Raw genomic sequence first — 72,089 nt, forward strand, 5'->3', positions numbered from 1 at the left:
GTGCCCTGATCGCAAAATATTCTGTACAGTAGTTTATGGCATAACATTCAATAGTACATTTGGGATTTACAGTACGGGTGACATAAAACAAGTGGCTCAGGATTTGGAAGATGAATGCAAATGCCAATACACTTGGAAGAATAATGATACGTTCTCATAGAAGAATCTTGAGCCTCATTTATATAGCCTGGAAATAATCACAAAAACAATTCAGGAAAATTTGATGAAGACAGAATTATAATGTAATTTAAGCAGAATGAAGGCATAGATTTTCATATGAACATCAATATGGTTCAATAATTTTTTTATTTTTAAACCTTACAGCACTGATGTTACAGAAAACAGGGCAGCCTTCTTAAAACTAGTAAAGTAGTAATAGATCTAGAATTGACTTAAAAAGCTTATTACTTACCCCTTAATGTTTCCAGTATGTGTTACCACTGTTCCACAGAGCTATACAAGAAAAAACACAAACCAAAAACATCATTTTCTTTTGCCCACAAATGGAAAAGAAATACTGTGTCTAACTAAGGTGAGACAAGCTCAGTTGGCACAAACTGTTCTCAAACTTCTACCCTTTAACCAAGAATTTTTCAAACAAGAGCAAATAGCTTCATGGTTTTCTCCACCAACCTTTCTGGTTATCTTTGTTTCATGATAGAAAGAAATGCTTGGATTACCTATTCAACACCACTCCTTTGAGAACTTAATCCAGCCTCCAATTTTGCTCTCACAAAAACGGTGGCTGCATTTGAAGTTATTTGTATCTTCGACATGTATATAAAAACACCCGTGTGAGATATCTACGCAAACATAAATATACCTCATATAGATCTCATACTTGTATTTACATATCTTATATTTATAAAGAAAGATATTTGCATCTCTTTACAGCAAGATAATCCAGCTGATTTTGAAGGACAAAAAAAAACTATGGGATTCTTTACACCTGCAAAAGTACAGGTGTACAGAGATCTATTCAAAGTGCTATCTCTTGAAGTATGTCCCAAAATAATTTGTAGGAAATGAGAAAAAGCAAGGATAGCATAAAAGCGAAGAGTTTGCTGAAATGAAAATTAAAAACAAGACTCTATTGCTATGGGAATCCCAGACTCAGAAATTCAAAGCATGTATCTCAAATAATTAACAGTTTTTCAAATTATCTCAGTTAGCATATCAGAAGACAGTATTGCTTCAAACTGAATCCTTACATTTTATTACGGAAGCCCAGTTTAAGTAACTTAAAATTTAGGAAAAGGAAGTCAGGAAGAACTACTGGGTCTTTGTTTAAAGGATTATTTTATGTTAGTAATTTTTAGCTTACCCAGGAACACTGTATTAAACTATTCATCAATCACTGAAATATCACAAAAACCATGCTATGAACCCTCAAGAGTATTAACGTTTGTATTAAAGATTCAAAGGTCAGAAAGGGACTTCTAAGGCCTGAGCAATTATTAGTTTCCTCTTATGTAAAGTCCTTAAAACTGAGAGTCCTTAGATATGCCAGTGGAGAGTACCTTTGAATTAAACACTTTGTAGGTTGATTTAGAGAGTGCCCATAAGTTGCAGAACAGACCATGACAATCGTGATCATAAATACCACTAAAAACATCGTTATCTGCAAATACTTCTTTTGGAAGGAAATGTGGAATCAAGATTTGGTTGGTAAATAATTATTGTGAAATACAGTTCTAATAAATGATAATATATAACTGATGCAGCCGTGAAATCTGGCAAAACTCCCAAACTTTGAGCTCTCTTGGTATTTACCCCTTATTGAAAGAATGGTGATACCTTAATTCCCTGCCAATACTCAACCTATACTTTCAGTCATGAAGTTGCAAGTTAAGGCACAGTGAGCTACGGATTTCAATCACAAATTAGATCCTTCCTTAAGCAACTCAGATATTTTGGAAACCCAAATATTGAAGTTGTAGAACATCCTATGTTATCCATATGGAAACTGAAAGTCTCACAACTAGCTAACGTTTTACAGCACAAAAGTTGTAGAGACAGAAAAGAACCCAAATCTCCTCCTTTTTAAACCACAACTTGAATTTCTTGTTTTGTGATGTTAAACTAGTTCTACCCATGCAGAAACACCCATTTTCTCTGTTCATGTTTTCTGCATACCCTGGATCACCTGCCTTTTGCACAGGAAAAGCTCTTCTCCTCACCATCTAAAAAATAAAACAACTCAGGAGTAAGAATGCATCCCATCCTATCGGTTTCAACCACTATCAGAGTATTTTAATATGTTGATCAATTTAGGACCACCCACTGCAATAGATAAGTACCTAATTACCTAGATTTTAAGATCAAATTTAGGCAATTGCTCTGTTATGTTGCTGGAAATTACTACAATATCTGCTGTTATGTAAAAAATATTTGAGAAATATAAATCATACAGCATTTGCTATCGTGAGTAATCATGCAAAAAACCATAAATAGAGAATTAAGTGATTCACTTTAAAATGTGCAGAAAATTGGATAGGTGATTAATATAGTAGATTAAGTAAGAACACATGAAGGCATGCAGTTTCAGACTTGGTTTACCTTGTAAAAACAGGATTGTGTATACCATATAAATGCTCTTTATGATAACCATTATTACCATTTTCCGTACTGTAATAAAATAAATACACCAAGAAAGACCATGTTAACTATAAGATGCACTATGTACAGTATGGCTTCTAAGACATGTACATGGATGATAGTATTATATGCAAAGATAAACTGTGTCTGTACAATAGAAGATAACTTTTCCTTTGTAACATTCAGGAGTTATGGCATAATTATAATTTTACATTTTTAATATTTTTACATTCTCCAAAAATTAATTAATTATTTTGCTATTCTTGTTGAGTTGGATACTCTAATATAAACTATAAAGTCTGGTGAAACAGAACATGTTACCTCTTTTGAAGTAACAAGTTACATTAAAAATATAAACCCTCCCACCTGAATAAAATAATTTTAACAAATATCAGCAAAAATGTCTTACGTTTTCATGGGTATAGTTTCAACACTAAAAAACACAGAAAAAGAGGAGTAATTAACTAGACACTAAGAAGTGAGTAATTTTAGCTGTATATGCCTGTTTCTGCTCTCCTGTGAATGTGTAATGAAAAACGACCAGTGTCAAATTTGAGAAATGCAGTGCACAGGCTAACTGAACAATGAGCAAAACAAAGAGTAGAAAAGAAAACAGTAAAAACAAAACTGATGGGAAAATATGTAAGAACAGTTATCATAAAGTAAAATGCCAAGTCCCTGAGACAGAGGAACTGCAATTGAAAAAGGAAAGACTGGTTAGGAATAACTAAGACAGTAAGAAAGCAAATAATTAATTCAAGGAGATTACAAAGCAGGCATAATTCACTTTAACAGGTTACTTAGCAAAGCTAATCACTTGCACATTTGGAATATATTTATATAAACACTGCACATGAAGCTCTGAAGACTTCATTGTGAAAGAAGTTTCTCAAAGTCAGAGCTCACAACATCTGCACAGAATCATGGCAAGTCAAGGCAACCAAAGCCCACCTACATGAAGCACTTTGCAGGCACCAACCCAAACCTGCAGTATTTCACAAGAACATGCAGTTCTAATCTGACAGCACACAAGGTTTAAGGATTATAGCGCCTTCATGTGAGAGACTAGAACAAACATTTCAATCCATTTGCCATTTAGCTTACTTAGAAGTGTATACTTACTCATCATATACATCCTCTGTATCCATTCTACGATAGTATTTGGAGAGTTTTACAGCAAAAATTATGGCAGGAATTAAAAATATTGAAGAGCCTCCCAAACCAAACCAGAAGGTATTCTGAAACAAAGCAAAATCCAGGAAAAAACGATCACAGAGAAAATTCGTCAGAAAAGTACTGAATCCTTGCTTGATATTCTAAGCATTGTTACTGGAAGAACAAAGTAGAAATTAGCGGCACTGGTCTTGTGGACTATCTGAGGCTCCTCATACTAGTGTGGAACAGGGCACGTTAAGCATTCTCCTCTCCTCTGTCAATGTGAACTAAAGTAAGAACATCACCATTTTACAAATGTAACCAAACAGGAACGTGTCCAAAGTTGCTTAAAGCTACACAGCCATAGTGCCCTAAGAAGTTATTTCAACATAGTCAGCCTTGGGTAGAAAGTAATTTTGTGTCTCAGCATTAATTTACTAGCCACATCATTTCTTTTTCCTTTCCTGATATTTTAAAAGTATTTATCTTTCTTGCACTTCTTGTCAAAATCTAAGTTTCCAGCACTTTCTCAAGGTACTTTTTAACTTGCTAACTGCAGCCTGTTTGTGTAATTAATTCCATTATCATACAGTTGAACTGAGTTATCACCACATGTTAAAATGATGATTTTTCAAATTTGATTTGTATTGGCTGGAGGCATTTTGACTTATAAGTGACTCAGCTAAGTTCTATCATCAGGAAAATTGTGCTCCATCTCCCACCAGATGGTTAGTGGCTACACAAAGGAGAACAGAACATGAGATACATGTAACACATAATCAATGAGTACAACATGATTCTGGCAAGTTAGGAGATTTTCATGGTTAAGCATTATCAAGGTTAAGCATTTAATGGTTAAGCATTATCAAGGTTAGAGTGCTTTGGCTTTGATTGATTACACGCATTTACTCTTGGTATGATTAGGCCCTGGCTAAAAGTGCCATAAAGCTAAATAATAGCTAGGAGATGTTTTAGGTGGTTTCCAGGCACATGGTTTCTTATTCTACTTTTAATAGAATTTTAATACATGCTGTCCTCTTTCCAAGCTCTTTTGGCAAGATGAAAAAGCCAATATTGCCCTTATATACTGCCACTAGTCATACTCAAAGTCTCCACTCTACAGGAACGAATCAAGATGTGTCTGCTACAAGTCAAGTGATAAAACCTCATTCAGGTTTTCTAGATTCCAGGAAAGATACTTGAGAAAGTTTTTCCTTGGTATTTCTCACTCACTTCCTGCGCCCACCCCATCCCCTTAAGTTAGAAATGGTTACAGCTGAAGCTTCAGATCTTTATGCTTTTCCATTTCAAGGTGGTTCAGAATCAAGCAATCAAACTGAAACCCACCCTTTCCAGAGTTTTTATTCTGAACTCGTAGTACTGTATTTACTTTGCAATTCAAGTTGGAAGAAATTTAGTAAGAACAGTTAATTTTACAGAATTCTTGCTAATAGAAGCCTAAGTTTAATGGGAACCTAAAACAAGTCCAGCAGTGGTTTGGCTTTGGACTTGATTCAGATCAGAACATTTTTTCCTTGCATAACTTCGGATGTGATACTTTTATTATCATACTTCAGAATAGTCTAGCCAGAGTAAGTAAATGCAGATTTATGTTCAAAGAACTTCCCACTTGATGCCCCAATTTTGAGTAACAGAAAATATTTCTTACCACAGAATCAGTAATATAGCTGCATAAAAAAATATCTACTGCTGTATCTATCACATTGGCAATAGGCTTGCATGCTGCTACCTCCATGGCAATCTGAAAGATAGATTAAAAAAAATACACAGTTTGAAGTACCTAACAGAATAAAATAAGAATCTCAAAACTTGCTTACAGTTACAGATACTGTTTACTAAATTGTTATCTCTCACCCTATCCGAATTCAAAATAAATCCCAGTGGGATATGCTATCAACTGAACATACACATCTTTAACATGTTATTTTCAAAGGCTGAGCTGAAGAAAGAAAAATAAAACAAGATGCTAACGACATCAATTTGAACTAAGCAGGCTCAGGCTCAGTGCAATATTAGAACAAATGGTAGATTTCAGGCTAGCCCTGGAAAAATGATACTATGTTAAATTCGCATTTTATTCCAATCAACGCAACTCAATTTCTATTCTACTTTGAACATAACAAACTATTTATAGAAGACAAGTTTTCTCCTTCATAGTAAATACAAATATCTTACAAACTGAAATTATAAAACATACTATCAAAGTAACATTTCAATTATTATTATTATTATTTAGCTTTTTAATGTTTTTTTTTTTTTTTTTAAACGCAGCTTCTCTCAATGAAATAAATGCAACTTACCGACTCCTTGACCCACTCAATGTATTGCTCAAAGTAGCCAACTATGGTATCCATGTACCTTTTTGTCTCCTAGGAACAGACAAAAGTAAATGAACAAAAGTAAGTGAACCTCTATCTCCATGACATCATTAATTAATGTACTTTAATCAAATAAAGCTTACCTGGACAATAACTAGAGAAGCATTGTTATTTATGAGAAGCTGCGCAGCATTAACAGCGCTAATGACACTTTTCACCTTAACCTGCAGAGGAAGAGATGGCATTTAATATAAATAAATCCCTTTCAGGCTGTTATAACAGCTCTGCAGCCATTGTCAGGAACCTATTCTACTGATAAACCAGCATTGCTGTCCTGTCAAAACATGCAATTCCAGACAGAACATGAGCCTGCCTAAGAATTCATGATCATCTGACAAAATTCTCTCACTACTAAAAAAGGAAGGTATCAGTGGTTACGAACAGTATCTTTGGATAAGACATTGGACAAGAGGTGGTTAAGGATGTGAATCACTAAGCTCTCTTTTCTCAGTTGTATTTTTACATTTTGTTTCTTGTTTGTCCCCCCCCAAGTTTTGCATTCCAGGTGAGACCCCACCTGGAGTACTGCGTCCAGCTCAGGAGCCCTCAGCACAAGAAAGACATGGACCCATTGGAGCAGGTCCAGAGGAGAACCACAAAAATGATCAGGGGGATGGAACGCCTCTCCTATGAAGAAAGGCTGAGAGAGTTGGGGTTATTCAGCCTGGAGAAGAGAAGGCTTCGGGAAGACCTTATTGCAGCCTTTCAGTACTTAAAGGGGGCTTATAAGAAAGATGGAGACAAACTTTTTAGCAGGGCCTGTTGCGACAGGACAAGGGGTAATGGTTTCAAACTAAAAGAGGGTAGATTTAGACTAGATATAAGGAAGAAATTTTTTTACAATGAGGGTGGTGAAACACTGGCACAGGTTGTCCAGAGAGGTGGTAGATGCCCCATCCCTGGAAACATTCAAGGTCAGGTTGGTCGGGGCTCTGAGCAACCTGATCTAGTTGAAGATGTCCCTGCCCATGGCAGGGGGGTTGGACTAGATGACCTTTAAAGGTTCCTTCCAACCCATACTATTCTATGATTCTATGATTCTAGAAAACACAACTACATTTTTGGAACGTGAATAACACAATTTATGGAACTGTACTGAAGTCTATTTTATCACGTGACAATTAAGTTTACAATTCATACTTCAAGCTGTGCAAAAGAGATATCTAAATCCCTGTTACTATCACTATGCATAACAATCTCTTCCAGTTAGAACAGTTAGAACAGAACAGTTAGAAATAGAAAAAACTGTACTGAAAATATATGCCCTACATATGTGGCGGATGAATTTAAAACACAAAAATGTTCCTGTTGCCAGAAAAAAAAGCTTACCATAAGTTCAGATGATGTCCTCTTCAGTAACCTAATGCTCTGATTTAAAGTGCTCTATTAGAAAGGAGGGGGGAAAAAAAAAAAGAGATTCAAGTCATTACTACAGATAAGAGCCCACCTGTTTTAGTATTATATGCATGCTTTGATCTTCTATAGATTATTTTGTTTCTAATACAACATATCACATTATATATAGTAACAACAGTTGTATTAAAACTAACATATTGTGTTTTTAATCCTTGAATCACTATTTCACTGACAGCACTAAGTAGTTATGAATTGTGTATTGGAAGACTTCAGATTTAACTAAAGTTAGTAACAATAAACTGAGTAAGATTTATTTGGAGGGAAGAGAGAACAGTTAAAATCAGAACCAAGTGTTCAGAGAATTCTATATTGTGCAATTTCAGAAGGGAAAAAGCACTTACCCTAGCTTTAACATATTTCTTGACAGTCAGTTTTGTAAAAGGAAAAAGAGATGAGAATAATTAGGAGTTAATTAGGAAAGAACAGCATAGAATCAGAGCGAAACAGAAGACTTAATGCTTTTCTACAAGAGTGCTTTGATAGGGGCAGAAATACCGTATCAGATGCTAGGATAAACTAAAAGTCTTCATGTTATGTAGAGGAAAAAGCAACACCTAGCATGTATGAGATTCACAGCTTGATACTATACAAATCAGTGCCCGACAAAATCAGGCAGAAGAAGCCCTTTCACATCTTTTACAGCATCAATAAGAAAAGATTTTTCTTTGGCTCTGAATACTACTGTCAGGAGTTTCCAATTCCAATACTGTTAGGTGATTGCTAACTCCAAGAAATAAAGTGTGAAAATAATTAACTGCTTTTATTATTGAAGACAAATGGTAAGCAAAAAAGAAAATGAGTGATTTAGGGTTAGAATTTTGTAACGTTCTCCCCTGCTTCCTCTTTTATTCATATATAATTACAAATAGGTACAGAAAAAAAATGAGGAAGAAAAAGGTCATGATTTTAGACGGTATTATAAAGTAGCAGTATAAGTAGGAAAACTATTTATTAAACAAATACTTTAACCAGATTACTCTTCAGTGACACAATGCAAATGTGATCTGTGCTAATATAACAGCAAAAGTCCATCTTTCTAAACTGTATTTAAGAGATTTTGAGATTCATATTTTCTACAAATATGTTTTAATATTGCTTTAATATTTTACCATAGCTTGCTCTAGCGGAATGACTTGCTGGTTATGAATCATTCGAATGCTGTTTGCGTGTCCTTTTAAGGCATTTTCCAGTGCTCCTTTTGGCTGCAAAAAATGCAATTATGCAGTATTGTTCAGCAGTCTCAAAGCTTTCCAACAAAGAAAAAAACAATGAAAGTTGCACATTATACTCATCCACTGCAGAACAGCTGATGCTAACAATGGGATATGGCAAATTGAATTCCTCAACACAAGGAGAGGAAAAATCACCATATTAATAATTCAAACCTCAGCAACCAAAACAAATATATTATACTGCTTTTCTGGCTATAACATGATCAGCACAGATTTAACTGAAGAGAATGTTCACATGGTCCACTAAGTCTTTTAAATACAGAAGAGCGAGCACATCCCCCTCTCACACGCCATAAGCCAGACTTCATAGCAAGGACCCTGCAGCAGGGCACCCCTGCTGGGACGAGCATTTCCCAGTCACAGGTACTTGCTTTTGTTTTGGGCACTGCGGACATCACCCTGAGGCACTCTCTGCTTTCTGAGGGGCACAGAAGTTTAAATATTTTCAGCCAGTAACCTGGAAAGGTGTCTGTGAAGGGTATTTTTCATTTTTGCGGCTCCCGCCTTTCAGTCCGAAGATAGGTGTTCGTGCCCTGATTTTCAAGTCCGAATGCCTGTCTGGAACTCACACTTGTTGCAAAATACTGTAAAATTTGATTTTACTCTCAGAAACACATTTTTTTTCCATTTCCTTTTGGTGGCAAAATCACTTGGCTCCCTGCATACACACTGAATACACAGTGAATACACACTGCTAACCCCCTTTTGGAAGTGTAATAACGGCAGACCTCAATGCTCAGAGATGTGTTTGCTTCCTGTGAAGTGTTCATGTAAGTGGCCAGCTGTGGTCACCGAGCAGCTTCAGGATGCTTCCCTCTGCTGTACTGACAAGCTCAATCCACTTACCTAATAACACCCGTGAGTGGTATTGCTCCCTCCTCCATACCCTGATCCCTTGGTTTGATGCAAGTTTTATTCCATTTGCTCCTTCCAGTGTAAAAACATATGTTCAATTTTGTATAAGGTGCCAGAAAATGCAAACTATATACCCAAAGTTAATTAATTCCAGAAGTTTTTAGTTTATTTTTTAATTGATTGCTCCTGTAAACTTTAAGAGCTATCACAAATAACAAAGTGGGATTATAAAATATCCTTGGAAACCAGTATCAGTCTTGAAACAACCAAACTTTAGTAAAATGTCGTATTGTTGTGGGCTTTTTTGGGTTTTTGTTTGGTTAGTTTTTTTAGACATTTCATTGATTACACTAAATAGCATCACAAGGAAGAAATAAAAACGTGTGAGTGAACACATTTAATACTGTATTTTTGTCTTTTATATGAAGAAATTACTCTGCCTGATCTATTCTCAATTCTAATGCTTCCTTTAGATTCTATTACAAAAAATAATGGAAAACCAATCCACCAGCACAATATATTTCCTTTATGGCGCTATGTAGAATATACTTTTAAAGAGACATCTCAGAGGCACTTCTATGTAAGATATAACATGTTTGAAGAACCTCAACTTCCACTGAGAAAATAGCCCCAAAACAACAGCAGAAACTCCCCACCTGTATAACCTTCAAAATGGCACAGTAAAAATTGAAAATGGAAGTCAAGTGTGGCCAAAGCTACTGGTATCTGCCTAAAGTTAGCAGAAAACCCACATGAGTAAACAGGCAATGTGCGGCTCACACATGGTGCTTTGAGAGGGTGCTAACTACATTACAAAAAAAAAACCCCTGAGCAGCTTAACCTTGACATGAGTGCACGTGTGGCAGGAAAAAGAAAAAGGAACAGGTGTGATCAAATTACGCAAAAAGCTGGAGTAAACACACCAGTAGCCTCTACTGGTGCCCTCCTCTCCCTGGAGGAGGGATGGATACCTGGTAAATTCCAAACAGCATGGTCTCACTCTGCTGTCTGTGTCCCTTCGTGATCAAAGCGACTGTAGTACGTGTGCAGCCAAGTCTTTCTCCCACATCGCAATGCAGGAATCTATCTTGGGCCAGTGTCCAATTTAGCATCCAAACTACGACTCTCATTTTGAAAAATAAAGTGACCTTGACATGCATACAAACATATCAACTGAACATTCACTATCTGTTAACACAGCTGTGTCATTCTGCAGATTGATTTGCGAGCAATGTTGTAGCTATACCCTCAGACCATTGTCCATGTGTCTGCATTCAAAAAGCCCTTCAGAGCAGACAGGATCTTTTTTGTGCATTTTCCCTCCACAATGGAGCCCCAGTTCTCATTAGAGCCCTTATGAGCTGCCACAGTATTAACTGTATTGCTAATTGCAAAATCTTCTGCTCACTAACTGAAAGAAAATTAATTCAAATCATCTCTTCCATCATGATCTAACCAATTTTTTTTCCAGCTGGGACCCTAAAATGTAGACAGCATCACAAGAAATACTCGAACAGAGTATTCCCCTCATTTCTTAAACAAACAGTGGAATTTAAGAAATTACACTTTCAAAGCAGAAACTGTACTACAACAGTTAGCATACAAAAATCAATAATTAACAATATTTAAAATACAGCTCATATGCAACATTGTTCTTGAAAGTTTTTCCTTACGTGGCAATGTATCATGTATATAAGCATCTGAAGTACAAGAATTCTCCCATAGGATGTCTAAATACTTGGCTAGGTATTTATACTTACATAGTATATAAAAAAATACATTTTATGTATTATTGCATCAGTGAATTAAACTTACCAGCTGGTCTGCTCTTGCTTCTAAGTCATTAGCAAATGACAAAAGATCAACCTTGGTAACACTTTTGTTGATCTGAAACAAAATGTGAACAGTAGGGAAAGAAAGAGAGTATGTTATTATTGCATATATAGACTGTTTGCACTTAACCACACCACCTACTTTGTCTTTATTTCTTTAAAAGTTTATGGACCTTAACTTCTGAAGTGCTTTTGCTCCAAGTTTGGTGATTCTTCAAAACATACCCTTTCACATAAACGCAGATTTTTCTCCGTCTTGTCCATTGTTAAACATTTCATTTTATGCTTTATCCCAGTCTTGTCTCTATTTTGCTACAGTCTCACCTCTGTCAAATATGCTGCAAAGTTTATCGCTTCTATTCCTGAAGAGCTGAAATTCAGAAGATTCTCCTTCCCAACTTCATCCAGCAGAATGATTTTGCTGAGGTTTATCTGAATATGTTCAATTTTCAGTGCTACATCTTCTGTATACTGAGAGGGAAACAAAATAAAGCACAAAAGTAGTTTGCACCCAGTGCATATTCCTCTATAGCCCACCCCACAAAGCATCTTGCTTTTGCTGACTCATCACTTGCATGAAGAAGCACACATTGATTTTTGCTTACATCAGTTTAATTCAATTAACTTTGATAGAATTCACCAGGTAATGTTCTTTCCTTCTCTGCAGTATCCACACAGTCTAGCCATGCCATGTTCTAACCCACCTACGCATCTTTCATACCAATGAATTACTTGCCTTCCATTACGTTTTAAGCAGGCTTCTCTGAACAGATGTTAGTCCCTCCTAAGAGGGGACTGAGATAAAACAGAATTCTGTTTCCCCTCCAGAAAATGTTATCCTTAAAAACTTTAAGTTCTACCCCTGGCCCTAATCAAGGAAACCTAGAGAATTCAGTAGCTCAGCTGTGGCCAGGACAGACACTGTCTGGATGAGACTTCTCTAAATATGTTTAGTGGTGACTAAAGATGACTTGCTTATTGTTACCTGAAGTCTTCTTGCACTGCAGCCAAATCTAAAGTGTTACCTGTCCCTGCACAGGCCGCAGAGCAACAGATGTGGAATCTGGAAACCTGACTTCCTTCCCAGCCTCCACCACTAGTTGTTGCAGAAACTCAAAATAATTTTCCCTGTTAGTGAATCTTCCCTGTTCATTTTAATTGTATATTATTTGGGGCAGGGACTGTATCTATTAAGTGTGGGTACAGAGCCTGGCAGAATGGAACACGGGTCCCCTAGGGGTTGCTGTAATGAAGATCAGTATTATAGGCAACCCCCAAATTAGTACATTATTACAGCTTAACTGAAAATACTTTATTTTATCCCAACCCCTTCCCACCAAAATCAGAACCATTCTTAGGAGCATAGCATATCATATCCTGGATCAATATAAATCTGACTGGAATCAGAAGAGAACACACCAAGAAAGGCATTTATATAAAGAACAAGAGTCTCATTAAACACCGTAAGCAGCCTTTGGAAGATGCTAGACTAGAAACTTCTATGCAAGTCTCAAAATTAAAAACAACATTATCAGCACCCATTAAAAAAACCACATCGGAAATCCTTCCTTGGCCCACTGGGACTGGTAAAGAACATCCTATTTGTAAATAGATTTTCTTCTTTCAAATTAGCTTGGACAGTTCTTACCTCCTTGCAGGATGTATTGTATATAAAAACCAAAATCCCATAAAACCCAGACATGCTATACTGTGTTTAAGAGCAAACACCTCTCCAACCTTCAAAAATAATCATGAACTCACTCATACTTCCTTTACTTACCTTACTAATATTTAGAAATTCATTGATATTGAACAGGTGTTCTAGGTGAAGGGAAGTATAAATTCCTTTGTTTTCCTTGCAATCACTATAAAAATAAAAATACATACATCAGCCTAAAAACCACCTTGAGGACTAACTGTTAAGAGAATGATTAACAATGTTTTCATATTCTACGAAAATCAGCCCTTTAAAAAAAAGTTCTGGCTATATTTTTTGAAGCTCAGTCTATAAGAAAGCAATTAATTAACAGTTTCTGCTGGTCTCAAAGATGCAAAATATTTTTTCAAAGAGCTCAACTAGTATCGTTACACAATATTACTCTAAGACTACCTCTACTAACTCATACATAGGAGAACATTGCTTTTGCTAGTGATTCACTAGAAAATCAGAATGTCTTCTGGAACATGTGCAATTTCTGCATGTGCTTGAAATATGAAGCATGGAAGACACCACAAAAACATAAATTGAATTAAATCTTGACCTTAACTTTAATACCTGTACACGTTTTCAAAAGTCAAGTTAATATTCGGATTTTTAAACAGGATACCAGAAAGGTAGTTTTTCCAGTGTTGATTTAGTAAGTAGGGAGTATCCAAAACCTAGAAGACAAAATTCAGTAATGTTACTATAATTCCAAGTTTTCAATTCATGAATTTATTCATATGCGATCTTTCAACACATACCCACATTTAAGCTTATGACCACTAATAGAAATACAAGCAAAACAGTGAATTCAACCTCTCTGGTGCAGAAAGTGAATATTAAAACTCCACGTCACCAAGAAATACTGAATCACAGAAAAAAATCTCCAAAGGAAGACAGGCATGCAGTACTTGCACTGCAAGGCAAATTAAACCAAGAAAGGATGAATGTCTCTATTCGGTGTGTAAGAGGAAAATAAAACCAGATCCAAACTCATTTGAAGTGTCCCATAAAAAATAATATGCCATACATAACTGACAAGACCATCGGGACTCATGGGAATTCTATTTATTTTTAATAACTCGAATAACTTTACCTTGAATACAGTTTTATCTTCAAAGGGCTCACAGACCAGTTTTTCTACATTTCCACCTGTGACAAAAGTGAGCACCACTACAATCATCAGCACCCAGGAGAAAAGAAAGCTGAATCCAACACCACTGAAAAAGAAATAAGTCGAGTAAGTTTTTGCTTTTTAAGAACAAAGTATATATACTTCGGGCAACAGTGAAGCCAACAGTTAGTAACTATAACAGAGATAAAAACTGGTAGATGGTTGAAATACTTCTGTTTTCCAGATATGTTCTTGCCCTCTGAAACATCTTGTACATTTCAGCCCTGTAAACTCTTCAGCTAAAGTGCATCTAAAACACTCACATTCGCATTGGGCAAGCTCTTAAGAGTTAAGTTTAAGAGCCACAAAAGCATACAATTTTCTTTTTTAAATTCAACTCTCTAGCCTTGTGCTATAAAAAGAGTTTTGGACAGATTTCAGATGCAATCTTCTCTTGCACCCAACAGAAGTGACATTAAACCACTACTGGGAACTTCCAAGAGCAACCCCAAACCTCCTAGAGTGTTCTGAGAAAGTTAAGTGTTTCTTGTCTCCTCGCATAGCTTTTTTTTTTTTTCCAGCAAGTGCTCAAGTGTACTAAAAAGCTACTAATTCCCTTTATATTTTCAATTATCTGTTCTCAGTTTTTACAGTTTCCAAATGGGCTTATGTAGAAATTCATTAGCTACAGTACTTGCCTTAAAACAGTAGATTCAGAGGTTTTATCCTTCAGCTATGATCCTCAATGAAAAAGCAACCCAAAATCCTCAAGTCCCTCAGTGGAAGTACGCGAGATTAATTTTTTTTTGTTCTTTTTTTTTTCAGCACATATAACACAGGTAACAAAACAAATTCTTTTTATAGGTATGTCCTTCAAAATCAATAAAAACAACCTTCTACAGGTACCTTGATTTTACTTTTCACCGATAAGTGAAACTTACGCCATAAGAAAGTTTCCTCCAGTGTTGGAGATGCAGCCTCTGGTTGTTGGAGAAGCATGTTTATCATAACCACAGGTGCCACATAGCAGCCCAAGATAGTAAAAGACCAGAATAAGGACCACCATGCAGCACAGAATGACACAACCCAGCCACCTAAGGAATAAAAGCCAAAGTGCTTGGTTATTACCATGCACAGAACACACTGGAGACCTGCAGAATACATCAGGCAATACTATATTCCCAACTCGCCCACTCTTGATTCTGTTTGAACAACAAATGTTAGCAATGGAAAAAATGCTTTTCCTACACTAGTATATATTTTGGGCCAGAACATAATTGCTGTTGGATTATAGACAGCTGCTACTGAAGGGTTGGGGAACAAACATCACAGGAACAAGGTGTTCCCAACCCCAGTTACTGCAGGTGGACTGTACCTAATGTCAAAGTGCTCCAAGTGGAACAAACAATGACTCAGAGGAGGCAGATGTTCAAACAGTAATTTATTCAAGAAGCAACGGAGAAATTAATGAATGTGAACTGGCCATGAAGTACATAATTGCTCTTACTGTAAGGTTTACTACTTTTTGCACAAAGTGTGTTAGGCTTGCAATTGTAAATAACTGTATTAAAGGCGATTAAAACCTAGGCTTTGTGTGTCTGTGCTGGAATGCTTTCAATGTATGAAGAAGTTAGCGGAACTTGATCAGGAGAAAGATCTTAGATAGGAATTGAACTTTTATTTTTATTAATTAAATCACGTAACAGTTCTATCTGTCCACATATTTGGAGCACATCCATTTATTCACACATTTTATCTCTCATTCTAGCCTTTCACCCTCCTTAATTCCCTCTGCTCTTCCTTTTCCCTTTCATTGTCACTTTTCCCAGCTTATATTTCTTAAGTTCCCTTTTCTCCTCCCTGTATCTTTGTGGAGAGAAAGCAGAAACCAGAAAAATCAGAGAAAGGAATACCATAATGAATATGCACAGCCAATAAAGAGAAAGAAAAACATTAATGCTGACAGGCACATTGATAAAAGAATACCTATTAAGAACTACAAGTAAGGCACCCGTAATTAAGAAAGGGATGGATAGAAAATAATTTGGACAATTACAGGCTTGTTGGTTTCACTTGTATTTTAAGTACTACTACGTTAGGTTTGACAAAAACAGATATTTAAGTGCCAAGCAGATGAGATATATTTCTCCACTTTTTTGAATCTAAATACAAGATTAACAGAGGCATACTGTAGCAGAATGAAGCAATATATTTATTTGGTTAAATGCAATCTGAGCTTCAAAGAAAATATTGATAAATTTGTCAAATTAAGGCTCACCACAAAAACTGCCAAGTAAGGAACGGGCTAAAGGTAAGATTACAAGTAAGGTTCTTAAAGTTCAGTCTTCTGCTCACTTTATTTAACATTGCATTAAAGCCATTAGCACATTTATTCTGTAGCAGTGAAACTGATTATGACACAAAGATAGAAGCAACTATCAATATAGGATCAACTTAAGAGTCAAAACGTAGGGAGAACTTGATGAGCTTGAGGTCTGAAATGACTAAACTGGACAAAGTTAAATGGTATGAAATGAAAAGCTTTATGCTTCAAAATATGATATTATTACTCAATTATAGGAGTCACACAAGTCTCAAATAGGAAGAATATGTTTTTCTCAAGGTACAATCAACCCATGCATTCACAAGGACAAGTACTACACCAGTAGGAACAAGCAGGGGTGCGCAAAGATTTACAAGGTGTGAAGCAGAATCCCTGCTGTGGCAGAAAGGGTGCAATAAAAAGGGATTGGCTTCAAGGCCTCTCCAGTCCTATGCTCTCGCAATTTACCTGCAACTCAACAAAAACAAGCCCTAAGTAAGAAGTCACCCTGGTATTGTGAAACAATCCATTCCTTTATGCATTACATCCTCGACATCTACCTACGTCTATCCTTCCTGAAAAAAACCTGAAAGCCTATAAAGTAGAAACTACCTCTTGCTCTGTAGTGGAACAGCACCCAGTTGTTGATTAGCTGCAGCTTTGGCTTTTACCAAAATGCCAGTAACAAACAATTGCCTTATAGTATTTTTGTTTCACTGTGTTCATCGTTAATAGTTTAATTGCCTTTACAGAACATTAAAATATTACAATGTATTAAAAACAGGTAGCACTTCACTTCTGCCTTATTTCCTCTACATACCTGTAGAAATCGTACTGTTCCACTAATGGAAAATAATCTTGAACATATGCTTCACTCTGTGTAAGATATATCATCAAATCTGCTAAAATCTTCTGAACAGGGAGCGTTTTTGTGAAGGTAGTGATATTTGAACCAATGGATTCCAGCACATTTTTGATATCTAAAAGAATAAACATATTGCAGTTACAGATTCATAGAAGAAATTTACATTCCACGTATGCATTATAAAATGCTATTAAGCCATTTGCCACATGTAACAAGCAAGCCACAAAGACAACAAGCATGAGGAAGAGACAAGCAGGCAACAAAAACATTGAGCTTCAAAGTAACACAACGGCATTTTAAAAGGCACACTTTATTTTTAGCATTCAGTTTAATGATGAAAGATGTAGATGTCGAGCCAGAGTTCTCTCTTTCCTTTCGTTATAATGAATATGTCACTTTTTATCTAGCCAGCTTAAATCCTGCTTTTCATGCAATATTGCAAATGGTAACACTGAGCAAGACAACTAGCCACTAAGTTTACAGAGGAGAAGATCAAAATCTATTTAAACTCCATCCCTTGGGAATACAACACTGTGAAAGAAATTAGACTGCCTATATTGAGAATCTATACTAGTTATTTTCAATCTTATTAAAAAAGATTACTTAAATAAATTCACTCCAATTAGTAAGCAACACTCTTGAGATAATGATCAATTAAGCCATTTTTCTCCTCAAATTTTGAACGAACATGCTACCCTATACTTACATTCTAGATACACACTATTTAGATACACAATTACATGATTAATTCATTTATTATACATATTGTCTATTTGTAAAATGCAGTTTCTGTTTACTCTTCTTCTTTTAACTTGGAACATACTTGAAACAGCAGGATGTATAACTATAGGTTGCTATTTGGTAGTAGGCAACACCTTCTCTTTCTCAAACAACAATTGGACAAGTTTTCGGCTGTTTGTTTTGATGTTTACTCTTCTAAATTCAAAACACTCTTCTTTTAAAAGTTTACAAATTTTTTTCTAGTAAAACTATTTTTTTATTTGATTTGTAACTCAAACTCAGTTTTTATAAAAACAAAACCCCAACAATTTATAAATACATAAATTAAGATGGCTTGTCTGTGTTTATGCATACCAGCAGATACCGAAAATCAGCAAATCTACACTAGATTCCCTAATGAAAAGCATAACATCAGTTTTGGAAAACTGGCTCAATTTAAGCAAGTTCACACAGTATACTACGCTTGTATACATACTGTGTCATACTGTGTTTCATTTTGCCTGGGGAGGTAAAAAAAAAAAAAAAAAAAAAAAAAGAAAAGAAAAACTTACAAGGAACAGCTGTTTATATATGCAGAACAGGTCCACAATGCAAGAACAAAAATTAAAACAGATTAGTATACATACACTATACTACATTTTACTCAAATGTCAAGTGTCCAGGTACTGTCAAAGAGTAACAGTTTAAAGCCCAAGTAACAAAACAATTAAGACAGACATTTAAATTATCCTTAAGGCATATTTTTATCTCCCGTTTGCCATCCACTACATTATAATACAGCAGCAGTCAGGTTTAGTTTTTTAACATCACACTCCTAGATATGTCAGACACATCGGTCAAGGAAAATTATCTTGTCAACCAAATAAAGATAAAGTGTCAGCGTGCAGTTGGGGTCCCAAGATTTCTCATTACTTGAGCAGTAAAAAGCCTAACAAATAAAACTCCTCCATAAAATACCATATGGTCTATTTTTAGATTTAATTTTGGGCCCTCATTAAGACACAGTTGCTTTCCGCGTTTTCTTTGTGGCACCAAATTTAAAAAAATGTTAAGTTTTACATTTCTATTTTTAATGATCTTTAGCCCAGAAGATATATTATCAATAAAAGAAAACAAAAACATCAGTAAGTGATGTAAAAACATTAACATTAAACAATCAAAGTGAAAAGATAGTTTGTCCTCACCTGATAAAATGTTCCTGGTTTGATTCACCACTAAGTCTGGAGTATCATTAAATGCTGCATAACCCTAAGAATAAAAGTTGGAAAAATTATAGTAAGTTTTTCATTGCCAAATTACTTGCAACTTTTTTCCTTTTATACAAGAAGTAAAAGTATCCGCATGCTAAAATGTACGTGGAAATACGATGAAAAATACATTTTTATCACTGCATGTTAGAAAAGGTCAAAGCAAAATAGGAACTCAAGTATATTTCAGATTCAGTTTGCTCTCCAGGATATTCCTTGGGGAAAAAAAAAAATCTACACATGCATCAGTCACAATCATCTCAAACTTTATAGTACTGTTGCCTGTCAGATCCATCTCATACAAAACTAAGAACACACATATGAAGACTCACTAGTGAAAGGAGTCACTGCATACCAGTCAAACACCACCTCTTTGCAATTCTATGCCTTCTTAACATAAAACGCATGTTACAAACAATGAAATCCAACTGCCTCTAAAGACATTGCAATCCTTTCTTTAGCGAGAAGGGGAAAGAAAGGGTCTAAACCGTGGGGACCAAGCTCAGTAGCTCACTTAGACAGAAAGGAGAAGCCACTGCTTGAAGTCTTACTTCCTGCAGGCCTGATCACTTCAGAAGCAGGCAGGGGTCTGAGCCCCCTACACACAGCCTTTGGTTTAAGAAAATGCCTTCTATTCCTAGCAAACATTTTCAGATTGCTAGATTTTTAAACTACTCAAACTAAGCCATTTTTTCTAGGTGAAAATCATGGTGTTTTTTAGCTAGTCTTGTAAAAATTCTAATTACTAAGAGTAATTACATTAGGTCCACTGCACCAGATTTAATACCAAATATGCACATAAAGAATTTGAAAGACATATTTCAAAATCGCTGGAATACAATACAACTAATTAGGATTTTTTTTTTCTTTAATTTGAACCAAAAAATATAGAGCATGGTAGTAGATCCATGCTTCTGCCTTTTTGTTTTGTAAGGATTGTTCTTTCAAGCAGACAATTAGCAATACGTTTTTGATCTATTGTATCCTGGGGATATAAAGCACTACATTCATATTTTCAAATATTACATCTTGGCCAAACAATCGAATAATAAGGAGAGATATCCACCATGAGGCAGGATGAGGTGGGAACAAGAAAATTCTGCTTGAGAAAACCAAAGGAAAACAAGTGATACATAAGCATCCCAGTTTATTAATTAACAGTTTACAAGCCTGTCAAGAAACATACCTTTTGAACCAGACTAGAAAGGTCTGTTTTAAGAACATCGTTGACCTTGGCAAGCTGTGAGCTCACTCCCGGCAACTAGGAAGCAAAAAGCATTCTTGAGTCACATCAAAGTAGTAGTCTTGCTAATTTACTAAACATTTCAAAGACAGGAGAGAGGGTAAAGAAACTGGAAAGGCGATTTGAATGTTTTTAGCACACTCCTGAAACCTTTGCTGTACAAAAGTAAAGCTTAACCTCAGTATTTTGGGGAGGGCAGATTATTTCATTGCCCAGAGCAGCACTTTAATGTAGCTGCTTGACACACACTTTATCCTCTCCTACACAGAAGATGAAAGCAGTGACTGGAATTACCCAGAAACATAAAATAAGGGAAGGTCACTTATCTCACAAGTGACAGCACACACTGAGCCATTAAGTTGCAGAATACTACTGGGCTTATTGAAGGCAATCACACTGTAAGAGTCTGAAAAATATTCTCTTACCCCACTAAAATTGGCATTGATGTTCAGTTGATTTAATGAATTCCTGATGATATTGCAAGTTGAGGCAGCCTGAGCCACAGAGCATGCAGAATCATTGAGGGTGTTGCTTAGATGCATTTTAACATCTGTCAAGTTTGCATGAAGCCTCTCTGTTCCCTCCTGCAAAACCTCTACAGAGACGCTCACATTTTCCAGTGCTTCCTTCGTTTCTCTGATGGCTGCAAGGATGTAAAGTTTTTTAAAAAAAACTTTAGTTAGAAACCAGTCTATAGATACAGATTTGAAGAGGAAGTGCACATGCGTAAATGCTATGATATTCTTAACAATACTGACTTAAATAACCCTGCCTCCCTCCCAGAAAAACCCTCTAGCACAGAATATGTATTTATTGCACATAAAAATACATCACTTATGTTTTCCTACAAACAAATGAATGTGTTCAGGCTACTTTTATTGAGATTCTATCCACTTCCCAGATTACTCTTTTCTACCCTTTCCCTACCTCTCCTTACCCAGTAGTTTCAGTAAAGAACTTTAACATTTGGTCATTAAAAATTAAAAGAAAGCCCATATCCACAAAACAATATTTTCAGTATTTTGCTTATAATCTAACTCACAAATTATGTAGCTGCAAGATGAAAGGGAAAGAGATCATGTTGCATCAGCAAGTTTTAATGAATGTTCAACACTGTCTGGCTTTAGATTTCATCCCAATCACACCAAACCAAAAAACTAACCACTGAACAGGTGTTTAGTAGACAAAAAACCACACAGATACAACTAAAAATACACAAGTTACAAAAATAAAGTGCACTTCACACAACACAAGGTTTTATTGTATTTTTTACCTTTGATAGCCCTTTCCACTTTGACTTCAAGACAAATAAGAGAAATAAAGCAAAAAAGGAGAATGATGACGAGTGAATGAGAAAGAATTCATGGGTAAAAAAAAGCAAAGTGACTCAAGTTCACGGATGCCTTTCCCTTTGCTCTATAAACTGTATCCGATTCCCAAAAAAACCCTTAAATAGGAAAAATAATAAAAGAATATTTTCTTTACAGGGAGACAGAATTAAGCATGAGCAATGCTAAACTCAAAGATACAATGAAGAAATTATGGTTGGCACTCTCATAACAGACTTGGCAGTGTATAGGACAGGGCCATTGTATGTTCATTCCCTGACCTGTCGAAGACTAACCTGCAAAGACCCTATAGACAGCTCTTAAAGCGCAGTTTTCCTAGTCTCCCTTATATTCAATGGAAAGGGACAACCACCTGGAGCAGGGAATTCAGATTTCATCTCTCTTCAATGACTGCTGAAACTAGGTATCAACAACAGCACATAAATCTTGATTTAGTTTTTAAATATATTTATAAACCTTAAAATATCTGAAATCCTCAGTTTAAAACAAGCATCAAAGCATGTAGAAAAATGGTAAGTTGAATCATGGTACTGCATAAAGCCATCCCATGCTGTGCACTAGAAAGATGATGTCTGTCTTACCATGGCAACAGAACATTAATACAACAATATATACATCTTTACCTCCTGCCATTGTCAGAGCTGCATCAAGTGCGGGACGCACTTCTTTTCCCAGCTGTTCTTGAACTCTACTTCCAAGCAAAGGTCCAACATCTGTAGTATGGAGAGATAAAAAACCCATTACACACTAGTTCAATTTAAACTACCCCTTACCATAGGTGCTGTCAGACTCTTACTTAACAAAGTATGCATATATTATTAAAATTTCTCTAAGGCCTGACAGTCAGAACTTAGTGACAGAAGATAACGCAGAAACACAGTTCTCCTTTAGTTAGCTATCGGCCTATATATGAAAGCGTATGGCAGAGAATATTCACTAGCACTTGACCATATAGGTAAAGACACATAATATTTCAACAAACTCCAAAATATGTATTTTACTGCATTTACTACTTTTTTGGAAACAGATTTTTTTTTCCACAATCGATCTTAAAGAGGTCCAACATCCAGACAGGAATTTTGTGGCATACTCTTTCACTACACACTATGTTTTCGTAGTGAAAGTGAAACAAGAAAATGAATTCTTTTTCTTTCTCCTGTCCCTCATGTATCCAGCAATGTCAAGGTCACTCACAACCCAGACCTGCCAGCCACCTCCGTTGAAATCCCTTAAGCGTGTTAAGCACATGTCTGCTAGTCCCTGCCCCCTCACGCCGTGCATTCAGCACTGATGCTTACAGCGCTGGCTTCATGCTTACCCACTGCCATCCCCACCTCCAAACCCTCCTGTCTCACTGCCCACGAACAGAAATGAAGCTTAGTTCAGCAAGACGACAGACAAATGCCAAGCAGAGTCTGCTGAAGCATCTTAATGCAACATATCCTTTAGGTAGTCGCTGAGTCCCTCCATTTTCAGATCACTGTAAACAGCTTTTTGAGTTTTTTTGCTCTTGATGAGATGGGAATACCGCATGGTACAGAAGCATCCATTACTGTCAGCACTGTCATGTCTGGCTTGGGATGAGAATTTTTGTGAAGCAGAAAACACTTTTCAGCATTTCCTTAGGGTGGGCAAACTGAACTAATCTACGTTTCTCTTGAGGTTTATGCTACTGTTGATTCCCTTAGAATGAAATCCTTTTGTCCCCAGGTGTCACAAACTTAATTCTGGTATTTCAAGAAAATAAAAGCTATCTTTATTTATTGATAAGCACTCCCATCACAGATCCAGCTAGGTTCCTGTTAACTAACATACTAAATTGGCATTGAGAACAAATGAATATTTAACTTGAAATTTCCTTTAGAGTGCCTGGGAAGCGACAAGCTAGTACTTGAAATGCAGATGTCAATTTTTTTATTATTATTATTATTATTATTATTATTATTATTATTATTATTATTATTGACTTAAAGATGACATACATTTTTTTAGACCAGAGTGTTCCTGCCTAGAATTAAGTAGGAAGACTACTACTACTTTCGTAACCACATTCAATATGCTTTAGTAGCCTCACATAGACAAGACACATTGACCTCAGGGTATGCCAAGCTGGCTGCATTGAAAATGACTTTAAAATACGTTTTAAACCTAGACAGAAGCATAGATTCTGGGCATGATAAGTCAATTCATGATAAGTGGCATGCTGCCACAGTTGCATAGTTTGATCCCAGCAACAATCCTCTTTAAAATTGATTTTGGTATTTCTGTATTTCACTTCAGTCTGAAATGCAGACCTGTACACCTTTATTAACATCTGCTAACAGTGCATCTTGAATTCTAATCTGCACTGAATATGGTCAGCCCTTTCTGTTTTTGGAAAGCGATGTTTAAATTCCAAAAAAAAAAAAAAAAAAAAAAAAAATCAGTGGTTTAGTTGGTTCTGTTTACTGAGAGCTTTAAAAGGTGATGCCTCATATTGTAACTGTGCTGAAGGGGAAAGTGCAGCAGTTGTATTTCAAGTTTTATCTCCTGCTCTTCAACTGCTCATTCTGAAATGGCAAATACGTTAAGTAGCTTTAGAAAGAAGATAAGCTTATACCTCAACTTCTAGCTGAGTAGAGGACAAAGGTATAACAACAAAAATAAACAAATACAGAGATCTCTCACTCACTGGAACCATCAAAACACCTAGTAGCTCTGTTCCTTGACATTTGGCTCCACAGTTAAAAACTGAGGAATAACATTCTAAAAAAGCATTAAGTATCAGTGGTTACTGAACTATAAAAAGGAAAATAAGATATTAGCCTGACTTATTGTACAAGCAATTTAATAAAAGACACTTATTTCAGGAAATAATATGCATCACATCAGCTCCGAGACATTTTTTGTGAAAAGAATTTTAGGTTTTAGTCTCATTCACCACTCAGAACAGCACTTCTGCTTGAAAACCATATTCTCATAAATGAAATTTCACTTTGAATTATAAGCTATTTACATCATCTTATTGAACTCTTTAAACACACATCGCTAACCCCCTTTAAATCAAAGTACTTACTATTTAGGTCAGAGAGTGCTTTATCCTTAGTTGTGTTGTACTGGTTCACCAAGTAGTCAATTTGCTGAAAAGAAGATGACAAAAAAACCTATTAAAATAATTGGAAAAAAGTAATGTTTTTAAATGATACGTCAAACTGCCATTTTGAAACAATCAAAATATTTGTGCAAACCCCCAAAATCCTGGCTCTCTACTGTTTTCAGTTAACTAAGTATTTTAAAATCTTGCTTAGCAGAATTGCACGTAATAAAAGATGTGTTTAATTGGGAAATCTATTTGTTTGGAACATCTCTGGGGTAAATGATTCAGCTTAAAAGTGTTAAGTAGCAGTAACCGTGGCTGTATGAAAGCTACAAGCAGTTAGGCCAATAAGGTTTTGCATGTCTTCACCTCTGTGGTTTGATTTTCTAGTGGCATTAGTTCCTCCTTCACAGAGAGACACGTGGCAAGTTGATGGGGTGGTAATTTTGAAGCAATTCACCAACCAGACTGGCTCGTATCTGGGCAGCTTCTCAGAGCTTCTCTTGTGGAAAGGAGCTGGCTGCTCTGTTTCAATGCAAATGGTTTTCCTTACCCCCCAGGTGGATTTGGCTCAGTCAAAACTTGGGCTCTACCAAGACACCGAATCAACATGAAACAGTAACTTAGTTATCACCAGATCCTGGGTTTGGACAAAATGCTATCAAAGAACCATTCCAAGTGGAAATCTTACTACACTAATTTTGAAAAGACATTAAATAACCTTCATTGATTTCTGCATGTTTAAAATAATGCATTACGAATCCTACCCCAGTTGAGTTAAAGTAATGTAAAGGTTAACACACTTGACAAATGGGGTTCCAATTTTAAATGTGACTCAAACGTGTACCAAAGTGTATCTGGCTTGCAGTCTCAAACTTTCCGTGGAGTAAAGAAAAAAAAAAAAACAGACAAAAAACCACCCTCAAAACAACCTATTGATCATACAGCAGTGGATGTAATTAAATGACAAAGTATGAGGCAGACCTCCCTTTTCTAAAAAAGAAGAAAAAAAATGGAGTTTCTTACTAAGAAGGCTGTAGGTATGTTTTTGTTTCTTTCTTTTGTCTTCCTAGGCTAACCTGAGGACTAAAATTTTGCAGGGCTACAGGCTTTGCATTGTCTCCAGCAATGTCACAGATAAAAGGCGATTCTATGTAACTAATAGTGTTATCACTCAATACTCATAGTCTGCAAATCTTCTATGACGTGACTTTCTTTTACAAATCCTCTTATATGCCATACACCTCATACTGATGAGTCAAGGACATCAGTTAGAATCCAATTAGTTGGATTCTACAACTTTTTCAAGAAGCTGAAGTCCTTATTCTAGGCTTAAGAAATTCTTACAAATGTGTGTGTATACATGATACCCATGTATCTTGTCTATCAAAATGACTTGGAAGATATATCTGATGACTGCATCATTAAGTGCCATCAAGTCTAAAAAAGAAAAATTAATAATCCTGCACAGAAACTAAAAACCTACTACCTGAGACTTTGAGGAACCGCTGGCACAAATGTTCAAGTCGTGACACTATTAAATTCAATAATTCAGGCATTTTTATTAACTTTTTAGCTAGCGTCTGTTTTTTTTTCTCTATTAAGATAGTTACTTCTACGTAACAGATTTTCTACTCCGACGTTTCCTGTTGTCAGCACTCAGCATGCTGTGAAGGGGAGTCTAGTGGTTTCTGATGCAACTGGATTACATCCTTCTGTGCCCTGACTGTCACAACACCATGCGCAAACAAATAATTGTACAGGGAACAATTCCAGATATGGAAACATTTAATGGCAACCCCCAGATGTCTCCTGTTCTCATACAGCCCTGTCAGCAGAAAAACAGCTCTTAGGTTATGGGAGCCCAGAGTTACTGTGACTGGGATGCTACCGTACTCGTGGATCCCACATAATTGTGTGAATTCCACCTATTTCTAATTTATCAGTCACGTGCAAGTCACATGTCAATTTAATTAATTAAAATCAATGAAGCCAAGATAATAGGACTGTTGCACTTTTTTTCCTCCTAATCCATAAAGAATTGAAATTTGTACATGGGAAAGTTTACAAGTCTTCCTTACTAGCATTTCTTTTTTTCTTTCAATGCAAAAAAAAGATACCCAGAGGACTGCTTTTGGGACTTTAAGGAAAGTCTGAAAGTAGAAAGGAGAGAATTTTTCCTGTTCGATATGACACAAAAAAACCAGTCAAGAATACTTCTGGAAAATAAGTTATTGTAGCTCACTCCCAGAGCACATACAAGTAAGTTAAAAATACAAGGAAACAGGAAAAAGCAACAAGGAATCCAAGTTTTCATGTAATATCTTTTTTTATATGTATGCCTTTTAAAACCATATTTTTTTCCAAATGATTCACCTTCTGCTAGCGATTTACACTGGTTCAGTAGGAGGAAAAGGGCCTACAAGCATCATCGCAGCGTACTTCAGCTCAAAAGTTGCTCAAAGAATGCTGATCCATCAGGATAACTCCCAAACATTTACTGCTACGTGAAAGTGTATTACCTTGCATCATTTATTCTACTTCGTGAGACTAACACCCAAAGAATAAACAAAATACTGCAGGTGTGATTTATACCAAATAGAAAGAAACAAATTATTTGCTGCAATACTTCTTACACCTCTTCCCTCCCATCCCCATTCCCCATAAACAAAAAATTCTTTACCGCTGGAGTGTCGTTAAGGAAAACTTTCAGATCTTTAAAATTACTGTTAACCAGTTTCTTTGCTCCTCGGACTTGGTTAGTTAAATGCTGATTGGCAGCATATGCACAGAGCACTCCAACACTACAAAAAATACAGATAAAAAATATTTCTTTATTACTGTAAATGCCCATTCTGACACAAAACAGAACCAAAAAATTACAGCAAAAAAAGCCAGCATTATCAAAATAAAGGTCTCCATAAATTTACACACTCTCTTTTTGTTACTACAAGTTCTCACATGCACCATGAGGCAGAGTAGAGGAATTAGCCATAAGGGCTGATATTGTACTACTAATTCAAAAAAAGAAGGGAAGAAAAGAAGCGATGTTAACCCAAAGTCTTCAGAAGTTATTAACGTACAGCTACTTATCCATTCTGATACTGTCAGAAAATGTGTATAGCCTAGGTAAATTGTACAAGACTTAGAAATGTTAGGCTCTTTTACAAGTATCATTAACCTTGACACAGTTACAAGCAAATGCTCATAAAATAACTGTAAAAAGAAATATTTTACATTTGAAAACTTCAGCAACATTTACTCGTAATGGCCCAATTTATTCACATAATTGCATAGATCTTTTAAAAGCACAAGAATAGTCCTTATTAATGCTAAAATAATATATAAGCAAATAATATATAAGATAGTAAAACAAAAGGTAGAAAGTGAACTAGACTTCCAGTCAGCACTGCTGTTGATTATTTTCTATTTGATCATTCCCCACTGTAAAATTCTAACTACAGCACGGCAGGTCTGCACAAACAGTAAGTAAAAAGGCAATTAAAAGTCCCATGAGAGGCTTCAAAAGCTCTCTCATGATCCCTAGTATTTTGTTTAGTTTAGGTGTAAAATAGACTTAAACAGAAGGATGACTTTTTGTTTTTAAACATCTCACATTCACAACAAGCAGACAAGTACCAGAAACATCAAGAGTAATCATTGGAGCGGTAATAGCCTCAAAAGCAGGCTGACTACAAACCCACTTGATGGGTAAAGCACTAACTTTCCACAGATTTAACTGACAGCAGAGATCCACTCAACACAGGCATGACACATCCCCAAAGGGCAAAATACTGCCTACGGGCTGGAGTCAGGTGCATTACAGGGAACGCCTGGATGGCACGTTTGTTCAGTCTCTTATTCTGCATTGTAGTACAACAGCTCAATACTAGAGAGGCAGCATCTGAAAGGCCATTACGGATATCCAAATGACAGAAGGGAGTCACTAACACAAATGGTACTGTACTCCTCCCAGACTGTCAAACTTCCTGAGCTGGGGTGTCAAGACCACCTAAATACTAATATTTTTAAATAAGACTTAGAGAAAATACATACCAGGCTCCCTACTGGGCAAAATATATATGGTAAGTATAATTCTTGCTCCAAAGAATGTATGTTCAAAGGAAGCCATAATACAGCCACATAAATGAGAAATGAGATGGTGGAGAGCAAATGGGCACCTAGAGTAACATGATTTGCATATCCTGGCAAGACAAGAGCAAACACCCTGATGATGCTCGTCTCCTCTTATCAGTGATCCAAAACCAAACCTTCATCTTTATTTTGCTTTTTCTATTTTAGCTTTCCCAAACAAGGTAAAGGCTTGTTCTCCCAGCAAAACTGGTCTTAAGTACAAGAATTTTTACTGCTCTGACAAATACTCTCAGTAGGAAAATTCTGATTTCAGAGCATGATAAAGGGAGAGATGGCAAGAGTATACTCCACAGGTGCTGGTCTATTAGGATTGCTTCACTAACATTTTTCCCAATATCCAAAAAAATTCAGGACAGGAGGACAGTTTGACATAAAGAGGTTGCTCCTCTACCCAAAGTTTCACAGCTATGTCTTCAAAACTGGCTGTTAACTACCTTCCCAGAAGTCACTAATGAACAAAGGGACATCAACATTTATCTTACTACTTATTTAACTAACAGCAAATGCCATGGTTTTATTTCCACTATGACCAACACTCAAGCAGCCATTATCATCAGCTACCACCCATGGAATGAGAACTCAGAATTCATAAAATGCCAAGAAACTGAGTAACTTTCAACATAAGCAGAAGTAAGCGGTTTCATTTTGGACACATGCAATATATTACTACTTTTTCTCTACAGTGATGGTAATTTTTTTAAAAACTTTTTTTTTTAAAAAAAATCAGAAGACAAACTATCTCAAGCTATCAGGAAAAGTAAACATTTGTATATCACTCTGCGGTTCAGAGTTTATAACAACCACCTTGTTCTTTGGACAGCCAGCATTTTTATGTCCTTTCAATGTTATGCTCACAGAACAGAAAGGTCAACTGGAAGCTAAAGAAACAGTACTTTGTAAGACTTGAGCACGAGCATTTTTCTCTTCAGTCTCCTAAATAGAAGAGTAGGAGGAAACAAGATAGTGGAGATGCTTTAAGCAGACAAGGCACTCAGACTACGACTACATTCTAAATGTAACTAAACAAATACACAACATGAGAGGAAAAATCTATTTTTTATATAACTGAGCCTTGAGTCAACATTCAATAAGCAGCTACAAGGAGAGAGGCATAAAGCAGGAATAAAAAGGACAAGCCTCCTCTGTAACAGATTAGAGAACTGTTTAAACAGTCTCTTCGGGAGTCAGAAATTCCACACTCAATTCCTTGTCAGGTTTCACAGACAGATATAAATGTTACTAATCCAGTTGCGGGGCGGGGGGGGAGGAGATGGCGGGGGGAAGGACCCAAGCTCTTCCTTCAGCTGTGCTTGGAAAAACTTCCAAGTCACAGAGGAGAAACCAACCCTGAACAGATCTACATACTGGGGAAATGCTACCTTCCTCAATACTAGCTAATGAATTTAAGAAAATAATGGGCTAGAGATTTCCATACCAACTTTTTCACCAATTCTTCCAGGTAATGCCGATTCCCAGGTTCTGAACAACACGCGTTACCAATCTCGCAGAGCCAAGAGGCCCTCTATCAAACCTGCATGAGGTGCTTACCAAGATACCAAGTATCATTCCCCTCCTTCAGACTTGCTTTTCCCTAGCTTCACACACAGTAACGTAAGTTCTTTCTTGTAGTTGAGGATAACACAAGCTCTCTTGGAAGGACAGAAAACTGACTACGTATTTTTCTATCCAATAGCCAGGACACTTTCTATTACCAGTATTACATTTGGTATTGCAATGTATGCTTTCTTAAAAAATAAATGTCCCCTCCTTGTCTTTATGATGTAGAAGAATTAACGAAATTACATTTCTTTCCCAGAGAAAATGTGTGTTTGCCTAAGCTTGCAGATGATTAGGAAATAAAACGAAATAGCAGCTCTCTGTCCCTAAACTCTATTTAACCTTTGAAGAAAAGCACATAATTGTTTTAATGATAAATTCGGAATATCAAACCTACTCAGCTACCTATTTGACAGATTATTTCTACATCCTGTGTTCTTTAGCAATAGAATCCTACTTTGTATTACAACATTCTTGTATAAAACCTGTGAATTACCAAAAACACTACATCTATTTCTGACTCAATCTACCAAAAGAAATATATCAAACACAAAATGCATCTACTGGAAATGACACTTAAGGGCTATTCATTTTAAGATAAACAACTGTGTACATAATCACAAGACTTCAGACTTGCTTCTTACACCTCTCCTTGAGAAAAGCATACTTCCCACATACACCTCACCTTCAGAGACCACATCTAGGTAGAACTTTTTTTCTTAAAAAAAAAAAAATAAAATCTGTCATCTTTGTGTTTCCTTTACATATTATTCCAGTAAACTTAGTATTAATCATCCTTAATCATCTTAATTACCAGAGCACTGTATCAGTGGAAAAGTGAGAAGAAATAGTGTTCCTCATGAGTAAAATCTGCTGAAATCTTCTAAAATCTACATTACCAGCATATATATGTCAGTGTGAACTTGCATGCTGACACATAGAAAAGCCATCCCCATTACTAGAGTTTTCAAGAGTTAACTACCTAAGTTTTCAAGAGTTGTTGCCTAAATACACACAATCTACTGCAAGCTCCGCATTCAGCGTCTTTCCCCTACTAATACTCTCTACCATGCCTTTGACCTGTCTTTCCCAGCCAAGACAAGACAGCTTGGACCCATCTTTCCATACCAAGGACTGGAAAAAACAAACACACACACACACACACACACACACACACACAAACCCAAAGAAAAACCCCAAACAAACAACAACAAAAAAAACCCCAAACCCAAGTGGCTCATGTTTCCTGCTCTTCAAAGTTCTAATCTGTTGACTGAGAGAACCCCAGAACAGCTGGCACTGCAAGAGAGATGGAGAGAAGATGCAGAACATACACTTAGACGGTACGTCCTGAAGAAGTCTATCCTCTAGAAATCCTTCCCATTCCCTCCAGTAGCTGTCCACACATATGGTCCACTGGAGGGCCTTTAAAGCAAAGCTCCACTGGCAGAGATGTGTATTCAGGGTACTCTGATGGATGCGTGCCTTGCTAAATGCATCTGAAACAGCACAGCACTTCGTGAAGGAGTCTACAACGTTCCAGTCACCTGGCAGGGGTCTGAGAGACATACTCCCAAAGGAGGCCCCCAGTGCTGCATGAACTTTAAACTATACCTGAACAATGAGAGGACCCACCTCAGTGATTTCATGGCACATCTTGATGTAACCCTGTATTAGCGGACATCATTCAAGTTTTTGTTCTTTTGGCTCTGTCTCTGCAAGTAGCCATAAGCATTTTACTTGCACAGGACTAAATTCTTTTGATTATTGTCACAGCTTACGCATGCACCTGTGGCACAGTCCTTGAGATGTGTGGTTTTGGGAAGAACAACTATAGGTAAATCTTCCACTGGAGATGAAATTGCACGGTAAGTTGGGGGAAAAGTAGAGACTAAATCCACAAGGAGACTTAGTCTGAGTATAGTATAAGAAATAGAGAAATAGTGGTAAGTAAATCTCAGGCTTTCTCCAGTTTTTTTGTTGGGGCAATGGCTATCAACAAGACTGTCCTTTTGTGTTTCAGCACAGCAGTAAGCAAGCTGACATGGGCTTAAATAGATCCAGGCATGGCATCTTCTCTTCCTTTGTGAAAGACGATCCAGGAAGGGCAGCAGAATCCTGCTTTGTATGGAGAAGTACTGGAGACCCGAGCACTCAGTCAGGCAGGGGTCAGTAATATTAGCCCTGTAAAGTCCTAGCTTGCCTTGCACAGCACGCACAGCATTAGAGACTTAGCCGGGGAGTCATATGAGATTATCTCCACCTGTGGAAACCTGCAGACAGAGCTTAGGCCAAGCCCTCCCTCAGGGTAAGCATCTGATACTCCTGATGTCTTATACAAAAGGAAAAAAAAAAAGGATGAATTAAAGAGACAGTTTCCCTAGTCATGGAAAGCACGTTACTAGGGATCACTTATTTCCCAGGCATGACCTCGGAAGAAGCATTTGCCAACGCTGGGTATGCTTAATACCAAAAGAATAGCTGGCAGCAAATGCACAAGTTAAAGAGACCAATAAGGGGGACAATCTCTTAATTTCTCTGCTGACAGGCAACATTCCTTAGCCGTTGTAACCAGAACATAGTGTCCTGCAACACAGCATCCTGCAACGTGGTGTAAAGATAGCTGGCAAGCTCTGTGAGCTACCTTCAGTTTCAGCATGCTGAGAAGTAATTTAATAACTTACTTTCTTTGAGGCACCATTGTACTATGAAGAACTTTTGTCCTGTCATCATGGCAGGGATGCACCTATCACGTACAATACCATTCGGCTTTCTGGTCTTCAGAATACTTAAGTGTCATGTTTGTTAGTGATGCCTGGGAGAAAAGAGCATGTTCCCATACCTGGTATCAGTGTGGTCTACATTTGAGCATAGGCAAGGTCTCAATTTGTCATAACAAACAGTTTTAAAAAGAAAAAAAATTCTAGATTACAGTGAAGTGACACAGTATGCCCCATCTGACTGAACAGTCACACAGTATAGATAAAAAAAAAAATCAAGTCTTTTGAAATATAATCACAAAATAAGGATAGTAGGCAGGTAAAAATATGAAGAAATTGAAGGAAAATAAAGAACCTGAAAGCAAAAATATATTTTGAAAGCATTTGCAGGTAAAAGAAAAGTCTGGATTGTAGTCCCTCATCACCCACTACACACCCAGCACAGAACCAGAGTATGCTCCCAACGCTAACAGCGCAAAAATGTCTCCAAACTCCAGAATTTCACAGTGAGTGCATGCATAGTTTAAACAACTCAGTGCTCAAAAGAAAACCCATTATTTTGAACCAATAAGAAAATCTGGAGGACAGCAAATACTGAAGGAGGTCACACAATTGCTTTTCTCACCACTACTACACTATCAAGAACAAAGCAGAAAGTTCTCTATGGGATGGTAACTGAACATAGGACACAGTATCATAAGTTCATAAGTTTAATGCAACATTCTGCATTTTGAGACTGGCAAAAACTTCATTGGCCAAATCCAAGCTTTTTTTTTTTGTTTCACACCTACATTCCTCTCAAGTGAGTACATAATGACCTGTAGATAGCAATGGTAGCAGCATTTTTATAATACAGTCATATTTTCTTTAATAAGCAATAATATTACTTAGTCTAATGCAATCATTTCTGCACCTGTAGGCTAATACAGTAACATTATTTGTCATGACACTGCAAAATTAGTGCTATACCAAGCTTCATATTGTTCTCTTTATTACACTTGCCTTATTATTAAAGAAGCAACAAAAAGAAATGTTGCAAAACAGCTCCTCTGACAGTCAGCATTTTTCTTCTGTCTTTGATGCATTTCCCCACCACAGTTGTCACAGCAACGACACATACAGAAGCAAAGTCCCACAAGAGGCAGTAACAAAATAAATAGCAATCCCAAGGCTGCGGAGACTATAAAACCGATTTCATAGTAGATGGCCTGTAATTCAGACAAAAATAGTGGTAATAGCAGGTATCACACAGTAACTGCAATCAATATAGAGCAAATAATTAAAAATCAAACTAGACTAAACCATCTACTAAGTTACCGAGGTTACGGACTTGGGGTATTTTGTCAATTATTGACAACTTTTCTAACAAAAAGATACATAACATTGTAGATACTGATCACTAATAATTATTTAGCTAGAATATTAGGTAGGTAAACTACAGGAGTGAGTGCTAAGAGAGAAATACGCTCACAAGAAACGAATGTGAATCGATGCAATTAAAATAGGTTAAAAATGAACACATTTGATTTCCCGGACCACAAATCTACTGTTTCTCACATTTGTTTCCAAAAAGGCTCCACAAACGTCAGCAAGGCTGACTAGATCAACACTTCATCTGAGAGGGGGGAGGGAGGCTTAGCTTGTTCTCCTTTTTAATCAGTTATGAGTGTAAAGATTCTTATGAACCGCAAAGGGAAGTTCTTCACTGGATGATCGATTGCAATGGCAGAGGTTTCTCCAAACTGCTGAAGTAAAAACTGCTTAGGGACTGGAAAACATGGAGGAGTGGATTTTAAGCTCTCTCAGGTAAAGACATTTATTCTGCTGCCAAACAGCAAAGCAGCAGCAACCAAAAGGACGCTTTCAAAAGCTGGAAGGAGTGAAAGGGAACGATGCAATGCAATACCCTAATGAGCTTTTACACTGGAAGCAGCGGAAGTGCCCCAGGACGGAGAAGCTGGGCCAGGCAGCCCTGGCACGGCCTCATGCAAGGTGACATGGCTTCCAGGGCACAAGCTGCGAGCTGGCCATGCTGTTTCCCTCTCCGGCGAACACAAGCCAACACATCCAGAACCAGACCGGACAGGTGTCTGCACACAGAGGTAGACAGCATGGTGCTTTTCTACTTTCCTTTCCCAATTTTAGGAGAACTAATTCTCACACTAGTACTTTGAGTCCTCTTCTGTTTTACTAATCCACCAGCACAAGAGCAACTTGGCAGTAACAGGATGAAATTGAGGCTGTGTATCGTACTGCAAAATAAGTTACAGTTTCTCACAAGCTATCAATCATGCTCCAGTTCCAGCTTTGCTGATGCCCTTCTTCACAATCCCTAATTACCAACTGATCCAAATACAGCAACCATCACCATTAGCAGAGTTGCAAGTTTCTGACCTAATTACCAATTCTAGGATGAAACCTTTTTTTTTTAATTATTATTAACAACTGCTGGTTAAAAGCTCTTCTGAAGAATACAAACTAGACGCTTGGAAGAAGAACTTGGCTAGATTTTGCAAAAGAATTGTTTTCTAGTTAGCTGAACACTTCAGAAATTATTTGATAAATTCAGAAATTTTAAAATAGGTTAGATGGAAAAACACATTTTAAGTAACATTAAAAATAGTTATGGATGTTTTAACAGAAGTAGTGCATACAGACATGGTTAGTTTCTTTTCAAAGCTGTACATCTACCATAAGACATTACCTGAAGAGTCAGCACAACATTTTCTGGCTGTGGAAGTCAAAACAAATGGAGAATGTGTATAACACACGGGCAGCATGCACAAAAACAAATCACGTGAATAATGAACAATTAACCATGACCAAAACAATTAACAACAGAGAAACAATAATACAAAGCCACTAAAGTAAAATAATGTATAGAAGCAAGATTATGGAAAATTATTCACAATAAAATACATAGCAGATAATTTCTGGTTTCCTTGGTAAGTGAAATGAATCTAGGATTTGTCCAACAAATATTTCCATCTTAAACCAACAACAGACCAGTTATTTCTACACTGAGCATCTGTTTCATATAATTCCCAACACATCTCTCAGGACAGAAGGCCAGAGATTGCATTACTTTGTGGTTTAGCGATTTCTTCACAAATTCCACCTGTCATAACTGACCTATGATATTCCTGACTAACCTTTTCTTTTCAATGCTTATTTTATTTTGGTATAAAAGCAGCAGTTTTAGTAGCAGTTTTGGGACCTTAACTAATCTTGTAGAGGTTTATTTTAAATTATTCACAAGTAAAAAAGAAAAGCATTCAAGAAAGACTGAAGAATTCTATTTATCAGGTTCTTAACTGATTTCTTATCTGTAATTTCAGGAAAACACTGAAAACTAAATATTCAATGACAGGAATTTCAGAAGAACCCAATTTCCCCTTTGTCTCCACAACGGAAATAGAATTTCTTGTATTTTTCCCCCTTCATCTCTGTATGACAAGTTCACAGCTGATAACGCTCTCCCCTGTCTCATAAGCAGAAAAGGGAAGCAGACAAGCTAAAGACAGCAAGACCCCTCAACCCAAAGTCTGATATGTGAGAATCAGAAATATTCTCAAGTTTTAGGAATTTTTTTCAGGATCCCATACATCTTTATGAAACGTCTATTGTACAATATGCTTAAAATGTTCAAAATCATATTTGGAACTACACTTTTAATGGGAGGAAAACAAATGCTTACCCTCCCTTAAAAATCTGGTATCAAGTATGATTTTGAACGTTTTAAGCAAGCACGTCTCCCAGCAGAAGTAAAGCAATGGCAGCAGCACCGAGTTGGCTCGCCCTGAGCAGGCACAGCAGCTGTGCTCAGCTGCTGGGCTGTCCTGGCAGATTGCTGTCCCTGACAGGGGACAGGGAGATGTCGATGGTAAAAGTCCAACTGGGAACAGAGGCATACACAGCACAGAAGTGGGAAGGGCCTCCTGGGTCACTAACACATTTTACAAATAGGTTAAAAAGAAAAAAAAGGATACAGAGTAACAACAGTAGAAATTTAACAAGATAAATATCAAAACCAGATTTCCTGTTCTCGCTACTGAAGGGCTGTTCCCAATGCTTGGTGAACTAGTGAGTCGTCTTACATGGATGTACACACGGCCCATTTCTGCCCCTTTGCTTCTGTGATAGCACCATCTTTTGCCCAAATAGCAGTTTTTTCTTCCCAGTGTTTCCTCTCCATATATATTTATAAGGAGTAATCACCCCCCAAATCAATTATTTTGCCAAGCTAAGCAAACTCTTCCAGTCTCCTCTGAAGACCTGTGTGTTTCCCAAATCATCCTAATACACACTTTCTGAACTTATCCTGCTCTGAGTTCATTCTCCCTGAAATTGAGTGATCAAAACCACAGACAACATTTCTAACTACTTACCTGCACCCTTTAGTGACATTCACGCTTCCCTATCCCCACTGGAAATTCCTCCAGGGGCACATCTACAGCCATGTTGGCCTCTTCACAGCTACCTCTCATTGATGCTTCTATCTTCTGAGGGACTCTCTACTTGTCTTGACAGATTTTCCTTTTCCAAATTTGTTTTGAAGTTTTGCATTGTATTCAGGTGAAAATTAGGACCTATAAATGGCCTATAATTGTTTTACTTCCTAAGCATGCCTAATATTGTATTTGCCACCCTATAATCACACAGTATTTTACCAAGTGTCTCCACTATGCAGGATTACAGCTGTCATTAGTCTCAAATTTCTCATGACTTACATAGTAGTTACTAAGTACTATACTTGCACTCATGTATACCGCCTGCGGTCTAATGGTTTTGTTCAAAGACTCTGCCAACAAAGTCCACCCTGCGTTCCTCCCTGGGTGTGCAGGCACAATCTGTGATGCACCACTCTCTCACACCCCCACCAAACAAGAATACGGGATCGCCAAGAGCCGCTTGATGCAGCATAACGGCAATACCCACATACTTGGATGGCATGCAGAGGTTAAGCTACTGGAGTGATAGTTTCATTGTCGGGAAGACATGGAAGCGCAAGGCTTTCCCCCTTCAAATCCCAAGATCATTCAGGTCATCCTGAATGGATTCATTCAAGGCAATAGCTCAGTGCCTGTATGCCAAGTTCCATACTCATCTTCCTGACAGGTACACCATGCTGCAGGGACGACGAGCAAGTAGCTCACACAAAGTAACATGTCCGTTGTGTGGGCCTGGTTAAGGTTCCTGTTGCAGGCACTCAGCCTATGACATTGCTTCAAAGATGGGGTACTGTCCTTGAGAACTGCCTAAAATCAGATTCATGCTACGTTCTATCTTATCTCGCTACCGAGTACCCTACGAATTTCAACTGTTACAGGATAATCACAAACCTAAAGAGAGAATGGAAAATACCCTTGATGTGATTAGCACACTATGTAAACTAAAATATACTCTATAAGTAGGCTATGGAAACTTCATTTTACAAAGGCACCAGAACCAGCATGTAAATTCAGCTTTCTGAGGACAACAGCTGAAGCTAACATGACAGCTGAGCAGTAATGGTTCTCTCTAAGCATTTTTAAATAAAAGCAGTATTTTTCAATACAAAGAGCCTTCAATCTTTGTGCAACAAACACCACAATCACATTACAGCTAGAATTTATAAATGAGCCTTAACTATGTGTAGCTTCTTTACAGTGGCTTATCAAATTTTCTTTGTAATATTTTTTGAAAGGCTTTGGTCCCAAATTTTGTATGAAACCATCATACACATCATTCACAAATTTCATTCTTGCATCCTGTTGTTACAGCTTTAAAATACTATTTCGTATTTTAGAAACAAAACTGAATTTCAAAGTCATTGTTTTCATTATTTCATGCAGATACATATAGACAATTTACCTTTTGATAATCGCCCTGTGTATTTCCAAACTTCTGCTGTGCTACTTTTCTGATGAGATCTGAAAATAAGCAAGAATATTCCAGAGTTTTAAACAACATAAATAATAAAAACAAGGGAAAGAGGATGGTATGAATTCTACTGTTAGGTAGGCAAGATGAAATTAAGAACAGACATCAACAGGATAGGCAAGCACAGAAGTGTTTCCATAAACCTGTCTAGTAACAACATTTTTAACCAGCTGTATATTTTATGAGCTCACAGGAAGACACCCAGGTTATCTATCAATTAATCAATTCCTGCTGAAATATAGTGAAGGTTTTTCCGAGGTCATCCTCTGTACCGTAGCATCATTATTAAAAGTGAATCCCAAACTTATCAATTACATGGACAAAGTTCAAGTATCAGCTTTGCTTCATGTTCATGACAAGTACATAGATGTATGCATACATATATATACGCACAGATTTACAGAATTAGATAGATAACGTGCAAAACAAGCATGTTAACGATGACTTCTTGACTGAATGGTACAAGGAACAAGGTCCTTATTCTTGCCAACATTATTGCAATCTTTTTTTTCTTTTTTTTTTTTTCATCTCTGGACCCACAGACTTTGCATGAGAGTATGCAACACCACCAAAACAAATCAGAAATCCTAAGATGTGCCAACTTGCTGTGCGTGCAAGCATCACATCTAACACACTCATTTCTAACTTATTCACAATATAGACAAAATACAGCAACCATCAAAAAAAGAAAGTAGGAATTTAACACAAATAGTGCCACTTAACATTAATATCATTTCACCACACCAGTTTCTTTCAGTAAACACCAGCAACTGCAATGAATGGATCTCCTTTTTGGGACATTACCAGTCTACCCTTATTGAGGTTTTGCCAGCCCTATGGGAACTATGCTGGGAACTGTGGCTCCCGGCCACTTCCGTGACATCCTGCACTTGAAGAAGGGCACCCCTAGCCCTGCAGACCCTCTGCCTCAGAGGGGCATCAGCGGCTCTGGGTATGCTCCACGCTAGGTTGTGTAAAAGCAGCAGTGTTTGGATGTTTGGGAGGAGTGACTGACTGAACTTTTGGTCTCCTCTGATGAAGGGGAAACACATTAGGAAGGAGCACACTGTACTCGGAACTGGTGAGGCCACACCTCAAATACTGTGTTCAGTTTTGGGCCCCTCACTACAAGAAGGACATTGAAATGCTGGAGCGTGTCCAGAGAAGGGCAACGAAGCTGGAGCACAAGTCTTATGAGGAGCAGCTGAGGGAACTGGGGTTGTTTAGCCTGGAGAAGAAGAGGCTGAGGGGAGACCTCATCGCGCTCTACAACTACCTGAAAGGAGGCTGTAGAGAGGTGGGTGTTGGTCTCTTCTGCCAAGTAACTAGCGATAGGATGAGAGGAAATGGCCTCAAGTTGTGCCAGGAGAGGTTTAGATTAGATATTAGGAAAAATTTCTTTACTGAAAGAATAGTCAAGCATTATAACAGGCTGCCCAGGGAAGTGGTTGAGTCACCATCCCTGGAAGTATTTAAAAGACGTGTAGATGAGGCGCTTAGGAACATGGTTTAGTGGGCATGGTAGTGTTGGGTTGACGGTTGGACTTGATGATCTTAGAGGTCTTTTCCAACCTTAATGATTCTATGATTCTATGACTGATTTGCAAGCTGAAGAGATCCTGAAAAGTTCTTCGCAGAAAACCGTGCCCAAGGAAAAAAAACACACAACAGCGAGGCTGTTTCAAGGAAGGTACTCCCTGCAAGGAAGCTGCAGCCAGCAAGACTGCCAATTAAAACATTAAAAAAAAAAACATCTTGTAACATATCCCAAGAGTGTCAAGCTACAAATCATCCACAGACGGGAAGTATATTCTAAAATACAGAAAGAGTGCTAGCAGTAGATGATCAAGGACTCTCTCTACAGTGAGGCAACCTCATTTTGGAAAGACCATACATATGCTAGAAGATAAGGCTGAATCCCATAATAACATAAGTAAACCCAAAACATATGTAGAATAAGCACCCAGGAAGAACAAAAGAGTTACGATCCCTGCAAATCCTTTCAAGCTCTGTACCTTGAGAGTCAGGAGACCACTGAAGGAAAGGGCACACACCACTGCATGGGCAACACACAACTGATCCACCACTGCAGCTCTGAGACATCTTGCACACTGGGATCAGCAGAGCCCTCCCTGTACCAAGCCCATCCCCAGGCAGCATCCGTTTTCTCGGGGAGTTTCAGCAGCAAGGAGGTATACAGCCAAGTGAGGCAGAACCGCGTAAACCCCAAAAATGTAATTCACACTGGCTGTTAGACATTTTTTTTTCTTCATCGGAGGCAACATTTCTTTCTTCTTGTTTATATCTATATACCTACCAAGTAAGTAAATTTAAAACACGTTGGTACATAAATACATAATGCAATGAATTTTCTCTACAGCTAGATGCCTTTTAGCAAGCAGGAGAAGAAAAGGGCTAAAATAACCCTCCTCTTTACATATTTATTCAACCATTTAGCATTGTGTGGCAACACACCACAGAATAGCCGCTAAAGAGAAATCTCTACTAACTGTAATCAGAATACGATGGGAAGGAAGAAAAAGGAAAAGCTTCTGTGATCCTCAGTGGCGTGAAGTAGTACAGACCGTCTGCGTGCAGGTGATCAAACAGAGGAGCCAACTGCCCAGGACACTGTGGCATCGCCCTCGTTGCTGCTACTCCAAAGCCAAGCAGGAGAGTCCCCAGCAACCTGCCCTCACTTCCAGGCTGCTCCTAACTCAGAGATTCATCTTGGAAAAGGCTTGGACCCAATGACCTCCGGAGGTCCCTTCTGATCCAAATTATTCCAAAGTTATCCTACAATCATGCTGACATTTTATTATAAATTATTTAATGGAAGAGTGAAAGCGCTTCCAGGAAGCATGTAAGAAAGCTAAATTTTATTATTGACAAAAGCTTCCTTTGATACATGTCCTACTGTCGGGAATCAGCACAAGATAAAATTTAAAAAGCATTAGCCTTTCCTGTTAAATAAAAAGTTTTTACCCATTCTTCTAGTTGAGTGTCTGTCCCCATCATAAATTAAAATGAAAATTAAACAAAAAAACATTTTACATCAAGTTTTACATACATCTATATACATATATATAGTTATGGATGTCTTATGCGTACGCAAAACTACTCAAGAGAAACAGAGGATGGTTGAGGCTGGAAGGGACCGCCCGAGATCATCCAGTTCAACCCCACGGCTCAGCGCAGAGTCACCCACTGCAGATTACTCAGGGCCATGTCCAGTCAAGTTTTGAGTATCCAATGAGAACATCCAATACTTCAAAAAAACAAAATCAAAAAAACCCAAACTGCTCTGATTACTTGCTCAGAATGTTCCTGATTCACAGTTTTGATTTATACTGTTTCCATAATTTATAGCCTGTCAGTCAAAAAAAAAAAGACAGAAATCAACCTGAATACACTATGACAAACTGATGCAGAAAATAGCATTTTCAATGTGTTTCTGAAATTTAGAGGCTCTAAAGCCTGTTCATCAGAAACTAAAACACCTTTAGGTTTATAATAAACAAGAAAGCCTGAAAATAGGTACCAAAAGTTCCCACATGGATTAAGTAAGTTAAATAGTGAGAATAATACAGGTTTCATACATAGCACAATAGCCAGTATTACACAGCTGATTTTTTCCCTTAGTTTTCCAGAAGGTGAGATTTCCCTGCTGAATAAAGATTTACTACTTAGATTACTTTGTAATGATTTTTTAGAAGTAGCTTCAGGGTGTTTTTCTCACCAGGCAGCAAACAGTGATTGACCAGTCTTTGCCATGAATTTACTATTTTAATAGCCTTCAGTATCGACTGGATGAGACACATTCCCAGTTAATTCATTTCAAATTAGATGTGGAAGTCAGATATATTCCCGCAAAAAAATAATTTTGGCTACAACTGAACGTGATATTACCTGCAGTTACCCACCCACACATCTGTAAGCACAAACTTGCCTTAGTGGTTTTGCAGAATCAAGAATCTCCCTATTAGGTTTTACGCACATTGATAGTAATCACGGTTACTCCTGCAGCGCTTAAGGGTTAAGCATGGGAACGCCCTGTGCCAGGTACTGTGTAAACACAAGCATCATCTTTTCAGGTACGGCCACACTGCTCACTGTAGCACAGTGAAGAGACACCTCAGCTCACGTTTAATTCAGTCTGTGATTTTGGTCTGCTTTTCTGAAGCACCTTTCCTCCCTAGCTAGAACATCTCACCTCTAGCATTCAAATAAGTTTTTATTTAAAATTGAACTAAGGTAACTCCACACTCTCTTCTGCATTATTGGTAGAGTACCACCTTGAGGCTGATTTCTGTTCTAAATAGAAAAGTGCTAGGAAGGTGTGATAAAAAGTGGTGTCCTCTATTTTCAAATTAATGGGATTACTTCTGAAATCTCGGCTTGACCAGCTGCACACATTGTTTCACAGGACCAGTAATCCAAGGCTTTAGCACAGAACACATTTTATCACTGGGGTTAAAGAGATTTACCTTGTGAGGCTCATTTACACGGCTAATTACGTTACTGCTTTTCTCTGTTTCCTTCCTGTTCTCATCACACATGTGAAATGCCATCTGCCCTAGTAAATCTAACTAGCCAGATGAACTGTTAATTTGCCAATGCAATTTGCGATGAAATATTAAGCACCTCTGAGAAGCCCTGGTTAAGAAAACATAATCACCAACTGCTGCACTGCACACGTATTGTGTATATACACTCAGTATCTCATTACCCAGACAAGAAAATGAGGTTAGCACTAGGCTTGCTTCTTAGAACTGCTCTACAGAAAGGGATAGCAAAAATAGAGATTTAAAAATAAGCTGCCTGGCTATTAAGTACCAACATAAATTAGTTACAAATTCTTCTGCCAAGAAAGCTTTCCAAATCTAGGTGACAAGAAAACAGTTGGAGTAAAACCTTTGCGAATGCTATGCTTTGTCTTCACTCAAACAATTCCGTTGAGCTCGTTCAGTTATAGTGCAACTCCAGCATTAATCAAATTATGCCAGAAATTAATTTATCTTTTTATGCATAATATAACATATTAGGCTTCTATTCTGAAAAGGACTTCAAGCAAACCAATAAAAACCGTGACTGAAGCATTCATGTCGCACTGAATGGAGATTTTTCAGAACAACAGGGGAGAATTACATAGATAATATACATGATAAATTAATAACTGCTTTAATGGTATCTCATTTTAATGCATATCATAGTAGTCCATCCCATTCCCCTTCATTTATAACAGAGGCAATGGACTACACACACACTGAACAGTTCAGCATCTCTCTGAATCAGTTTGACCACATTTAGTAGCAATAATTAGTCTGAAATTAATGAATTAAAATTACTTCAAGCTTGGTTTTTTTTCCTCTCTAATTATGACTCAGACTAATGAATAACTCTTGCAAGTCCAAGAAAACCAGGAAAGCTGTATTAGCCTTTCAGACTTATCAGAGATAAAAATCTTTCAGGTATCTTACAGCAAGTTTTACTGCAAGTTCACTTTATTGACATTTTAAAATACTTGCTTTGACTTGAGTGGGGCTTTGCTTGCTTCCCCAAAGGTAGAAAGCCTCTAGCCATTAGCCTTTACTACAGTCAGATTCAGTTCCCATTGAAAAGGTGACCTTCAGCAGGTAACCCAGGATCTTTCCCTTTACTGCCAGATAACTACCTAACAGCTCTGCTGACTCTTACTGTCCCTAATCGCACAGCGATCACTTGGCTCTGGTTCCACTGCAGAGCGAGGTGGGAGCTCAGTAATGTTGACGGCTGAAGAACCCACCATGCACGTTGGTGCAGAGGCTGCAGAGAGGGTCCTGCCACATTGCTCACCCCGTGCAGTCTGTCCTCTTTCTGCAGAGCAAGGAGAAAACTCACTCTGTAGGCCAAGTGGGAAGTCTCAAAGGTGAGGAGATCTTCCCACTTCCCACACAATAAGAGACCACTTTAGCCCACAGATGAGGAGTCTAATTCATGCATTCACTCCGATAGTCTAGACCGTTCCTTTCCAATTCCAGACTCAGAAGGTTCACTCCCCTCCCTCTTCACAACATCTCCCTCAGACAGACTTGGGCCATAACCCTTGTCCCCAAACTCAGGAAAAAAAACCAGCCTTCTCAGATAAATTATCCCCACAACTTTTAGGCAAGCTATCTCTCTATACAATTCCCAGTTTTTTTTACCTTGAGTTACTGGGAAGATCAGGCTGGTTCAGCTTCCACCCTCCTGCCCCTCACAAGAGGCCATTCTGGCCTTCTTCCCTTCAAGCACAACTCCTGAGTGACACCTACCTTACCTCGCTTCTGAAGCCCACACACCAGACCACCTGCTTACACTACAGAGATGGTGAAAGGAAATTCTCTGTTCAATCACCTGTTTATTCACCTGCATTAAAGAAATAATGTGCAAAAACTATAACCTTAAACCATCAGCCATGCCTTTGGACAAGAAAAAAAGGCGAGTAAGAAAGGAACCTTGCTGCTGTACCTTACCACTGACATGCAAAATGAAGCCCTAGAACCTGTTATTCTACAATGACTGGAAGAACTTGTTTGAATGGAGGTAAAAAATGACAAACATATACTAAATTGCTCAAGTATTTTAACTCTCTGACTCCACATTCTTTAGGTACATGTTGATCAAAAGCAAGAGAAATACGCTTATCCTACAGTACTCTGGCTCGGTCTCAAAATCCAGCAACACATATGACATAAAACAAAATATGACATAAACAAAAACATAGTAAATGCATTTTTAAGCTCTCAGCAGACTTGTAAAGCACATACTGCTTTATTCATAGTTGAAAGGACAAGCCACTAGATCACCTAGAAATGAGTCTTAGCTTATACTGGATGCAGTGAGGGACAACGTGGGAGGGGGCAGAGCTGCAATATGAAGTAGGTAATGAAGAGATCAACTATGAGCAGGATTGAAACTATAGGAGTGGTCTAAACAGGGTGAGCTTTAACCAGAGCGCAGATAGGACTAAGCACGGTGCAATTGCTGAAGATGAGGAATTGCAACAGCTGCTGAAGGACCCAGGACGTGAAATTAAGCAGACCCCCTCTGCACCCTTCCTGACAGAAAATACCATTGACCCACTGAAGAAGTTATACAGCAGTGGATCAGATAATAGTAACAGTCAATAACTTCATTCGTGCACACAAAAAGTTCCCCAATTTCCCAAAAATATGGATGAAACAATGGAAGTTTTATAAATTTAGCTTCCTCAAGGTTGTTACTAGTCAGGAAGACCAAATGGAAAATCCTCACACCTTACAGCTGCCCCAAACTTGAGTTTATTCCTTCAGTGCAGTCACATTTTCTGTTTAGGCACATTCTGCTTTCCATCAACATGCACAGACAATGTTAAAGAGCCTGGTCAGGAAAAGGTTTAAAGAAGAAAAGAAATTGCCACAATATTGACTGTTACAGGACACATAGAATGAAAGATTTCTCCTTTGAAAATAACCTTTGCACGGGACTTTCTAGTTGTTCTTTGCTACAAAGAAAGTTCTGTTCTTACTGAAGTTTTGGAAAGAGAACACAAAGAGAGAAGCCTTTAGAAAAATCTTTGCTTAGGAGGCTGTAATAAATCTGCACATATCACGCAGACACAAAGTCAAGTAGAAAGCTTTGAAGCAGTATTCCACAGAGAAACTGCATTCTCTCATTTTCTGAAGGCAACAAAACTTCTGTAGCATGTTGTTTATGCCATGGCAGCTATTTTTTGCCACTTGCTTTGTTTGCAGTAGCTACCTAAAGTTCCCTCTAGGCCACCATCTGGTAAGGATTTACAACAGATTACGGGCAAAGATTTAACTCGGTGCACTATATATGCTTGTCTATATATGCACACTGCAAAGACTGAGCAGCTTCTTGATAGTGTGGGTTGTATAGACATACTGGACTTGTAACTTTGATCAAAGTAAATATTTAGACTGTATGAACAACATTTTTCCTACTCCTTTCTCTCCTCAGAAGTTGCTGTAAACTGAGCAAAGCACAGAACATCCTCTCTTATATTGCACAACTTGCATTAGTGGAAATATGAACACAGATAATTGGGAATGACATGCTGGAGCCCTGCTGGTACCAGCTTTTAATTACTTCAGTGACTGGTGTTCTGGCAGCTTCACTGAGATCCCCCAGAATTCCTTCTTTCTGTTTTCCCATTTCTGCAAGAGCCATAATTTTCCACGTATCTTCGATAACTGTGGCACGCATATTGGTTCAAAGTACTACAGAGATCACTACTTCACTCAAAAATCAAAGCAAAAGTAAAGGTTGCTACTCTGAAGAAAGTTAATTAGGCCTCAAGTTTGTATTTGTTCTGTACAGGTACACCCAGGCATCTTTCAGCTGAGTTAAACAGCCAAGGCAATACTTAGTAGTATTAAGAATATTCACATTCACAACTGTAATCACTGTTTAAACTTCACTAAAATAAAAAAATTTGGTATATTTTCAGAGAAAACAAAGATCTTGATTATGCTATGATGCAATACAGGTCATAATTTAATCACAGAACTGTTTTTAGATGAGAAAAAAATATATCGGCATATTGCAAAAAGTGTCAAAGCAGGTTTGCGGGGTTTCTTTGTAACTGGTAGGCTTACACTAAGATGTATATACTGATAGATTAGTCAGCTTAAACTACAATAGCTGACATTCGTGGCAGCTGGTTTCCCTTCTAACAAGAAGATAACTCACTTGTGGAAAAGGAAGAAGTATACTCAAAAGCTTTAATACCAACATGTAAAGATTTAATACTGTTAAAAGGATGACAAAACCCACTAAAATTAATACTTATATATTTATTTTGCTCCAGCAACTTTTGAATAGTGCATATTAACTTAGAAAATAGGATCACTTTTGTTAAGATCTAAAAGTTACACAAAGGATCTTGAGAAGCAAAAAAAAAAGTGAGTAAAAAGGAGAGGAAAAGAATTCTAATTCTCATAATTTTTGAAGTAATTAAACATTGAATATAAGGACTGTGGAAAGAAAATTTGTTGCAAAGATCTATCAAAGTCTTACTACTTTGGCTGACACGATTAAAAAAAAAGCCATCATTGAACAAGACCTATGAGTTTGTTGCTCTGTAAATGACAACCTAAGCAAATTGTCAGACAAAAAAAAATGAGAGGACTAGGCTAATGCTATCTAATTATGATGGTCTATAACAAAGAAAAGAGAAAGTCAAATGACTGCTTTTCCAATAACAGGCAGTATCTGTACAGTATCTCACATGATTAACTCAAAATGCTTCATAAGAGCCAAGTTGATGAAGGAATTGAGAGGTCCCTTAGAAGCTTGTGAAAACATTATTCCAGGAAGTTCAGTGACATCCCCCCTCTCTCTCCCTGTCAGTTCCATGAACTACAAATTAGAAAAGAGAATGAGGTTCAACACTATGCAGATAGATAAGCTTGTAAAAATTAAATGGAGGGGGAGGATGGAGAGCAGAGTGTTAAGTTAGGAAAATCATGGAGCCCCAGCAGAGTGGCCTGAAAACCCACGCAGTCACAGATAATTTTCAAAGAGGTTCACACACGATACACATTACCAGAAAATGTGGCTGACCCAAAACCTTTTCCATCCCACTTCTCACCATACAAGATGCTGCAGGTATGCTCTGGAAGTCTCAAATAAGCTTTCATGCTTTTAGTGTTTAGATTTCCTGTTAACAGAAGGAGGGACACAAAGAACTGCCTCCTTCACATGGTGTACTCTGACTGTGATCATGCACTGGCATCTGAAAGGCAAAACTTAGGCTTTGACCAAGTTGATGTCCAAGTTGCTTATCTCTTTGCTATGAAATACTAAATGGGATGGGTAATCTTTTAGAGAATTTAAGAAAAATGAATGCACACAGCTTAATTCAGTGTTTTACTGTAATTGCTAGTACACAGACACCATATCTAACATTACTACCCCCACCCCCAATACACACACCACACAGTAGTATTAACTATGTAGATACATGAATTTTTAGGACATGGTACCTTTGCTTTTTTCTTAAAAATATACAAATCTTATCAATGAAACTTCTTTACCTAGAATGATAAACAAACAACAAGGCCACCCTCTGCCATAATACCATCCTGTACCTCCCACCCTTCCCGTCTTGTAGTCGGCATGCCTGGATTTAGCTGCGCCCAGAACTCATCCCCTGCGCACCGAGGCAGGCAACGCTGCTGACCAGCTCTTTGGTTATACCTTGTATCTCTCATTAGCATCCATAACAGGGTCAGGACAGTTTCAAGCACTGGCCTGGCATTGCCCATGCTGTAACTATTAGCAGGTTTCCTGAGCCAACTCAGTACTTTGCCCAGAAAATGCTCAACCCACTTTCCAGGAAACGTTCCCAACAGACAGAAAGTACATAGCTGTCTTAATTTGGAAGGGGTGGAGGGCAGTTTAGGTTTGGGAAATATGAGCTGAGTCTCAATACCACATAACTGTAGGCTCATTTTATTTATTATTATAATCTAGCCTCCAAGAGGTGCTACTGCTTAAGGTGCCCTCCAGCCTGTTACCACAGCCATCTGTGGTAATGCCACTTCTGAACACGCTCCCCACAGAAGGTAACCCAACTCCCTCAAACTCCACTTGAGGTTCATATTCATCAGTTTCTCCCTTCTGTCCTAATAGTGTTGAAATTGTGAAGCTGGGTTGTCATTTCCCAATTGCTGTCAAGGCATGTTTTTTCTCCTAGGCACAGCTGGCAGGCAGTATTAAACCAGATCAGGGCAAGCATTGAGGATACTGTAGAGAAAGGATTCCAGATGGGTGTATAGTGCAAGATGATCAGCTATGCTACACTGATTAAAAAATGACTTGCCTATTTTCCACATAATACCTGTCTGCAAAAGAGATTCCTTGTTTCCGTAAACCAAAAGAAGTGGGCAGGAAGACATCAAAGAAGTGTTAATGTTTGCAACTGTAGTTTTCTGTGGTAGCCTCTAGTAGATAATCTGTGTAAGCCTCCCCTCCCTAAAACCTCTGGCTCCTCCCTGTCCACAAAAAATCCTCTTGACAAGCAATCTGTTAGCCTGCAGTTTGGAATAGTTCAGGGAAAAAGGAATTACTCTTCTGATACCTAAGAAAATAATTCTCAGTGTTCCTTGTTTACACGAGTATGTCATCAAGTAGAGCATCTCTTAACTTCCCAGCATGAAATGAGCAGTGATTTTTTTAAACACTGTTTGCTTGAATGTATATGAGTGGGCAGAGAAAAGAGGTGGCTAATTTATCTTGTATCTTCCTGCTGCTCTATCTTCGCCAGTATTTTTCAACGTTAGACACAAGACGTTTCTTTCAATGTATACACCATATTACCAAATAAAGAAGCACTGTAAGTCCCCCTTCTTATCCCAGTTCTACCCAAATGACACCATCACTACTTGCTACACACACCATATATCAACTCTGTCATCTGTATATAACCTGCATCTTTGATATACGCACTACAGCTACTACTCTAAATTCACGTCAGCTCTAGCCATAGTGCTGGAAAAAAAAAACAGTTACAGGGATGTGGTGAAGGCGCTGACTCTACAGCTTACTGAAATTGTCATTTCACAATACAGCTTAGCCAATCTAACAGCTAACTTACTAAAGGGCAGGTCTCGCTCTTCCTCCCTTCTTCTCAGTTCCTGCACCAGCAATTGCATCTCTGCTCCCAACCCAGCTCCAGGACATAAGCTTTAAGAAAGCCAACCCACATGCACAGGGAGGCAGCTGTCAAACACTAGCTCAAAAAAGCAGTCTATCACATCAGTGCGTGTGCAGTACACATCAATTTCACACCCGAACCAAAACTGAGACTTCACACAATTGGAAAAAGGATATTGTAATTTAAGTTTTTATAAAAGGTCATAATTGAACCTAAGCAGTTCTCTCACGTTGCTGAACTGCAGCATCTGCACATAAGTCAAAGCTCAAGTCAGAGCCAGAGTGCAGTCCTTTCACTGGTGCAGACATGCCCAACGTTCCTGGGAAAGTCTCAAGTTTAAACATCACCAGCTATGCGCAGCTGAGTTTAGCTCCAATGCTACAACATCCAGACACATGCTTTTTTTTTTTGTAGGAGAGCTGTGGAAGATTTATTCCTAACAGGAAGCAAAACTAAATTAGAAATGGACAACCAAGAACTAAATAGTTACAAAAGGCAAGGAAGTTAGTTTTACACACAAAAAAAAAAAATTCTGGCTTACTGACTCAGGGGGTCATAAAATGTTTTGATTATTTGCTTTAGAACCTCACATCGAACATAGCCAATAATATATATATATTAAAAAAAATCAATATCCTAGGAGCTCAAACCTACCTACAACAACAGGGGTTTACATACGCATTTTCTACTACAGCTATACTAGCTAGAGATACACTGTTTATTTTCACATCAAGTAACATGATTTTTTTTTGTTTTAAAGTTAAAATGTTTTAATTTCTGAATACACTCATGTGAGATATTAATTGCAGAGACGGGGAACACAAGACTAACTTGCTGAACTCCACAATTTGCAGCTGCTTTAAAGGCTGACCAGATGATGAGAAAGGAAGACCAAAAGGGGTCAGAGACAGGACTTTGCATTAAAACAGTCAAGTTCTGATCCTCAATCTTATGCTTAAACTGTTCAACAAGTGAGACTCCACAAACAGAAAGAATTGAGAGATGTAGTCCAGGTCTAAAAACCAGTTTATTTTTGTTCCCCACAGGCAAATAGAACATTTAACTCTTCATACTATGTTCTGCCCTGGAAATACATGCATTTAATGGTTGATTTTGTTGATAAAGTTTTATTCCTGCTTCAGCAGAAACAGGGTGATTCCAAATAAAAAGCAGAAGCTCGAACAAAGCAGTTCTAACTCAACATAAGTAGCACAGTTGTCCTGCAATACGTTCAGGTAGAGTAGAGTAAGGTAAACAGGATTGTAAGTTTTTGTTGTCTTCCACCTAAAAATAGGAGTAGGAGCTTTATTCCCAGCTTGTTTCCTTTGTGAACTCTTCACATTTTCGTTACCAGACACAAGCTGTGAAGCTGAAGATTTGTTGTGCACATCCTGCTGGCAAGTGGAATCTCAGATTAACATCATCTTACTGCAACTAACAACTGGTTTCCATGGGAACAAAGACAAAGCCATGATTCATAGCAGCCAGAGGATCATACTGACCATGCCCTGTCTACATCTGAAGTTCACATCTGAAGATCTCAACACAACAGGTGACATGCACCATGTCACAACCATGAACTGACTTAACTTTATTAATAAATTAACACTTCAGTTTATGACAAATTCTAAGCAAGAGAAAAACTGACAATTTGTTTTGTTAGATGTCCTCTTAGCTGAGTGATAGAAGCAACTTGTAATTTTCCTATTATCGTCTATTTATTGTAAGTGGTGCTATTAACAGGAAAGAATAATGATGCTTTATCCTACACAGTCTTCAACAGAAGGAGCAGTAGCACCACCATCTCCATTTCACAAATGGAGAAACCAAGGCACAGCAAGATTACAGTGACCTCCTGAGCCTCAGCTAGCAAACCAGCGACCAAACACAGTCTTTTCCACTCCAGTGTATCATTAACTCAAAGTGGAGGCTGCTTCCCTGCATAACAGTTTATGCTTGGGAGTAAATTCACTCCCATTTACACCAGCACATCATCTAGTGAGGACGAAAGTATTTGACTGGTAAAGTTGAAAGGAGAATCTCTTTACACTCACTGAAGCATTGCAATCAGATATCCTCGTTCACTTTTTTAAACTAGTTTCTTGCCATATCCAAAGAGCACAGTGCTGGTCTTAAAGATTCAGCAATTTAAAAAAAAAATTGAGGAGTTACTTGCCCTGGTTCTGTTACTGTGCTTTACGCGAGCACTATATTTAATCCCATTAATAACTTACCTATTAAATCTAAACTTAGATTAAGTTGTATGTCCACAAACCAGATGGCATGAACAAATTTAGAAGTAAGTAAATAATTACTATGTAGATTTAACTAAGAAAAAAAACTTACAAAATATTTCTTGACTGATTTTTTTTCTTTAAAAGAAGTGATCCCTTTCAACTTTTAAGTAATATATAAGAACGTTTAAATAAATGTTACGGCTTAGCAGCATGCAAATACTTTAAGAACAACGTTTCCCAAAGACTCTGATGTACTTCATATTTTGCTTTATCATACTAGCTTTCTTCCTAAAAGGCATACTTGGGACTGAAGGAGTATGAATGTTATACTGTAACTTGTTCAGCTCCATCAGAGCACTACTGCAAGCACAAAAATGACTTGCAAAGGCAGGAATATATCTACATGCAATTAGATAATCCTGTCACTTTTTTTCCTCCCAGCTAAGAGTACTAACAGTAAATTGGAAAACCAAACATCAAGTACTTCCAAGTATTAGGAAAAAAATATAAGACTGCTAAGATCAAAGGTCTAAGTGATTGATGCCAAGTCCTGCACACGAATCACACTTCTCCTCTGTGTTATGGTTATATGCAATACACCGGGGCATCAACCCAGAGCTAACTCTTCTGAAGCACCAGCCCAATCAGAATGATGAAGTTTTGAGTTAGAAACATCAAAAGGCTTGCTTTCTGTGCCCATTTGTGATTATGTTTATTTTTACCTCTGAATCAGAATGAACTCTATTTCAAGTTGACAGTTTAAAAAAAAAAAGCATTTCAAATATGTAACTACACCATTAATACACTGAATGTGAAAATAGAATAGCATATGGCAAAAGAGATTATGGGGATTAACCAATTAAATAGTATGACTCAAACCAACATGATCCGTCAAATCTGTGTTTTGCAGTGAGGTATGTGGGGGCATGGGAAAAGGACTTCACCTAACGCAGACACTGGAAGCCAAACTTCTAAAAATAACTGATTTGGCAAAAAGTATCTGTGAGGAAGGAAGGAGAGGTATGAGATGTTCAAAGCTTACAAGCTAGGAACAAGTGATTTACTTCTGGATGTCTCCTTCCTCTTTAATACTGGATTTCACAACACCTACTCGATACAGAACTTACTACAAGCAGTCCCTCAGGACTATAACCTTGATCGTAAATTCTATATTCAGTGATTATTTACAGGCTTAGGACACAAAATATTAAATTTGACATACAAGGTTACAGACCAAATTCCTGTTAATATAAAGACACAGTAAACATCTCACTGAAATCAAGTTTCCACAATCGCAGGAGAATAAAATATTCAAGCGGGGCTTTAGGCAGAAGGAAGGCCTGTTTCTAAGAGTTGAATGCAGATGACAATCCTAACATATCAGGTCTCACAGACAAGCAAATAGTTCATCTGCATATTTAATGAAAAGAAAGAGGCCACAAAAGCAGAGGTATCTGGAAACAGTTCCTCCAAAAGGTGACGTTACTGTCAGCTTCATGCAATTGCCCTCGTTACACCTTGTGTAAGACCTGCTCAGAAGACAGAGCCTGCAGGGAACAGGCCACGTTTTTGCTCTCCAGGTTAACACCTGGGACTCCGGGCACTTGTCTAAAGAGAATTCATTCATTCAAGTTCAAATGAACTCACTCTTCTACAGCTATTGAAGAAATGTCAAAAATACAGGCAAATAATAGTTCACAGGTATCATACAGGTACGTGACCAAAGAATTTAAGATTTTAAATTACTAAAGGTTTTAATATATAAATTGAAAGATGTATAAAAGAAGTTTATTTTATTTTGTAGTACACAGTTACAGCTAAACCACCAAAAGGAATCAACAACAAACCAAAGCCATTCTTAGATTTTATTAAAACTTCACCTCAATATAATTTTAAATGTCAATACTATTCAAACACATTAGCATTTTCTTTTAAGAGCTAAATGAAACAAAGAGCAGGTTGGAAAGTTAAGTTGATATAACTACCACATCCAAAACCACACAGAATTCCCAAAAGCACCTTTTAATCAATGCAACCTCAACAACCACACACTTCTCTGATATCTTAACTTTTCCTTTAGAAGAAGACACAACTTAGTAGGAAAGGAATGGAAAAAATATCTCAGTAAAACAAATGCAGTTTCAAGTCTTAACTTCAGCTCACAAAGGAACAAGAAGTTACATGTGGCTGTGTAATGGAACTGTCCTTATATAAAACTTGACTGTGGATGCACAGATATGGAAACAAATACAATTTATTTCAAGCTGCTAAGTTTCCATTTCCTAGGCTAAATCTCATAATATTATAACCACCTGACTGTTTATCATAATATGCAAATTTCAGAGCTGTCTCTTACGGATTTAATATTAAATACAAAGCAGTTTATGCCTTAGTCCTATCCCATGCTTCTGAGCATATATAAGAAAAAGTTTCCGTTAAGAAAAAAAAAGCCTCAAATGCATCAGTGACAGCTTTGAGGTATGCAGGCAAAGTTCTGTGAAATTTCACCAACATTTCATTTTCATTAACAACCCCCCCACACACTATGCTTAGCAGAAAAATGTTACTTTATATGAAACTGTACACATTTCCAGGCCATAACACATGCTACTAACAAAGCCCTTCATATCATTTAGTTCCAGATGATGGTCTTTGTATCTACAATAGGATAAATGCATCAATAACAAATCTATATTTAAAAAAAAAAAAAAAAAAAGATGTTTATCTACTTACCTTGAGGAAAAGAATTTGGCTGCACTAAGTACAGAAATGCATGTACTATTTTAAACAAAATTCCTATTGGTCCAGGTTCATGGTATGCACCTGTATCATACGTCTTGGCTGGTACAAATCCAAAATCCAAAGTCCCAGGAGGCGGTTTGTATATAGGCTGTACCTCTGAAACAGTACTTCCACAAAATAGCAGCAGCAGCAAACAGAGTTCCACAGCCATAGCTAGCAGTATTCATAAAACTGGAGGTAGAGAGAACTTGTCCCACCGAGTCTAGAAATCTTCAATGCATTCACTTGGGGGTTAGCTTTCTAGCCAGGAAAACACTGATGCACCCTCACACCTTTTATTCTTTAATGTATTCTTGCTTCGGAGTAGTACAGAAGCCTCTTGTGGAAATGACTCAGCGCACCATTTCTAGCAAAAACAAGAAAGAGCTCATTAAGGTGTGTGCAAGCAAATAGGAAAGTGCAAGGTAATGTGCACTCTTCTGTGGAAATTGAACATATCAATAGTTGTAAAAGCAAGCCAAACAGGATAGAAAAGACCAAAAAAAAGATTGAGGTCTGAATAATATGGTCTACTACACACACTGTACTTGAAAGAGGTGGGAAAAACAATTATGCATAGTTCTGGGTCAGTGAGTTTTCAAAAACAAAGCAAGCAGAGCTTTTTCCCTTGGACAGCTCCAAGGGAAACAAAACTAAAGGAACAATGTATGAATTGCACTTCTGACTAACTACAATATGTCATGTCACAAGTTACACAATGCATTTAATCAGCCACCTGATGTCACCGTAGTTGATGACAATTATTACAAGTCATACTCTGTAGCTTCTTCAATCTCAACCTTTCAGTAAAACCTTCCAGCTTTAATCTATAATGTTCCAGTTTACAGGACTCCGCTTTCTTTCCCTATGCATGACCTAGCAGATGGCACCCTTCTGACACCTGTTTCACAGCTAATGCCACAGATTCCACCTCAAGGAAGAATTTAAGATGCCAGCCACTCCTAATTGTCCTCCAAGACTGAGGAAAGAAATTATTCATTACTGAAAAGTTAACAAAAACAAAAAAACAACAAAACTTCACCCTCCTGACAGATGACAATGGGTATCAGTAATTACCTTCTATTAACTCAAACTATGTCAAGGCTTTCCTTAGGAACTGGAGAAGTCAACTCAAAAATTTTTATTCATAGCTTGCTAAAGCTGAGCAGCATTAAGATGACTTCGGATGCTTTCACATGTTTAAGAACATTCTGAATCTACAAAATCACAGCAGTTTAATTAACCACCACTTAAGAAACGTAAACAGAAACACCCTCGGGTTTCCAACACAACAACTGACCACATCTTCATCTATCTGGGCCTACGTAAGACTCCTTTACTTCAGCATGAGCCATGGTGGCCTCCAAGGAAACAAGCAAAAAAACCCCAAAACAACTAAAAGGCAACAGAAAAGCTTCTGCCCCTTTCTGACTTTGGAAGTCGCATGTACTTGGTGAGTGTGCCAGTCATCGCCGCACTGACTTTCCCACCCATCAGACTGGCTCATCTTTGAAAGGTCTTTGGTGATCTATCAGAGTGCCACTGGTGGGGATGCCTGGGAACACACCACCCATGACAACCTGCCCACTTCAAACTGGGGAGCACCCAGCACAAACTGCCTTTGCTTAGCATAGTTCTGCCTCTATTGCCTTTTTCAGCAACACTACCTATTACAAATGTTTTTAATCTCCACCTTGGTGTTCAGACCATTCACTTGCAAGAATGACAGCAAAATAACGCAAACACCTCATGGTCTCAGTCAGCCCAATCCTACACCAATACCTTGACTTCCAAGGTGCTTCCAGGTCAAAGAGATAAAAATCAGCAGCAAGATGAGACTTAAGTATCTCCCATGCTTTACAGTCTCTGGTAAAACACAGTCTACCTTTCTGAAAACTAGTATTGACTTGCAAGAAACCATGTTGCAGGCTTGTTTAGTACCTGTGCTGCATTCAAAGGATAGATCAAGATCAAGAATACAAGACCAGATCAAAGAACTAGAGACAGTTTTGTTTCCCTGAATTCCAATCTAGTTAAGAAGAAAAACTCAAAGCTTCCCCCTCATGGCTAGTGAAAACCAAGAAGAATGAACGTAATAATGCTATGAATAGGAGAATTATCCAAGCCTTATTCAAAAAGACAATGTTAGCAACCACTCTGAAATATGATGCTCAACATAGGAAGGTAAGAACCAAACCATGGAAAAGAATGTTTTGTTAAAGAATAATGAAAGGAAAAAAAAAAAGACTCCAGCTCCAAAATATTATTTCTCCTCCTTTACTTTTTCCTTAAGACTAGTTTTCTTCAGCCTAAAAGATATTTTTCAGTGGAATTTTCTTTTATGCGCCTATTACTTTAGGGCTGAATGTAGAAATGATCAGAAACTGAAAATTGCTTAGGCTGCAGTCTATTATCAAATCTACAGAAACTCTATGGGACAAAATACCACAAGTCCAGAACTAAGTGGAAACAAAAAATTACTTTGCCTTAATGACAGAACAGTGAAGATTGTGCAAGTTTGATACAGTATACAGTTCAACTTGATTTTCTTAAAAAAAACACGTTTGAACACTTTTTCTAAATAAAGTTTAGTTTTCTGGAGATTTCTCAAGTACAGTTGCAACACTTCAATGAGTCAGGAGAAAAAGCTCATACATGGTGACTGAGCCTTGATTCCAAGAGTTAAGGAAACATACAAAAGCGTACAATACAGGAAAATGTTAGGTGTGTTTGTGAAAGATGAAATTGAGAGGAAGATAGCCTCCCTAACTGGTGTCTTAAGGCAAAGCTAGAAGACCGCGCATGTTCTCTGTAGTGTGTTCTGTTATACTAGAGGGAGGGCGGAAGAAGAGAAAGTACATACAACCTTTTTTTTAAGTCAGATTTTATGTTAAGGACAATTTAAAGTGTATCTAATTGTACAAATAGGCAAATAAGCACTATCAAAATGTCCTCCCAATATAGGAAAATAATCACTACGCCCGCTAGAAATGTGAAGTCATGTATTAACCGAGACAGAAGGTTGGCACTTTTAAGACAAGGTCACTACTGAAATTGCAAGGACACTACCTGTACTGCAGATACAAACAATGCCCTGCTAAGTGGAGACACATAACCACCTTTCAATTCCAAAGACATTACTGAAGTCTCCAACACTACATAATTTTCAGTTAAGCTTTTATAAAGCTCAGAATTTTTCAGCAAAGCAGGTTTCTTGCAAATCAAAGAATCTGCAGAATTCTGACCATACTCTCTTCCTCTCCCTTTGTTGGCAAATATATCACAATAAACATGGTACCTATAATCTTACTAAGCAATTCCTCCAGGGTAACACCAAATCTTCCCTGTACTACATAAAACACTAATATATTTTCAAGGTTACATTAATAATGATCAGGAACTTGCAGAAACACTATTAAACCTATTACTCAGGATACCTGTGAGCATTCAGTATGTATTCAACCTACCTAAAAATAACTCAGATGTAAAAAGCTCCCAGCCGTTATCCTTATCTTGATATCTAAAAGAAACTTAGCTGGGAGCATATTAGTAGTTAAATATGCTAGACAAACAGCATTAAAAAGAAAAAATTTATCCATGAAATTTGCAATTGTGAGAACTGCAAGAATGACATACACACAAGTGACACACATAAAGAGAATTACATAGCAGTTTATGGCACTCTTCATTGCAGCATGTGGCCATCTCATTTCCTCAGAAACAGCGTGGCATCACTGCAGTCAGTGAGCTACAGTAACTGCCAGTACAACTCTCCCCAAGTTCAAGTAAATAGTCAATGAAAAGAAGCTGTGCGAACCTTTGAAGTGCTTACATTAATTATCAAATAAGATATCCATTTCATTACTATGTTTCCATTAAAAAAAAAGAACAAAACATAAACCCTGTTAAGTACTTAATAAGATATACAATAAATGAAAGCATATTATACAATAAATGAAATGTGGGGTTTGCAAGTGTCCATCTTTAAAAGACTAGAGGTTTTGCTTTTTGTTCTGCAGTTGTCACTAATATTCTACACGTACAAGTCACTAAACATAATTCTTGGGGTTTTAACCACTGTCTGTGGAGAACACCATCACCCTTTTACCAAGTATACTGCAGTATTATCATGTCTCTGATACAGAGAGAGAGAGAGAGATGCAGAAGTTCAGCAACTGCTTCCATGATACATCAACTCTAAATAGCAGAGTTCAGAAATAGCATGATGTCCAGCTCTTTGTTTCAACAGGACTGGCCTCCTTCTGTTTAACACTGCAATCCATGCAAATACAACGCTGCAGTGCAGTGATGCAACGATGATTAACCCTGTGAACTGAAAATCAACCAGAGGCTAGATTGCTAAAGCTCAGTGTGGGAGCGTGCTGGCAGTGAACCACAATGGGACAGGAGGGCAGAAGATGCAGTTGTCCATAGGAAGCCCACACAAAGGATCTGGCTACATTCGTTACATTTTTTAATCAGTAATTTGAAAATCCACATCCATAATCCCCTTGAGTGAGGTTGCTCCAGTGAGAGCAACCACCAGAAGAGCAAAATAAATTAAAACAGCCACAGAACAGATAGTTACAGGTAGACTAAAACTCCTCAGTATGCATTAAAAAAAAGCCAAAATACCACCTTCCCATTCAAGAGACATAATATAGCAAGCCAAGTTAGATGCTGGCAAGTTAAAAAGGTACAGTTTTCTGTTACAAAATGTGTCCTAAGCCTACCAATAATTACAACCTGTTGCCATAGGAGGAGTAGGAAGTGAAATAAGCACTAGGGACTGCAGAAGAGAATCTGGCAGCACTGACAAAAAAACAAACAAATAGAATCTTCCACACAAGGTAGCCTCAGTCTGCATCTGACATGCTTGCTTTATGCTCAAAACAAATAAGTGCTCAAGTCAGGAAAACCTGGATAACCAGAACCCAGTGCGCTTTGAGCAGCTACTTAATAATTTGAAAATAAATAAATAAGAAACAAACAACACCAAAAAATCTTGCTTTTTTACAAGTTGCAGCCATTTGCAAACAACAGGAACAGACCCGTAAAAATTGCAAGTGCAATATCTTCCCCAGAACATCAGCAGGTCTGATTTTTAGCTGACTGCCTAAATGTTTAAAGTATATTTTCACTAACTGAACAAAATAAATAATATATTTAACTTGATTTTAAGTGTTGTCTTTACCCTACTATTCATAGAGCGTTCCTTGTGAGAGCACTTTTCAGTATCACATAGAAAATTTTAAAAAACAGTAAAGCCAGCCCATAAACAGGCAGTTTTTTGGCAAATGTGAACTGATGAGGGCTGAGTACATGTCCCAATATCAAGGTACTGCGATGACAGACCCCACGTACTCCCACTGGCAGCTGAGACCAAGTCTTTCCTTCGTCTTCTTTCCAATTACTAAAACCGTAGAGAACTCTTCCTCTACCACGCTGCTTAGTCCTTGATCTGCAAACTGCATAGTAGCACGGGCACCGCAGCTCTGCCTCTGCTGGAATACCGACCGATTTGGCAGTTTCTTCAGTTGCTCCCCTGCATGTGTGTGCAGAGGAAGACGCAGCCCTGCTCACCACACCTGCCCCTTCCGCCCCGCTCTCGGATGAGGTCCCCAGCTCACATCAGAGCTCACCCGGGCCGAGAAAAAGGTTTGACCATCCGGGGTGGGCTGGCGCGATCCCATCTGCCCAGGTACACGCTGAGCAGCAAGCCACCAGCAGCTCCGCCTCAATTAACTCCTCCGAGGCAGCGTTCACCGCAGCGCGCTGCCGTACCGGGCAGGGACCCTCGGCGGGAGCGGACGGGCCCCTCTCCCCGCTCACATCCACGGTTTCACCGCAGAGCCAAGGCAGGGTTTTGCCTGCCTTCTCCGCCCCTGACGAGCCAATTCTGAGGCCAGCACGGTGTCCCTGTCCGCCTCCCCGGCGCCGCTCAGGCCCCGCCGTCCGCTTCCCGCCTCCTCGCCCCGGGCAGGTGCCCTCAGCGGCCGCCCTCCTCCCCGCGGAGCGGCTCCCCCTCTCCCCGGAGATCTCCCGGGCTCTCCCCGTCCCGCTCCCGCTACTCCTCTCTTTTCAGCGGCCAGAGACCCACAGCCAACCCCCGACTCCTCCTCAGCCGCCCCCCGACCCCTCCTCAGCCGTCCTCGCCACACACGGCCCTCCGAGGATGAAACCCGCTTCACTCGCAGCGGCCGCGGCCGCCGCCCCGCTCTCCTCAGCGGGCGGATCCGCCCTCGCTCCCCGCGGACCGGCACACAGCGCCCCGCCGTGCCGCATGCCCTTCCCCCCGGCCAAATCCGTCCCTCCCGCAGAGCCCCTGCCCGCAAGCCCGCTTCCCCGGCTACCCTCAGCACAGACCTGCCCGTCGGCCGGCCCCTCTGCCCCCGCCTCACCCCGTGCTTTCAGGGCCGGGGCTCCCCCTCTCAGCGCCTCCATCCCGCCACTCCCCGCTCCCGCAGGTCGCTCTCCCAGCCCCGACTGAGCCCCCCCCAGGATCCCCACCGACTCCCTCCCCGCTCCCGCAGGTCGCTCTCCCAGCTCCGACTGAGCCCCCCGGAATCCCCACCGACCCCCTCCCCGCCGGCAGCCCCACTCCCTCCAGCACCCGCCTCCCTCGACGGCCACCCGCCCCCCTCACCCGGCTGCCCACAGCGGTCCCCCGCCGGCCGACACCTCTCCTCTCGCGGGGGAAGGGGCCCTCCACCCCCGCGGACGCACTCTCCCGGCCAGGACCCTCTGCCGCCCGCAGCGGGAGCAGCCGGGGAAGGCGGAGGAGCCCCACCCCCACCTGCTGCCTCCCCCGGCCCCGCCGCGTGCAGAGCGGCGGCTGGGGAGCGCTGCCCCGGGACCCCTCCTCACGTACCCCCCGCCCGGCAGCACTCACCAGCCAAGCGGGGAAAGCGAGACGGAGGCAGCGGGGCACGGCACGGCACGGCCCGCTCTGCCTGCCGCCTCAGAGCGCCGCGGCGGCGGTGGTGGTGATGCCGCCCGCGCATGGATTATGGAGGGCGGGCTCTGCCCCGGGCCGGGGCTGCAGGACCACCCCGGCAGGCTGGGGCTGGAGGGGGGAGGAAGAGGAGGAGCGTGAGGGGCTTAACCCCGGAGGGATCCGCCGGGCGAGCGGGAGCTGGGGAGGGGGGAAAGGCTTCGTGCCGCGGCTATTTAAACGCGGCCGAGCGGGTCAGTCTGAACCTGCACCCGTGCGGGCACGCAGCGATCGGCGACCTGTTGCTCGCCGGGCCGGGCCGGCTCCGAGGCGGGACCTGGTCCCCGCCCTCGTCCCGGCCGGGAAGGTGCCCCGGGACCAACGGCCGGGCTCCGCCGCGGCACACCCTTCCTTGCCGCCCCCAAGTGTGGCCGTGCCATCCCTGTTCGGCGATTTCTGCTAGGGCTCGGTTTGAGTTCGGGCGGGTTTGCTTTTCCTGTCCAGGTGACTGACCCCGTTAGCTTTTGGAAAAACATCTCGTTTTACCCTTCCCGAGGGGTGTCCTTGTTTCCTGATGGGTTATAATTTCTTTTAGGGCTGGCATCCGTGTTCCTATGTGGTTTTTGTTTCTGAGGGCCAGTGATTTATTGGTAACATGAGAAGCACTTTTCCTATAGGTTGCAATACAGTAACATACACTTTCAAAGGCTCCTGCACGTTCCTTCTTCTGCCCTTTGTGATTTTTATTTGCAGCTTTGATATTTTAATACGGTTCCCCCATTGCAATATTAAAACATAAACATGATTCTTACCTCTCTTACTAGACTTTCCATTATTCAGCATCACAGATCAAGGCAAAGCAAGAATTTGCACTGGAGATCCAAGGTCATGCTGGTTCCTTGGAATTCCTCAAAACACTGATGGAGAAGGTGGTTAGTCTCCCTTTTGGCAGGCAGAGAGAAATCAATGCTATGGCTATGGCAGCAGTCTGCATTGCTAGTGCAAGTTTGGCCAAACATCAAACAGTTTTCCCACAAATGGTATTTGGTGTTGCTGAACTCTACCTGTATTTCAGCCCAGGGCATTTGCCAGCAATGCACATCAAAGAATAAGTTGCCACATTGGCTGCACATAGAAAGAACAATTATTCTGACCACAGCTAATCCTGGACTTACTCAGCAGGAGGATACGTAGTGGTACAACCCAAAATGGAGCGGCACAGAGCTCAAAGAAAGGCTCTTGACCTAGTTCTTGTTATAGTTCTCCTATGCACCCTAAGCTGTGTGTCAAAGAGGGGCAATGCTGTAGTCTTGGGGAAAACACAGAACATCTTGACAAAAGGACAAATGTGTTAAATTAGCCAGATAATCCTCAAATCCAGAAGTACAGCTCCTGTCTTAAGCTTTGGATGAAAATTGTTCTAAATACAAGAGAATATTCCTTTCAAATAATGGGCTGTGAGTGCTCGACACTATTAATTAGATGATCTGGTGGATTTGATTCCCTTGCTTCCATACAGGGTTAAAACAGAAAGGCCAAATCTCACCGGCCTCAGTGACTCTCTGACTGATTTTAAACTGCAGAGTGAAGGCATATGGCTACAGTGATAATAACTGCAAGGGTGGAATAGTCTGTAGGAACTTGAAGAGAATGTGGAAATGTGGAAGAGAACAGCATGGAATGAAATTCAGGAAATCTCGCCTTGCTGGAGCCAAAGACACTATGATTTTCTTTTGGATTACTAATTTATACAAGTTATAAATTTACTAGCATTTATGGTAGGCTACCACAAGTCTTCTAGGTAAGAAATGTCTGTAGTTTGCATAAACAAGGGCATGCAACTAGAGTTACAGGAAACATATTATCTTTCAGAGAAGAATTGAAACTAAATCAAGACCAACATTATTAATGGAGGCATTTCTTCAGTAGACTAAGCTAACTCCTATTTTCTGATTAGTATTATCCATGTGTAACAGCTTTCCTGCTTTTTTATGGATGATGCCATTGATACAAGAAAGCTTTCCAGTCACATCTGAGTTTCTTTTTACTATTGGTATCCAGCCTGATACAAGGAGTTTGCCTAAGGTCACTGGAAGTGACTGAGTTAAGGTAATTTATATTGTACTAGGTACTGAAAATGTGTTCTCTGAGTAGCACCTAGTTAAAATGTCAGAGCTTGTCAGTGTGAGATGGTAAATGGAAGCATGACCTCTTCACCTGCCTCCCATTACATTGCTGGCAACCCCAAGTATATGTCTGACCTGAAAGGGCTCTTAGCAGCTGTTTACCTTTCCTTGATGTTTCTTCTCTGCTAACTGCATGTCAGGTAGAGACGGACAACTGTAAAGTGGGAAATACTGCACCAGTTTGCAGGCCTTTTCTTCACTCCTTGTCTCCATGCCATCCAAATCACAACTGTGTCCGGGCTTGCTTAGCTGCATGCTTGCCTGCTGGACGCTTGGCTGTGGGCACTGCAAACCATGTGCAGGTATGTGGTTTGCATGCACGGTGTAACATAGTCACATTAGAGAAGCTGAATGTGTAAAAATGGTGTGGAGTCTTAGCAGGCTCAGAGAGCATCAAGAAAACTTGTCCTCCAGGGACTGCACCATCTTTTATCTGTGGTCCTTTGTGCCTTAGGGCGATTGGGCTAAAATTAATCAAGATGCCTTCTAGCTTTATTTTTTGTTGCCAAAACTTTTAAATGTTCTCAGCAGTCAGAGCTGCGGTCAGGTTCCCGAGACAGCTAAATCCCTAATTGCTCACATAAATGAGGAAGCGGTCTTTCAAACCAGAGTGCAGTAGGTGCTAAGGCCTTCGAAAACCTGCTTTATGAGCATCCAAAATAGGAACAGCTGGATGAAAAAACCTGGCCCGTACTCTGTGGTGAGCATTTGAAAATCTGGCTGCGTATCAATCATCTCTGTTATCTCAGAGGAAAATCCTCAGATAACAGGAAGATACATGAGATTTAGAGCTTAACTATAATGATTGTATCATGTAATTGATTTTTAAGTAGAGCTCATGATTAAAGGTCTATTAGATAAATAGCCTTTTTCATTAGTTGGAGTTAAGTTAGGCATAGTATTGCCTGAAGAGATCTAAAATCATAACTCCAATCTTTCCACTTCCCAAAAAGAAAAAGGTCGAGGAAGAAAACCTCTTATATTGCGTTTAGTCTTCCTCTGGCTGTTCCCTGAGCATGTGTTCAGGGAGACAAGGGTGCATGGAAGTGAGGGAGAGGAGCAGTGTGCCTTCCCTGCACCAGGGCTATGGAGAAAAGTGGTTTACACCCTTTGCCAAGAACTCTCTTAAGAGTGAATTATGCCAACACCCCAAAATCCAACCAGTCTACTTATCCCTCTTGTCAGCTCTACCCTTTAGCCTGACGCCTGCCCACTTTGCTCAGCTTTCTGTGGGTTATAACCTCTGAGTCCTTCCCTGCCCTCTGCCACCGTGCACTCTGCCTAGCTCTGCCATCCCTCCCACCGCCCGATGCCACCCTTCCCTTTGGATCTGGCTTAGCCCTTTGGATTCTGCCAGCCCTCCCAATTAGCTAATGCTGCCCAGCAGCATCCAGCAGCTACCTGCATATCCCATGCCCTCCTTTTGCTCAGCTCCCCGACAGCACTGTTTCTCCCCTCTCTGACATCCACAGCTGCATCCCTCCTCGTCCTTAATTCTCCTGTGGGATGCAAGGCTTAAGGGATTATGGGCTGTGTGAGCTCACAGCCCGAACTCCGAGCTGTGAACCCTTCCAGGCTGGAGCCATGCTAGCCCAGGCTCTGCAGGCTCTGGGAGAGCAGGGAACTGGGGTTAGAGCAAGCAGGAGGAACGTGTTGCTGTATTAGACACAAAACACATAAAATTTGAAAGAATTATTAGGACCCATAAAAATGGTGGGAAACAGCACAATTGCTGTGTGCTATAGCCTGCCATGTATTTGCTTAATTTCTTACTCCTGAGGGGAAATAAAAAAAGTAAATGGACAATCTTACTCACATTCATTCTCTAACTTAGAAAACAACATGACATTTCATTGTAGACCTTTGATTCATGCCAGTTTAGGATATGATTTCAGTGAGGATTGCCTTCATTTGAACGGAAGATTTATCCTGCTGTATATCACTTTAGGATGGCTTCAGAGAGTTGATGTTTTGTCAGCTACACATGTCTTGCCATTACACTCTGCTGTGCCCCCTTCTCGTGACTGTCATAGATCTGCATGACAACTCGTCAAAGAACTTAAAAATTATATTCATCTCTTTTCATCTGAGGAAACCACTAGTAGTTGCTATAACAGATTTCACAGCTAAACAAAGATACAAAATGACAGGGATTACATGATGCATGTACTCGGAGCTGGTAGCTTCTTTTATGAACTCCCCCCACCCTATTTTTCCATCATGTCTGTGTTTTATTTCTGCTCGCAAGCTTTGATGCTTGACATCCTGATAAATTACCATGTCAGGAATGTTTGAAATTAAAATGGGAAAGGCACATCTCTTTTTGACACTGGAACAAAAGGAGCACGACTTGGTTCTGATGCTGTTTGATATCAGATTGGGGAGTAGTGACCAGCTACCACCCCAGATTTTGGTGGGGGCGGTTCCAGCTCCAGCACCTTTGGCTTCTCTGGTGACATAAAGGGCCTGGACAGCAGCCTCCAGGGAACTGTACGTAATGAGCCGCGTGATAGAGAACATCAGCAAGGACTTTTCAGTTTGTTGGAAAGCAACTTATGGCTTTAAAAAAATGCTTTCAAATAAAGTTCTGAAAACCTCCTGCACAAGTGTAATTTCACCTTATAGAAAAAAGATTTTAAATAAGGATGCTCCTGTTTACCACAGTTTGGTGCCTTTCTCCTCAGAAATGAGGGTATGGCCATGGAGCACATCTGTTCTCAACTACTGGTAATTTCTTGCTTGTGACCAGTTAATTGCTGACTACTGCTATGGCTGTTTCTTGTGGTATACTGGTATCTAGTGGAGGCACGCAGGGGCTTCATCCAGGCTGGGTCCCACAGGCACAGTCACAAAGCTGAGTCCTAATGAAGTCACCTGTGTGTGTGATGCAAGTGGCCAGCAGCTGCATGTGGTACAGCACCGAGCCTGGCCTGCTGCCTCACCATGGGCTACGGTCATGGACAGCTGGAGATTAGGACTGATAGACTCTTCGTTTTCTCTTGTGGCTTATTTATTTGATTTGGTTTTGGTTTAATCAATGCATTTATTCACCTCTTCTGAGAGCTAGGACCTGAGCAGTCCAAAAGGCAAGAGAGACTGTAATATATGGTTTAAACAAGCTATTCATCTAATAAGAATATCTGTATGTCAGTAGAAACAAAACACTACAGAAATAATTAATCAGCCAAACCAAGTACACCCCTGAAAGCTAGCACAGAAGCAAGATCATTGATCTCGGTCGTCAGTTGTCAGGAAAAAAAAAGATCAGTTTTCATCTCTGTTTGTGACCCCATGATAAGCAGAAGTCCCCTCAGCGCAGGGTAACACTGCCATGCTTCCCACAAAATTGTACCTTAGGAGCTTAGTTGCTGCAATGACCTTCTTTTGTCTGCTTGCTCTGGAGTAAATTCTGCCTGACGGGAGTAAAGAAGATTGGAAGAAGATTATTTTTAATATCAGTATAAAATAATCTGTAGCACAACAAAATACAAGAAAGGAAGGCATCCGTTCATTATGTTTTCACGGAGAATGACACCACCACCTACATCATCTTGCAGGAAGCACATAAACAACACACATCGTGGGATTAACCTGACAGGGCCCCTTCGCTCTAGTTTCTATTATTAACTTTACACCTAGTGCAAGTCTGTTCAAATGAACTATATGAGGTATAACAATTTATCTTACACAGACTGTACCTCGGCTGAAAATTTATTACCAGGATAGTAAGGGGAATGGGTTTTATATGCCCTTCACAGAGATGTGCTGAGTGTCTGATCCCTAAGATTCTTATAGAGTGGGTAGAGAACAATTTTTGTTGTTACCTTGTCCAGGCTTCTGGTCTAGGTGGTGAACTTTTCCCTCCCTCTCCTCATGTTAAACTGCATACTTAAAAAAAAATACCATTTCTGTCCCTCCCCATTCCAAGCCCCCACTTTCCACTGAATGGTTGGGACGGCAGCCTACTATCCACAAGCTGTTATCATGCAAAACAGAAGTGCAGCTTCTCTCCTTTGCCACCTCACAGCTCCAACTCCTTCCTTGGTCTTCTCAGGTTTGGCACAAAAATGTTTGTTACAACTGAGCAAAAGACTGCAGCCCTGATGATAACATGCTCCAAGCCAAATGCCATTTTTACCTTTGTAATAGAGTGGATTTTTTTTTCCCCAAGGAAGGTGTTTTCAGAATTTTTTGGAGGAGACTGGCTTCTATTCCCCTACTGTTCTCATTAATTTATTATTTCCTGTGTTCTACCTCCCTGCTGATTAAAGTATGAGAGGCAAAGAAAGGGAAAAGTATTTCTGCTGTTGAAGCATGCAAGACATAAAAAAAAAGAAGCTGACCTTTAACTCTGCTCCTTTGCCTTTTTACATGTCAGAATGTCAAATGATTTTCCATCTTATAAGTATTTCACGGCAACACTAAACATTTGATAACAAGGAAAGATTTATACTGTCGGAGGACACCTGAGGTTTGTTGCTTTAAAGTTAAACTGTAGTCTTAAAATCTAGCCTGAGTAAGAGGTAGCACATAGCTATATGTGCAGGCAGCAGAGCAAGAATCAGCCTCACGCTCCAAGAGCCACAGTGTGCCTCTTGGTTCTGCCCTGCCGCAGGCTACAGCTTCCCTCCCTCTGTGCTTGAGTTCACAGTCGTGCTGATGAGGACAGCAGGGGCTCATCCACGTCGTCATGCCGGTTTGCTCTTTGCTCAGGTTTCCAGTCTCTGGCTGCGTAAGTATTAGTTTGTGTGTAGTCTCCAGACTGGCACAGTCCAAGGGTTAGTGAAGCTTGGGGTGCAGGTCGTTCACTTGAGCACGTCCCACAGGCTGCACCCTTTGGCCTGAGAATGGAGTCCCACACAGGCACAGAAAACAGAGATATTGCATACATAATCCGGACAAAACAAAGCCCAGCTTTCATCATTATACTTACTCATCACTTGCTTTCATAAAAGGGGCTGCAGCAAGTCACGCACTCTTTGGTCTGCGCTGCGTCTGGTGAAGAAATGAATGATCAAGTGTTGTTTCATAAGCTACTTGATTCACAGGGGTTTTTTTTAAGTCAGAGAGGACTGTTGTGATTCATATGCACCACATACATGAAGCCATGAAGACTCACATACTAGTTTCAACATCAAGCTCATCAGGTATGCCAGATTTCTGGAGAGAGGTACCTAGGTTTCAGGTGACAATAGATCTTTATTGGATTGTGAACTCCCTGAATGTTTTATCGTTATTAAAGATTAAAATTTTAGCCTTCACCTGAGTTGTCTCGTTTCAGCTTCCAATTTCTTTTTTACTCTTTTGAATAGCCTCGTAATAGTGATGAACAATGCAGCGGCTCCACAGCACCAAGCAATACCTAAGAATTAGGTGTAGTACCACTCAGTGGTGATACTAGTCTTCAAGTCTACCCTTCACATCTTAGTCCAGCTCTGTTTGGTGCCACAAACCAAAGCTGTTATGATAGTGTACCACCATTCTTGACGAGAATCTTGCTAAGCATATCTTCCATGCTTTTCTCTCCTTTTCTGAACTAAGTATTAGAAAGAACCATGTTAAAGAATGTGTTTTAACACCCACCAGCACTGGTGTTGCCCGGCCACTTGATTATGATAGTGTCTGTGGTTGAACATTGTTGGCTTTCCCTGCCATCAAGTACGGTACAAGCTATACAGTGTAGAAAAAGAGGGTCTGTGCTTGGAAGAGACAGTGGTCCGAAGTGGACATGACAGATAAAAGATGGGGATTTTGGTGCCAATTCCAACTAGAAAGCAGCAATATTCTCTTAAGCGTATAAAACCTGCAAATCCTACGCAGCTGCTAAGGTAGAAAAGGTCTTTTGACAAATCTGGAAGCCATTGTTTGTTACTCTAATGCTTTATCTGAACGTAACTCATATTGTGGCAGTCTTTCTGCTCTTTAATTCCCTGAACATTGAATTACAGACATTTGAAGAGTTGGAGGTGTAATAGACTGAGCTTAGATTGCAAGCTCCTCTTTCCCACTCCTCTTGCTAAATGAACACTTCATTTAACTCCTCTGCATTTCATCCTGCCTATCTGAAGAGGCAGTCACCAAAAGACCTTACAGGACAATCAAGGGCAGCTACCTGCCAGGCAGATTATTCCCACAAACTTACGGACTTTGTGGTTTTTTGTTGTATTTAACTTTACAAGCCCAAACGGTAGTAATTTTCACCATATTTTGGTAAAGCTTTCTCAAGGCCACCAGGTCTCGGTTTCTGCTGCACCTTGCTCATCCTAGCATTGGCCTCTGTACAGGCTTAAATATTTGCTTTTGCAGACTTGTAGTATTTACCCTCTGCTATATGTAGTAAGGAAAAGAAATAAATTCCCAAATTATGCTTCGGTTGTAGAAGCAATCATCTTATAAAAAGTAATCCACAATACACTGCAGTAAAAAGTATTAGTTTATGTATTCTATATGAGCTATCTGAGAGTTGATACAGTACAGGCATGCAATTAAAAATTGCACATTAGATGTATTTTAAGCTTCCTTTAGCAGCTGTTTCATACTACCAAACATGCACATTGCAGTGGTTTTGTAATTGGATTTAAGTAGCTTGCAGAATATCTCAATACACAGAGCAAAACCCAGAAAAACATTATGAAAAAGTGTGCATAGTAATTCTGCCCAAGAGAGATCACATGAAAAATATTTCCTGCCTGTGTGAAATCTGTGAAAGTTCCCAGAAAGTCTAGGAAACAAAGTCTGCCCTGGGATAGGAATACAGTTTACATTGA

The 72,089-nt window shown here is 39.1% G+C and overlaps 1 protein-coding gene across 1 annotated transcript; it reads right to left on the reverse strand.

The window, feature by feature from the left end:
- Positions 1 to 434: 434 nt before the first annotated feature.
- Positions 435 to 56,548, reverse strand: PROM1 (prominin 1). The gene is made up of 25 exons (XM_075149212.1): positions 56,155 to 56,548; positions 39,433 to 39,491; positions 34,582 to 34,787; positions 27,831 to 27,951; positions 25,127 to 25,190; positions 22,695 to 22,784; positions 21,148 to 21,365; positions 20,666 to 20,740; positions 19,417 to 19,480; positions 17,447 to 17,606; positions 15,245 to 15,397; positions 14,286 to 14,409; positions 13,763 to 13,866; positions 13,268 to 13,352; positions 11,812 to 11,958; positions 11,471 to 11,542; positions 8,678 to 8,770; positions 7,482 to 7,535; positions 6,236 to 6,316; positions 6,075 to 6,143; positions 5,423 to 5,515; positions 3,721 to 3,836; positions 3,008 to 3,031; positions 2,560 to 2,628; positions 435 to 453 (listed from the first exon to the last, which is right to left on the reverse strand). The coding sequence occupies exons 1-25, from the start codon at positions 56,372 to 56,374 to the stop codon at positions 435 to 437; spliced, it is 2,580 nt and encodes an 859-aa protein (XP_075005313.1). The 5' UTR covers positions 56,375 to 56,548.
- Positions 56,549 to 72,089: the final 15,541 nt, after the last annotated feature.

The sequence above is a fragment of the Calonectris borealis genome, chromosome 4 (genome assembly GCF_964195595.1).
Source record: "Calonectris borealis chromosome 4, bCalBor7.hap1.2, whole genome shotgun sequence".
Taxonomy (NCBI): Eukaryota; Metazoa; Chordata; class Aves; order Procellariiformes; family Procellariidae; genus Calonectris; species Calonectris borealis.

Bases quoted from the DNA above. Each gene is read 5' to 3' on its own strand.
- PROM1 (XM_075149212.1), bottom strand. From the start codon at position 56,374: ATGGCTGTGGAACTCTGTTTGCTGCTGCTGCTATTTTGTGGAAGTACT. The intron at 19,481-20,665 runs GTATGTTTCTTG...TTTTATTCTTAG, and splicing joins TTTCTAGTCTGGTTCAAAAG to GGTTATGCAGCATTTAATGA. The intron at 5,516-6,074 runs GTAAGTTGCATT...TCTATCTTTCAG, and splicing joins TTGAGTGGGTCAAGGAGTCG to ATTGCCATGGAGGTAGCAGC.